This window comes from Nansenia antarctica (genome assembly GCF_963989245.1).
Source record: "Nansenia antarctica genome assembly, chromosome: 8".
Classification (NCBI taxonomy): Eukaryota; Metazoa; Chordata; class Actinopteri; order Argentiniformes; family Microstomatidae; genus Nansenia; species Nansenia antarctica.
This window is the reverse complement of record NC_137678.1, coordinates 50,091,698-50,163,786: the sequence shown is the minus strand read 5'-3', so window position 1 is coordinate 50,163,786 and position 72,089 is coordinate 50,091,698. Positions and strand designations below refer to the sequence as shown.

Sequence of the window (72,089 nt, the reverse complement as noted above, 5' to 3'; positions counted from 1 at the left end):
CGAGGCTGCCCGATGGCTGTTAAGACTGCGCTTGGGTGGGCCCTCCAAGGCGCTACCGAGTGGAGAGATAGAGACGGGAGAGCTACGTCATCCCTCCATGTCCGAACCGAAGAAGTGCAGACCATCAACTGCCTTCACACCAGTGTGGACTCCATGAATGCGGCGCTACTAGACAACGTCCAGAAGCTGTGGACGCTAGACGTTGCGCCCTACAAGAATGAGAAGCTCTACGTACGGTCAAAGGAGGACGTCTACGCCATAGACCTCCTTAAAGCAAAGACAGTGCGTATCGAAGTCCAGGGCGTGAAGAGATACGTCACACCACTACTCCGAAGAGAACCCATGCCAGAGTTTCGAGTATCCCCTCGAACCGTCCTACAGTGTCTGACCAGCACTGAGAAGCGTATGAGGAAGGACGAGGTCCTTGCTGCTTCTTACAGAACGGAGATGAAGAAACTGACGGAGTCCGGTCTGGTGAAGAAGCTTGAGCCAGCCGAGGCGAACCAGAGTGCCGAGTCTTGGTACCTCCCGCATCACAATGTTCACCACAACGGGAAGAACCGAGTGGTCTTCAACTGTAGCTACCAGGTGGGGAAGCTCAACCTCAACCACTATCTTCTCCCTGGTCCAACCTTGACCCCAGCCCTCTTGGGAGTTCTGGTGCGATTCCGTCAGCAGCCGATCGCAGTCAGTGGTGACATTAAGCGAATGTTTCACCAGGTCAGGATGTTGGAGGAAGACAAGCCACTCATGAGGTTTCTCTGGAGAGAGGACCCGAGCGACCCCGACCCCTCTATCTACCAGTGGGAGGTGCTACCCTTCGGGACAACCTGCAGCCCCTGTTGCGCCACCTATGCGCTACAGACTCACGCCGCGCAGGAGACGGCACCTCCTGGAGTGTTTGACGCCGTCCATAAGAGCTTTTACGTGGACAACTGCCTCCACAGTTCGAAGACAGCCACGGAAGCCCGCCAGCTAGTCCAGGACCTGCGTGCTCATCTCCAGGAGGGTGGATTTGAGATCTGCCAGTGGGCCAGCAACGACCCACAAGTCATCAGAGACCTCCCGGAGGAGGCCACCTCGACCAGCAGCGAGGCTTGGGTCTCTCACTCACCAGATGATGCTCAGGAGATGACGCTCGGACTTATCTGGCAGTTCCAGACCGACACTCTACGCTATCGCAATAAGCCTGCCAAGCCCCAACGCGTCACGATGAGAACGATATACAGCACTCTAGCGAGCCAGTACGACCCACTGGGATATATCGCTCCCTTCACGACGATGGCCAAGGTGCTTGTCCGGGAGCTGTGGGCCCAAGAACGAGGATGGGACGATCCTCTGCCTCGTCACCTAGAAGAGAAGTGGAAGGCCTGGGAGCAGGAACTTCCCACTCTCCAGCACATCAAGCTGCAGCGGAGCTACTTCCCTCCCTCCACGGACCTAGAGAGGAGTGTCATCACGCTACATGTATTCTGCGACGCCTCGGAGATGGCGTACGGGTCCGTGGCATACGTCAGAGCGGCAGAGCTTGGAGGTGAAGTCCACGTCTCGTTTGTCCTGGCACGTTCCCGAGTGGCGCCGAAAAAGCAACAGTCCATCCCAAGACTGGAGCTGTGTGCTGCCCTGAACGGCGCGCAACTGGGAAGGTTCCTGCTCGACGAGCTCCAGCTACCTCTGATGAGCGTCACCATGTGGTCAGACTCAACTACCGTCCTCCAGTGGTTGAAGTCCAGCTCATGTCGGTATAAGGTGTTCGTGGGCACCCGAGTCGCAGAGATTCTGGAGTTGACTGAGGTGAACTGCTGGCGTTATGTAGACACCAAGAGGAACCCTGCTGACGTCATCACGAGAGGGGCAACTCTCCAGGATCTGGCTGAGCCCCACCTGTATCACACGGGACCAGACTTCCTACAGGAGCGGGAGTCAGAGTGGCCAGCCACGCCGGCGTTAGCAGAAGACAGAGAGGACAAAGAGCTGCGTAAGACGTTGTTCTGCGGAGCCACCCAGGTCGTAGACCCTGAGACTACTCCGGGAGAGGAGTGTGAGACGCTCGAAGAGCTGCAGAAGAGGATGTTCTGCTCCAAGGCCGGTCTACCCCTAGATACTACACTCAGCGCCGAAGATTACACCGCGGCGGAGCTCCTGGTGCTGCAGAGTGCCCAACAGGATGCCTTCTCCCGAGAGCTGGAGTGTCTCGAGAAAGGGAAGCCGATCCCCTCGGACAGTAGACTCCGCGGCTTAGCTCCAGAGCTCGACGGTGTTCTCATTCGCGTGGGTGGCAGACTGCGCCGCGCTCAAGATCTAGACCTAGACACGAAGCATCCCATCGTGCTTCCCACTAAGCATCAGGTCACCAGATTGGTCATCAAGCACCATGATGACAAAGTGCAGCACGCGGGTGGAGAGCGTGTCTTCGCGGAGGTACGACGGAGATTCTGGATACTCCATGGACGGGAGGCGGTACGGAGATATCAAAGGTCCTGCTCGGACTGCCAGAGGTGGCGAGCCACGCCGCCGCAGCCCATGATGTCCGATCTGCCCGAGGACCGGCTGCGACTGAGACAGGCTCCGTTCCACTCTACTGGGGTCGACTGTTTCGGGCCACTCCTAGTCCGAAACCGGCGAGCCTCCGAAAAGCGGTGGGGCATCATCTACACGTGCCTGACGACGAGAGCAATGCACCTTGAAGTTCTGCACCAGCTCACAAGCGACAGCTTCCTCATGTCCTTCAAGAGGTTCACCTCCAGGCGAGGGACCCCTAAGACCCTCCGGTCGGACAGAGGCACCAACTTCGTCGGTGGTGAGGCCGAGCTGAGGGCGAGCTACGCTGCGATGACTGAGGAGGCCCGTGACAGACTCGCCTCCCAGCAAGTGAAGTTTGAGTTCAACCCCCCAAATGCTCCACACTTCGGGGGAGCCTGGGAGCGGGAGATTCGCTCAGTAAAGAACGTCCTACGTACCATTCTCGGACAGAAGGTGCCTACCGATGAGGTGCTCGAGACTGTACTAGCAGAGATTGAGGGCATCTTGAACTCCCGGCCCCTAGGCTATACCTCCAGTGATGTAGCAGATCTGGATCCCATTACGCCCAACTTCTTGCTGATGGGGCGGCGAGACTCTGCACTGCCTCAGGTAGTCTACGACCCTGCAGAGCTCACCGGAAGAAGATGGTGGAGGCACAGCCAGGTGCTCGCGGACCAGTTTTGGAGGCAGTTCATACTGCACTACCTGCCGACCCTGCAAGTCAGGCAGAAGTGGACGAGGGAGAGAGACAACTTGTCCGAAGGTGCCGTGGTACTGGTGATCGACCAGTCCCTTCCACGCGCCGCCTGGCAGACAGGCAGAGTGACCAAGGTCCTGCCGGGTCCGGATGGAAGGGTGCGGACGGCCATCGTGGACGTTGGTGGTCGCACTTACACCCGACCTGTGGCACGCCTGATTGAGCTCCCTCAAATTACAAAGGACACTATCACCTCATACCTCACGCTGCTAGAGCAGCCTAGCCAGTGTGCCTTCCATAGTTAAATGAAACCGAGGGTTTCATGGGGCGGCTGTTATGAAGGCCCACAATTTAGAGCCAGTTAGTTTCCCCAAATCAGCCCTATTTTGCCCCTGTTATTTCCTTAATTATTTTCCATACTATTCATGTACGTTTTCATGAAGGTGTATGTATTGTTATTGTAATTGTATAAGTTCTGTCTTAGATTTGTTCAGTATTGTGCAAGCGCCAGATTAGTGGGCGTGGTTTTGATTGGCGTACGTGACTTGATGTATGTTCGGTTGGTATCACTAGCTACGGAGGTGGTCTGTGCGTTAGAGTGAAGATGAATGAGAAGTTACTCCTGTCAGTCACAAAGTCGACCAAGCATAGCTGAATTCAGCCTCGTCAAGGTGAACTCATTACTGTGTACTGTGTGATGCTGTCTAGGAGACCTGCCTTTAACATCGACTGTTAATAGTAAATCACTAGCTACCCGCATCACCGCGGGAGTTCGGAGTTTAGTGAGTTAACAGCGCTAGCCCAGTTTAGCTGTGTCACCGTTAGCCAGCCTTGCTAGCCGCCGGCTGCTAACGTTGGCGCATAGCGAGACCAAAGCCAAACAAAGCCGTCGCCTCCGAGGTGGATTGCGACCGACCGCTAACACCACCGGAGCTGACTGTGGACCACCGGACCTGAACCATTCACACCTCGTCGTTTACTACGAAGAAGCCCCTTTCCCTTCAAATTGCAACGTCACTCCCCCCCCTTATCTGCTGCCTTCCTCGAATCACATACGAGCTCCAACCAGGCCTCAACGCGCTCATTTTCAGTCCGGGACTCTAAGCCTTTTCAGGCCAGGTACTGTGTGTGAGTGAGTGAGTGAGTGTGTGTGTGGCCGGCGGGGAGGGAGTATATTGGGATGTATATATAATTTGTATAAATAAATGTGTTTGTTTATATTTGATACATTGCTGTGTGTTTAGTTGTCTGTATTGTTTAGTTTAACAGCAAATCTAGTATTGGGTTTAAGTATTGTCTTATAGTGTGATTAACTGAGTTATAGCTTGTATTATAATATATGATATATATATAACTGTGATATGCTAGTCTAAAGGGTTGCTGGCGCCCCCTGCCTCTATCCTCCTACACTGCCGATTTAGCTCAGAGTTAGTTAGATAACCAGCCCTTCCTAAAATTCTACAGTCCTTTAGCTACTCCCTGGTTACAATATATATATATATATATCTGTCTAAGTACGGTAAGTGAATCATCTATCCATCAGTAATCATAAGAAAAAATAATCTATGCTAAATCCAGGGTCCAGGTTTTGTCCTCTTGTTTCGACCTGGTGGCAAGCGTCTTACTCCTGTACGGCAGCGTGTCCAATTGCCAGAGCCTCTTGATATGGCTAAAGAGCTGCAGACTGTGAGATCAGAAGGCAGAAGGCAGTGTTATGGGGCGGCTGTGTCTCAGGAGGTAGAGCCGCCGTCTAATGATCGCAAGGTTGGTAGATCAGCGATTCGAGCCCAGACTGGCCACATGTGGAAGTGTCCTTGGGCAAGACACTGAACCCCAAATTGCTCCCAGTGAACGGGCCGGCGCCTTGCATGGTAGCTTGGACGCCATTGGTGTGTGAATGTGTGTGTGAATGGGTGAATGAGAGGCCGTTGTAAAGCGCTTTGGATAAAGGCGCTATATCAGTGAAGTCCATTTACCACTGTTAGGGAGTGAGACTGTCCTTCAGGAGCTTTGAAGGGTCCAGCCAAGCTGCAGACGTACTGGCTGTCGGGGTAATCAGATGCATTTGGATGTGAGTCGTCTGATCCAATTAGAAGCAGTGGCTGAAGCCTTCACTACAATGCAGAGCTATGCAGGCAGACTGAACAGTGGTCAAGGCTTGGCTGCAGTGTGTGTGCTTCCTTATGTGTGGCTCCAACAGACTATATACTGTAGGTAAACTATGCTGTGCCTACTGAACCTGCACCTCTCCCACAGATACTCATCAGGGAAGCCCGTGGATTACTTACTGTCTCTGAAGATCCTTGGGGCTGGTGGTGTAAACGGTCTGTGTACAATCTGAGCACCTTCATCCACAGGGTGGTTGAGGAACGGACATGCCATAGTTGTAACTGGTCTTTAGGTGCACTGCTTAGCCTAGGCTCATGTCAATTAACTAATTAACCTACAATCCCTCAGCTTCCCTACAACACACGCTGCCTCAGGAAGGCCTCCAAGATCCCCAGGGACCCATCCCCCCCTGGGAACGAACACTTTGTTCGGCTGCCCTCGAACAGGCGGTTCAGGGCCATGTTCGCACGGACAAACAGACTGAAGCTCAGCTTCTACCCTAGGGCCATTCAGGCCCTGAACACAGCAAAGACCTAGGTTCTAGGCCCTGGACAATCTAGACAATTTGATGGCAGCTACTAGATTGTAAACATAAGTGCAATATTGAAATACAACTGTGAACATTCTAAACCTGCTAACTGCGACACTTTAACGAATGTGCAACAAATACTATGTGCAATATGACAACCCTTGTGTACATAAGGTTCAGATATAGGAAAAAGTTAGGATATTTATAGCATAGCATAGAGTACAGCACAGTGTTTTATTGTATAGTATAGTAGTATAGTATAGTAGATAGTGTACATAGCCTTTATTTATGTAAACCAGCTCTTTTCCCTCTTTTATTTTACCCTTGGCTCTCTTGTTTTTAGTCTTTTTTCCAAGCACCAGGGGAGCCCCCCCTCCTAAATTTCGTTGTATGGTACCTGTACTGTATTAATGACAATAAAGACCATACATTCATTCATTCATTCATTCATACAAGACACTGTGGCAGAGCAGAGAAGCTCCTTTAAGGGTGTTTATTTAACTACGGTAAAAACATTGCTCTGCATAGATGGTAGGCTGTTGCATAGACTAGATGGTACATAGTGTTAGCGTAGCACAGTCAACAGACATATCGACTCCCTCAACTCACCTTCTCTCTGTGCAAACAAACAATCTGCTTCAATCCCAAATAGGCACAGGTGATGTTCATTAGGCACAGGTGATATTCATTAGGCTACCATTCTGCCCCGGTGACAGACCCAGGCCCAGTAGTTCAAAACTTTTAATCCCTATCTGATCAGATTATATTTGGATTTTGGGCTAGTTCAAAACCAAACAACAGGATTAGGATCACTTTGATATCCGATCAGATCAGGAAATCAAATCCAAGCTTTAATCTGGATCAAATCTTAAAAACGGGTAGTTCAAACCGACAACACAGGATTGGGATCAGTTTGATCCCCAAAAAATTGATTATCTTGATCCCACCAGAGGGGTGGATTTCCAGTGGATTACCAGAGCAAAATGTACTATACAATTTATTTAAAAATATGTTTCAATATAAATAAGATGGCAAAGTTTGTTAACTGAAATAACTTTTGCCTTCATGGCAAATCAGTTTGTGGTGGCCTATTTAGTTTTCAACCAAATGTTGATGACATGAATGTTTATGCTCATAAAAGTATCACAACAAAGACTGTCAATCACAAATGTAATTTAGATTAAAGAAAGATTTTTTTTTTCTGTCATCTGTCATCACCTTTCAAAAGTAATTGCGGACAATAGAATCTGGCATTGCACCACCACTCAGTCTCTCATTCAGAGGGAAATCCACAGGTGGGCCGAGATCATCAGCAGGTGCATGGGTCTCCTGGATGTCAGAGAGGGGGACTCTGCCATGGACAGAGAGGGGGACTCTGCCATGGACAGGATGTCAGAGAGGGGGGCTCTGCCATGGACAGGATAGAGAGGGGGACTCTGCCATGGACAGGATAGAGAGGGGGGCTCTGCCATGGACAGGATAGAGAGAGGGTCTCTGCCATGGACAGGATAGAGAGGGGGACTCTGCCATGGACAGGATGTCAGAGAGGGGGACTCTGCCATGGACAGGATAGAGAGGGGGACTCTGCCATGGACAGGATAGAGAGGGGGGCTCTGCCATGGACAGGATAGAGAGAGGGTCTCTGCCATGGACAGGATAGAGAGAGGGACTCTGCCATGGACAGGATAGAGAGAGAGACTCTGCCATGGACAGGATAGAGAGAGGGTCTCTGCCATGGACAGGATAGAGAGAGGGTCTCTGCCATGGACAGGATAGAGAGAGGGTCTCTGCCATGGACAGGATAGAGAGAGGGTCTCTGCCATGGACAGGATAGAGAGGGGGGCTCTGCCATGGACAGGATAGAGCAGTGGTTCTCAAAGTGTGGGGCGCAAAAGGGGGCGCAATAGCAATACTGGTGGGGCGCGAGAGACTGGGGAGGTCAACAATTAACACTCAGGTGAACTCTTTGACTTGTTCTAATTGTAGCGTCATAATCTTCGGAATGGAGTCATTTCTGACAGGGACAGCGAAAACAAAAACGGAAAATGCGAAAACAAAAACGGTAAAAAAAAAACTTTGAAAGTATGACGAGGCTTACCTTGCACTGGGCTTCACCGTTAATGTGGTGGGAGGTGAGGAGAGACCATTGTGCGTGCTATGTCTCAGAACATTAGCAGCAGACAGCCTGAAGCCAAACAAGGCTATGGCTCAGCTATGGTGTGCAAGAAACCGCACACCATAGCTGAGGAGCTCATACTCCCAGCTGCACTGGATATGGTGTCAACTTTGATTGATGAGACAACCGCTGAAAAATTGAAGACCATTCCCCTGTCCAACGACACCATTGCAAGACGCATAGGTGAGATGTCAGAGGACCTTGAGGAACAACTCGCAGAGAAACTACACAAACGTTTTGCATTGCAAGTTGATGAGGCTACTGACAGTAATAAGGACTGCTTGTTTATTTCTTATGTCCGCTATGTAGATTCGGAGTCAATGAATGAAGACTTGCTGTTTTGCAAGCATGTAACAGGGAGAGCGACAGCTAATGAGCTATTTGGGATTCTTGACACTTACCTGACAGAACACGGACTGAAATGGGAGAACTGTGTGGGGTTTTGCTCAGATGGTGCGCAGACAATGGCCGGGAAAAGGAAGGGACTGCAGGCGCTAATAAATTGCGTCGCACCAAACGCGCAATGGACACACTGTGTCATTCACAGAGAGGCGCTCGCATCCAGGCAGCTTAGCCCTGAACTAAATGAGGTTTTGACCGAAGTGATCGGTGTTGTAAATGTCATCAAAACCCGCCCGCTGAAAGCACGTCTGTTCTCTGCACTGTGTGAGGAAATGGGAGCTGAACACTCTGCTTTGCTGTTTCACAGTGAAGCACGGTGGCTCTCCCGAGGGAAAGTGTTGTCCCGAGTCTTTGAGCTCAGAGAGGAGATTCGGGTGTTTATGGAGGAGGTGGGAATGCACGAATCTGCAAGCAAGTTCAGTAATTTAGAATTCCTGATGAAACTGGCCTATCTCAGTGATGTGTTTGGAAAGCTCAACGAGCTGAATCTTCAGCTTCAAGGAAAAGACAAACACCTACCCCACCTGGCAGATAAGGTCAGCGCATTCACCAGAAAGCTGGAGGTGTGGGGCAGGCGCCTTGATGAAGGAAATACTGATCCTTTTCAGAACCTGACCACGTTTGTAGAAAGCAGTGATTGTGATGCCACCACAGTGATCCCCTGCCTGAAGCAACACATCTCTTCCCTGGGAGCATTGTTCCAGAAATACTTCCCACACAACACTGCTGAGTATGACTGGGTGGTGGATCCATTCAATGCAGCAGGTTGGTAGGCAATTTTGATGACTAAATATAACTGTGACTATTTTGTGCTGTAGGCCTATATTTGATTAATGTTGTATGTATGTTACTAACTAACTACCTGGAATGGATTGTTGTAAAATTGAATCGTGTTGTGTTTAATATGCAATTAATTACAAATAAGGTATCTCTATCTGTAGCACCTGCTGATTTCAGCTCTGCTGAAGAGGACCAACTCATCGAGCTGACCTCTGAGTCCACCCTGAGGCTGAGGTTCAATGGTCAGACACTGAGTGAATTCTGGCTTGGTGTGGAGAAGGCAGTGGCGGGCGGTGCATTTCACACCTAGGCCTTCAGTGATGTCCGACACATTCCTACCTGAATTATTCTACCTCTTAATACCATCGTTATGACGCCATGGCTCTAGAAACTAGACAGAAACACAGTATAACCGGGCGTTGCATCACCTTAACATAGTCAGACAAGTACAACAGAGTTATATTAATATTTCCGAAGCATTTTTAATCAATAAATCCGCATTTACAATGAAGAGTGTTAAACTAACATCTTTAAGATCGCTACATTACCCACGTCTGTCGTCTCGTCCACCATAATAGCGACAAAGGGTGCCTTTTTAATCTCCATTTTGATCTCTTCTCCCACTTCAGCAATAGCAAAAATCAGGTCGTTTTGTATTTTGCCTGACGTCCCAGTAAACACTTTGTTTGTGGACAGGTGGTAATGTAAATCTGGGTTGTTCAGCCAGAAAAGAAAGAAGCTCAACGTAGTTTCCTGTTTGTGGACTCGGCGCTTTTATCGTGTCCCCTAAATGAAAGTTATTGTTTACCCAAAAACAGGACACAATCGATCAGTATTATCGATCAGTCAATGAAAGCTTTCGTTGTGGCGCTCCGTTTCCCTGGCACTTTCAAAAGTTTCACATCTACCGGCATAGTTACACATCTCAATAGTGAATATCAATAGTGCGTATCAATAGTGCGTATCAATAGTGCGTATCCAATCAAAAGACGTGCTGGGTGCTGACATCATTGAGCCTTACAGCAGGCGCCGTTGTTGCTTTTGCTCGCATCTACGTAGGTTTACTAGGAACGGCACAGGTTTTCTCGTTCCAACGTTAAGTTACAGGTCGTATCCGCGGCACCGTTTAGCGTGCAGGCTGGGCAGATTTTGGAGCCCCCTAGCAACACATTTTGATTGGATAAAAGCTCTAACATAAAGGCCAGCCCTCCAAATCTCAATCGGAGACTGGAAGCAGCGCAACCAAGAGGAAAGCTATGAAATGAAGAGAATAGACTATGGGGAATCATTAATACATATTTGTGGAAAAAATATATTAAAATAAAATGTATATTCTGATGATGTTTAGGCCAGCAGAGAAGGCCTTGCTGGCCCTGACGGCACACCACTGGGAGAAGGAGTATCCACTCATAGGGCAGAGGGCTGTAGGCATCCTTCTTCCCTTCGCCACATCCTATCTCTGTGAGGCTGGCTTTTCAGCTGTTGCTTCACTGAAAACAAAGTACAGATCTAGGCTCAACATTGAGCAGGACTTGAGAGTGGCAGTATCAGGTGATGATGTTCTTGATTGTTAGTGTTCATTTTCTTGAGAATTGTAATCGAAAAATATTGTTATTGTGTTTATTTATTATATTGTGTTATTTGTATTTTTAGTTTTTTTGTTGGGAGACAGTGTTATGTGGTTCAGTTCAATAAATGTAAACTTGCCCCATGTTGTGACAGTTTTCTGGGGGTGAGGTGGGGCTCACAATTTTTTTGTCCTCCCAAGGGGGGCTTGACAGAAAAAGTTTGAGAACCACTGGGATAGAGAGAGAGACTCTGCCATGGACAGGATAGAGAGAGGGTCTCTGCCATGGACAGGATAGAGAGAGGGTCTCTGCCATGGACAGGATAGAGAGGGGGGCTCTGCCATGGACAGGATAGAGAGAGGGTCTCTGCCATGGACAGGATAGAGAGGGGGTCTCTGCCATGGACAGGATAGAGAGGGGGGCTCTGCCATGGACAGGATAGAGAGGGGGTCTCTGCCATGGACAGGAAAGAGAGGGGGACTCTGCCATGGACAGGATAGAGAGGGGGGCTCTGCCATGGACAGGATATTGTGTAGCACAATACAAGCCAGTGTTATGCGGCAGGGTCGTCAGATAGTTGAGGCATGCAAAACGCCTCTTCAGTGCTCCATTATGATGTTATGTCCTTTATGTATTTCGGAGATCGGTAGGATTGTAACTGCCATCAGTTAATTCATAATTTGATGTAATAATATTTAATTTAAGTTAAAAGATATAACCTAATTACAGCCTACACTGCGTTCCAAATTATTATGCAAATTATATTTTTCTCAGATTTTCCTAAATAGTCGATGCAAATGACAATCAGTATAATTTTCAAGTCATCAACCGTTAGAGTATAATTCAAATTGTATTGAACAAACCTCCCAATGATAACAGTATTTTTTTTTTATTTATAAAAAACTCAAAATGCACTGTTCCAAATTATTATGCACAACAGAGTTTCAAAACATTTTATAGGTTGTAAAGAACTAAAAATGGTAATTTGATGAATTTAGGGTTAGGAGGTCATATTAGGAGGTCATATTTACTGAAATCAAAAGCTATTTCAAACAAAAACATCTTAACAGGTCAAGTTACATGTTAACATAGGACCCCTTCTTTGATATCACCTTCACAATTCTTGCATCCATTGAACTTGTGAGTTTTTGGACAGTTTCTGCTTGAATTTCTTTGCAGGATGCCAGAATAGCCTCCCAGAGCTGCTGTTTTGATGTGAACTGCCTCCCACCCTCATATATATTTTGCTTGAGGATGCTCCAAAGGTTCTCAATAGGGTTGAGGTCAGGGGAAGATGGGGGCCACACCATGAGTTTCTCTCCTTTTATGCCTATAGCAGCCAATGACACAGAGGTATTCTTTGCAGGATCATAAAACGGAGGCAAGTTTTTGGGTGTCTTAAATAGATCACAAACTCTGCTGGAAACCACAAAGTGAAAATATCTGTGCTCAAAGATTGCGAGAAGCTTGGGAGTTCTGGGTAAAATTAAATACATCTTAAATCAGAAATCACTATACACTCTATATTGCACACTCATTGTACCCTATCTGTCATATTGTGTTGAAGTTTGGGGAAATACAAACCAACCTAGAAAAGATATGCACATTGCAAAAAAGAGCTATAAGAATTGTACTTCATGCTGGGTATAGAGGTCATACCAATTATTAATAAAATAAAATAAAAGTCAAACTCTGAAATTTTGAGATTTGGTTAAATTCAGAGCTGCACGATTCATGTTTAAAGTAACACAACATAAGGTCCCTGGCAACTTAAAAAAATTGTTTTGTTCATGAGCAGAGATGGGGGTTGTAGTCTAGGAGGGAAATTGAATGTAGAACAGCCTGTTGTCTGTGCAGCGCTCAGGGGCAGGTGCATCTCAATTTGTGGGGTGGCCATTTGGAATGGCCTTGATGTAACAATGAAAACAAGTAATACTATTGAGTAGTTTGGAGGGATATAGGTTGGAGGAGCTTGAGAATTACGTGAACTGGTATTTTTGTGGATATTTGGTTCCTGGTTCGCTATAGTGGATAGCCATATTATTATTGATATTGATAGATAATCTATTGCGTAATGGTATGATATTGTGGGGAAGGGGCAGGACCAGGTGGGTTTTGTTTCTTTCTGTCTTTTCTCGAACAGGGCCATTGCCGACTGTTGCTTCCATGTCGAGGAAGATATATTTTATTTCAATTTATATCTTATTTTATTTGTATTTTAATTTATTTTTTGGGGTTTGTTTTTGTTGTTTTTTGTTGTTGAAGATTTGTGTGTTTTTGTGGTTGAAATGTTCGAGATAAATGGAGAAGCAAATCAAATCAAATTAAAATGTTTGGTACAACTGGGTTATAGCCACAATTATTTATACAATTTATTAATTAATTATTAAATTAACTGGGTTAACTACACAATATCCACCATTTCTAATGTGACATGTTTAGTCTGCTTGAAACCACCTAGAGAGAGTACACTGTTTCCCTCCCCCTACAAGCCTGATAATTGTTCAAATTCTCCAGTAGAGATGGGACGAGGGGGAGAACATGCTGCCCCGGTATGAATAGAACTAAAGGCCCCATGATATATGAGGGACATCACCCTTTACACTTAGAAAAAGCCTACGACTGCCTTAACAGGACGGGAAAGGGGGGCGACGTGGGACGCCTTAATACTACGCACTTCTGCAATATGTTCATGAGTGCATGGTCAAGACAGGGAAACATTTGTGAACAGGACTTTACTTGCGCATGTTGGCGGGGGGGGTTCAAGGATACCAAACAAGGGCTGTGTTTATGCCTCTGTTTTTATACTTGTTAATCATCTTATTTTTTGTGATTTTTTTAGTCCTTTTGGTGTGCTGCACATTCTCATTTCCTTTTCGGCGGTGTTCCATGGGTAGGCTCCTTTAACTGTTATACATCTTTGTTTTGCATTTGTTTTAATCTTTGTTTTCATAAATATACATATTCCTCTGAGTTCGTAATTAGTCTGTCTAACTTGGAACAGTCTCTGGATAAAGTCTGGAAGCATCTTATATATTTTTTTTACTTTGTAGAATTACTTGTGCCATTTTTAAGTCCACCAATTCTTTAAATTTGAGATCATAGGGGTTTATGAATAATTTGTTAGTTGGGTCTTGATAGGCAGCTCTGTTTATTTAATAGCATTCTACTTACTATTTTACTCCCAATTTCATTGGTAAAAATGTTATCTATTAAAGTAGCACTGTTACTTGTTATTTCTAGACATATACTGTACATTGTGTCCATGAAGTCTGTAACATTTTTTTTTGTGTTTATTTGGGTTCAACAAATCTATATTTAAGTCCCCACATACAAAGACCGTCTTTCTGTCATTTAGTTTATCATACATATCAACCATCATATCTTTGAATGTGTCAAGACAGGATCCTGGAGTTCTATATACACAGCGTATTATTATGGTCTTAGATTTCTCCATATTTTATTTCTACAGTGACACAATCCATAATGTTTTCTATTGTTATTGACATATGTTTTACTATTTTACAGTCAAAGTCATTATTTACATACAAGGCAACTCCTCCTCCTTCTTGCTTGTTCTGTTGGGGGTAAATAGTTCATAGTCCTCAAGTTCCACATCGGCTTCTTTTTCTTTACTGAGCCATGTCTCCGATACAGCAATGATGCTGAACTTGGTGAACTGTCTCAAATAGTCCTTAGTTTTCTTAAAGTTTCTATAAAGACTTCTACTGTTGAAGTGTATTGTTGATAAAATACCATCCAATATTATATTACTTTTGAATTGTTCCTCTGTGTAATAGTCACAGTTGCAGACGGTTATTATTGTTGTAGAAGTGGTTCGATGTTATTATTGTTGTAGAAGTGGTCGATGTTGTTCTCAATGTCATACATTTTGTCCTCTGTAAAGTTAAAGGTTTTCAAAGTTCAAATCTTCATAGTTTTTAGGTGCAGCTGGATTATAATTCACACAGTCCAGTGATCCCATTTCTCCAAACTCATCATCATTTATATCGTTTAGTGGAAATTAATAATCCTTGTCCATTCCCATTTTGACAGTCATTGTCTGTTCAAGTATTTCCACTCAGATTTGAGTCAATGGTCTGTTCAGGTATTTCACAGTCATTATTTGTTCTCTCACCATAATCCCTTTGGAGGTTTCAGGAGATCCATTGGGCCTAATCATCACTTTACAGTTTCTTGTCCAAATGCCTTGCAATTTGTTTTGCTTCCTTAGAATGCGTGCCTGCCAGGCACTTTCAGTAAACCTGTAGCAGACATGTTTGGAAAGGTGGGGGCTCACCCCATAGATATCTGCCTTTAGATTAGAGGCACCGCTGAAGGGACACTCGAAAGCCGACACAGACGAAGAAAAAGGAAATTATGCTGCAGATGCAGCCGCTAAATCAGGAGGGGGTGGCTGTGATGCAGGAGGTAGAGCCGCCATCTAATGATCGCAAGGTTGGCAGATCGGCGGTTCAAGCCCCGGCAGGCCACATGTCAGAGTGTCCTTGGGCAAGACACTGAACCCCGAATTGCTCCCAGGGCCGGCGCCTTGTATGGCAGCTTGCCACCATTGGTGTGTGAATATGTGTGTTGGTGAATGAGAAGCCATTGAAGCGCTTTGGATAAAGGCGGTATGTAAGCGCAGTCCATTGATATGTCCCCAGAGAACATCAGCTGGTCTCAATCCAGCTAGACAAACCTAAATGCTCTGTACAGACTATAGATGACATACAGGGGGCCGCCTCCCCCCAAGAAAGGTCAGTGTGGGTAACAAGGGGGGTGACGCAAAGCTGGTCCTCTGAAAAGGGCTACGGGTTGTGGAGAGCGCATGACGGAAGAATAGTGGCCCGTGCTGGTCTAATGAATGTTATTGGTGCTGAGGCACATGGTCCCACTCATGGGTCGGTGCGAGACACTTGGGCGCTGATGATTTGGTAGATGGAGAAATTTGGTAGATGGTGATGAGGATGTTTACAAGAGGTGTATGCAAACGCTTGAGTTAGCACTGTTATTGGTGACTGGTTCGACTCTGTTTTTGTTAAATGAAAAAATCTGGCTATGTCTATGCTCACTGCCCTCCTCATCTCTGCCACATTGTTGATCCTGTTTGATCCTGTTTGGCTATCCCTTGCATTAGAGGCCTGACCCAGCGACTGATTACTGCGGCCCTAACCAAGGTTGATGTTGGAACACAGAGACAATTACAAATGCTTATTGCTGAGCAGCAGCAGTCACTGTTGGAGGGTGAGGAGATCATGGATCATGATACAGGAGTTGAAGATATGTTGTAATTATGGAGGTTTGTGAAGGAATGGTGTAAATAAAGGCATTTGCGGTCTACGACCCATCTCACCATTTCTGGCTACAAATTCTCTGTAATGGTCATAATTTTGTTTAATGACCAAAGGGGGGATTTGTTGGGAATTTGTATTAAAATAACTAGAAGTGATAAATCATGTACTATGTGCTCATTTAAATAATATGTGACTGAGGTCAGTTGAGAACAATAGGAAGGTCACGCAAAGCCAAAAGAGAGGTTCTGTTTTTGAGCGACAAGAAGAAATACAAGCTCCTGACTAAAAGAACGTTTTATGATTCAAACTGCCTGTAAATTACTTATTTTTACCTATGTGCTAACAACCATTTTACACCTGCTGTTATAATATTCTATTTTTCTGTACTTTCATAACTAATGATTAATGATAAGTCTATTCTTCTAACTTGTAAATCGAATCCTAATATTACTGTGTAACTTCAATAGTTGTGTTTTCACAAGACATTCTGATAACAAGACATTCTGATAAGGACACTGACACAATGCTCTGCTCATACAAAGTACGGATATCACCATGAGAACGAGACGCTAGCAGGACACTCAAGCTGATAACACACAGTACACTCTCGCACCCACACAGGAGAAGAATTGAAGGCCAATGCTAACGAGAAGACTTGCTGCAGCTGCAACGGATTTGTGCTGACAATTGGAAAACTACCAGATAAAGGGGGGGGGGCATCACCCAGCCCAAAATGTTAAATGAAATGTATAAAGGACTATGTACGGAGGTGAGAGGGACTCTTGTTTTGGTGGAGCCACTGCAGTTAACTTGTTGACGGCTAGCTGAGATGGGCCTGCAGAGGTGAAACTAGAAAATACTATTTTCCATGGAAATGAATTATTGCTTGCTGATGTGCTTGAATAAATATTATCTTAATGAACAGTTCAGTAGTGGTGCCTAATATTTGATTGGATCATATCATCTTAAGAAGTGATATCAAGGACGTCTCGTTGAGATTAAACGAACTCGCTTGTAAGTGACGACTCAATTAAATCGATTCTGGAGAAGTTGATCGCCTTACAGTACCAATTGGTATTATTAAAGGGGAGGAATAATCGACTGAAATAACGCTTCCAAAACTTTTTTTGAGGGGTTTACTAAGTAATCTTGAAAAGTCTGAATCTGATCATATCCTGAATGGTTTGAAATACTGGGGCATAAATCTGGCCGAGTTGCCTGATCCTGGATCACAAAGAATGGGTGCTCGTTAGTGTAACAGAGTTAGAAATGCTGTTAAATGTGTTATGTGTTAAATGTGTTATGTGTTAAATGTGTATAATGGATTTCTGTAAAACAGTTCTTTGTTGGGCGTGTAACTACGGTGGTCTTCCTCTTCCCGCCCTCGCGGCTCGCGGATGGCGTCAGGTTTCTATCAAGTCTCGCGAGCGTATATAAGTTCCTGAAACTTTGAACCCCGCCCTCGCGGCTCGCGTGCCTCATTAGAACGCAGACTTCGTGCTGAGGTGGGTGCGCGGGAGACATCTGTCTGAATGAATCATGTTATGTTTAATGGTTTGGAATAGATTTGTCAGTGAGAGATGATGTGTATTTTGGGTATAAGCACGGTCACTATATTATGTAAAAGTTAGCAGCTGTATTTGTTCTGTTTGGTTGATGTTTTTATGATAAACCTCTGAGGCTAGCTAGCGTACGTAGATGACTAGCTAACATGCCGTTAGCTCTCTGCACCTAACCCTAACGCTTTATTTATTTCTGTCAACGTCTCTATTCTTTATGACACAGCTGTCGAGTTGAGTTACATGAACCCTCATCACTGTTATCATTACTTTTATCATTCTTATATGAACCCTCATTACTGTTATCATTCTTATTCACCAGTAACAGACAGAAGACGGAAGTCCTGTGTGGCCGTGGCGTTCATCATCCAACATCCACCACAGACTGCTGCCGTTCCGTGATCCAAGGTTTGGTGCAACTTAAATGATGCAGTAGGAGAGAGGGGGGAGGCACCTGGTTGCAACAGTGAATCACTGGGCTCTTTAAAGCAGACAAATAAACATGTTTTATGCCACTTTTAACTAAATAATAAAGTGAAACCTTACTTTAAACATGGTATGAAAACATTGGCTACATTATCAGAAGTTGTCAAGCTGCCTTTTTCGTGCCTCCCGTCAACACACCAGGGTTATGTCACGGCAAATGTGTGGCCATGCTCGTACGACTTTCTCGTTGCACAACGCTTAAACACCGTAACTTTTTTATCGACCACACTTTGTCCGTCATTGTTATAATTGACAGAAAAGCCAAAGTGCTCCCATACATTTAAATGACGAGGGAGGCATTTCGAGTTCTTCTCTGTCGCCAACATTAGCAGCACTACTCTACTCGCCATGAAACACTTGGGCTGCGTTCGTAAATTTGGTCTGAGAGCGCCGGAGAGCACACTGGGTCCGACGTCATAAAGGGACCAAGTAATTTGATTGGATAAGAGGCAATCCATGAGTGCTGATCAGATTCCAGAGCGAATTTACGAACGCAGCCATGAAATGCTGCCCCGTCATCTCTCCTCAGGTAAGTCTAACGCAGGGGTCGGCAACCCAAAATGTTGAAAGAGCCATATTGGACCAAAACAATTCTAAGCCTTATAATGAAGGCAACACATGCTGTAAGTGTCTATATTAGCTATATTAGCCTACTATCAAAATCAGTGGCGCCGGCAGGATTAGATTTCATAGTTAGTACGCACAGAAACGTAACAAAACGTTGCAGACTAACCTACAATATAGGTTGGATGGTTGTATCATCTATAACGCGCTCTACACAGAGCGCAGCAACACAAACATTAACTATAATACATATGGACATGTATGTTGACACATGTAAGACAAAATCTTCCAAAAATGTATTTGTTAATGTTGATTAAGTCGAGCAACCCTGGCAGAACCCCGTTTTCGCACGTGGAGAGAATGACGCACCACGTGACTACTCTGCTGTACGATGGTGCTTTAAGTTTAACTTCCATTACAATATTAATGTATTATGTTTCGTTGCATTGATGAAATTATAGAAATACAATAAAGAAATCACATTTTTGATGTCATTTTTATTTTGAGGATTCGAAAAAACAACAACAAAATGGAACGTGCATAATAGGCCTCCTGTAATTTCAGACCTCCCCATGGAATAAAATGCAGTCCTCTTCAACCCTCAATAATACAATACGAATACAACATATAAGTCGAATACAATACAAATATATATGAGTAATGAGTTACACTGTCTCTGGTCAGTTTCAGAAGAGTTAGCAAACCCTGCTGGCACACTTGTTGACTCGCTGGTCCAGGGCTCGGCTATGGAGGCGAGATGTGCGGTTGAAATCTTGGCAGCGTTCGAATGTCCTTCGTCTAGCACAACCAAAGTGGTCCTGTCCGGGACAGATGTGTTGCTCTCGACCGGGTGGGACGAGGTCCGCGTCTTCAACTGCCAGGAGCGCAAACTGACGGCAAGTGTACATACTGAAAAAAGAGTAAAGCACAGAAAGGCAGAATTTTAACCTGTCAATTGGACATCATTGATCTCTCCAGGTCAGGTGACCATCTAATGGACCTCAAATTTTGTCTGATTCTTGACTATTTTCATTCCAGGCTGTCCTTCAGTTCCCAGGTTCCGTGGGTCACCTGGTGCAAAGTGAGGACCAGCAGCGTGTCTATGCTGTCTGTGAGAATGATGGCGTGTACTGTGTCAGTCTGTCACCTCCCCAGTCCAGGTAATAACCTTTGTGTACTCAAGCTACTTCTTCACCAATTATCCTGCTTCACACATGAATCTCACCCTCTCACCTCTCCCCTAGGACTCCAACCCCTTTGACCAATCAGGCCCCTGACCCTGTGCTGCTAAAGGTGTCTTCTGATTCGCTAGTTGTCAGAGACGAGGGGGTGCGTTCTCTAATCCTGGTGGGCACAACTCTCCTGACCCTCTCGCTACGAGAGTCTGCCTGGTGGTTCACCTTCTACAGAGCGCCAGAGTCGTCATCAACAACTGGCGGCCTCCAGAAACTCGCAGAGTTCAGCCTCCCAGTCGTATTGGCTGGTCTCCATGACGACTTGGAGGAAAACAACGACCAAGGACTGGTCATTCAACCCGTGTTGGCTTGTGTCTACTCCAGTGATGCACCACCACCATCAACGTCATCATCATCATCATCAGAGACACCACAGCGTGAAGGCCATTTCCTCCTGGAGTCCCTTCTCTTCAAGCTCCTCTTCGTCGTTGACGCCGCCCTCATCAACTCACCCATAATCCTTTGCGGTCTGCCTGATGGGCGCCTTTGCTGCCTCCCTCTGCATTCTCCAGGGCAACCAGGACCTCGTGTCAGAGTTCTGCACAGTCTCCAGCAGCAAATCATTTACATTGGAACCTCTGTGGTCACAGAGAATGGGTCGGTTCCACAGTGTCTGGTGGCGATGGGTCGACTGGGGAGGACGTTGCTGGTCCAGACCTGCAAAGGGGGACCAGAGGAGGGGGGTAAGGTGGCAGGCTTTAGTGAATTGTGTGTGGCAGGGCCTGTTTTGTGTGGGTGTGTGGACAAGCAGTGGCTCTACTACAGCACAGGCTCAGACCTCCTGGCCATGGATCTCATAGGGGAGCGACTAGAGAGAGGAGGCCCAGGAGAGGGCCTGGTGCCAGGCCACATGGAGAGACACGGTCAGGGTGTGGAGTCATCCAGCATGTTTGCTGCCCTCCAGACCCCCATCAGCCTGAATGTCTGCAGGATGATTGCCCTGGCTGGACCCTCACATAACACCCTAGGTGATTAAACAGATTCTCTCATTTTCTGTGTGCGTGTGCGTCTGTCTGTCTGTCTGTGTAACTGTTCTCCGAGTTATAGAAAGCTTGTGTGTGCCTAAGTAGGCCTAATAGTGTGTGTGTGTGTGTGTGTGTGTGTGTGTGTGTGTGTGTGTGTGTGTGTGTACAGGTGCCGTACAGCTGGTGGGATTGTCTCTCAATGGGAGGCTCCAGAGGATAACCCTGCCTAAGTGGACCAAAGACAGAGGAGTACCCAAGCTCCCCTCTTCTTATGTGGGCCAGAGAGTCAGAGACCTCCTGGCAGCCATTGGAGATGTGCATGAAAGGTGAGACACAGTAGTCTAGCTCCTAGTAGATTTGATTAACAGGAATACATAGATCCTGTTAGGTCAAGCTTTACTTGTTACTTTAAGTGGATTCATGAGGGCATCATGATCTTGATTTCATTAGGTGACACAGGGTACCATTGAGCTGTACAATTGAGCTAAACACATATCCTAGTTATCTCACAGTAGTTTCTTGTTCTATTAAGTGCAATATCTTTTACTTGCTGTACATGTTGATTGACACTGGTGTGTGTGTTCTTACATCTTCAGAACATCTGTGTTGAAAAGTACGATCCAGTCAAAGAACCACACCCTCAGACGCCTGAACCAGGTACTCAACATTCGCTCCCTACTGCAAGCCAATCAGAGTGATGGAGAGCAGCATCCTGTCATTGAGAAGCCAATCAGATGTCACGCTGTTGCCAAGTGGAGCAGGTTGTTACAGAGAGACTCCTTGAATCTGACCTGTGTTCTGGACAACTCTAGCTCTTACGTTCTAGAACAGGGCTGGACGTTCTGTGTTCTCGTTCTACCTCTATCCCACGGTCTTACTGCGGGAAATGAGAACACTTCGAGAACATTCGCATTCCCATTCCAAAAACTAGAGCCAGGTGGGAAAATGGAAGTATCGTTGCCCCTGGCGGATGGGAATGACACATCCTTCCCGGTGACAGTTAGCTGTTCGCTCGTCTACTCCCTGCAGAGCCTCCTGGGTAGCGAGGAGCTAGCCCGCTTACTGTCCAATGGGGAGCCAGCAGGCTCTGATCTGGGATTGGATGGCGGATGTATCAGTCTGGCTGTGGACACACTGACAGTGGATTGGCTGGACGCTCTGCAGGTGGCCACACCCTCCCACAAAGTAGCCAACCTCTATGCCACCACAGATACTGCCATGGATACCGTCCAAGCATTTTTGAACTCGCGCAGGATCAGGAACGGCGAAAGGGGAGACGATAGGGGGCTGGTCGCGTCTGAGGGGGGGCTGTTTTCAACGAGTGTCAGGGTGTCGTCTGAGCTGCTGAGAGCCACACTAGGGTTGGGGTTCCCAGACACAGGCCCTCAGGGGGAAAAGGGACCTCAGACTCTTTGTGGGTCTGTGCTGAACTGGCTGCTGTCCCAGGGCTCTGGAGGGGGTGAGAGGGGGGACAGAGGGGGACAGGAGGGCCCGGTGGTCTATGGCCACTGTCCAGGGAGGGACACAGTCAAGCTCACTGCCACAGAGGTATATGTTCATGTTTGGTTTTGTTGTTGGAAGAAATGTACATTTGGGGGGTAATTATTAGTGGTGATAACATTTCACCTGTCAAAGATGTTCTCAAACTAATGCCTTTTTCGTTTTGACATTAACGTTATAATGTTTCACAATATTGTGTGAGAATGGAGAATGAGTATTGTGTGTCTTCTACCAGGTCTTTGTTGGGGAGGCGGCCCACGCTGCCGTGGAGGTTCAGGTAGAGAGCTCCTCCATGGCTGCTGTGTGTGGACTGCACCATGCTGTGTTAAGCCGTGTACAGGTACACACACACACACACACACACGATTCTCCTTCCATCACGTACAGATCACATCCAGTAATTATTTTATTTACATTTTTAAAAATACGTAAATAAATAAAAAACCTAACCCTAACCCATTTTTTATTAATTAATTTGGAATACTTTCTAAAAACATTTAAACAGGCCTGCCTTCCCTGGTTAACCTCCTCTCATATGCCTGCCTACAGGCACTGCTCCACAGGGCTGCTGGGAAACGTGAGTCCTCCATGACCGTACAGGGGCTGGGGCTGAGACAGGCGCTACGGCAGGCAGAGGTAAGACCATACAAAACCCTGAAAACCACAAACTACTCAACAACATTTGTTGGCCTCCATTTAAGACCCTAAATTCAGATAAAGGAAGCAACTTACGATGCTTAACATTACTGTGTAATATGTCCTCAGTATTCCTGCCTGTGGCCCGAGCATAGGTTACTTTTTCTTACAATGACTGATGGATAGATGATTCACTTACTTAGACAAATGTATTTGTTGTTAGTCGGTTTGGATAAAGGTGTCTACTAAATGCCTAAAATGTAATGTAAATGTAACGTCTGTACTGATGGTCTGTAGACTCACCTCTTCCTCTAACCCCCCCTCCAAGGCCCTATCTGTGCAGATCCTGGAGGCTCGTGTTCCAGAGGCCTTAGGGATGGGGACAGCCAGCAGGGGGCAGACGACCAAGACACTGCTCAGTGTTTACCGACAGCTCAGAGAGAGTCCCCTCCTTATCATCTAACTTCTATGCCCTTGCCCCATTCTCATCCTCTAGCATTTCACGTCCTCCTCCCGTGCATCATCTTTACTATCTAATGTCCTTATCATCTAACACCTTGCATGAAGTGCTGAAGCTATAATCAATGGTGCGCAGTGGTTATCTGTCGCCCTCTGCTGTTGCTCTACAGTCATTGCATTTGTTTCTTTGCTTGAAAGTTGTTCAAAAGGTGTTCAAATCATTATACCGTTTTTTTGGTTAAGTTAAACTACAGCCAGTCCATTTAGCTAAATAGAGGTGCGTGCGCGTGCGCGTATCCTTATCCTTGTTAAATTGTTTTAAATTGTTAGTGCCTTAAATTGTTAAATTGATAAATTGTTAAATTGTTTTAAATTGTTAGTGCCTTAAATTGTTAAATTGTTTTAAATTGTTAGTGCCTGGTGCTGTACCTGTTGCTGTCATGTCAACCTTTCTGTCCGCTTGCTGTCATGACCTTGCCTGATCATTCCAAACGTAAACATGAATAAAGAGGAAATAACGAGGAACCTCCTATTTTGTACAAACCTGTTTCCTCTCACCCTCATATATTCATATGATAGTTAGAGAGAGAGAGGAGAGAGCTATGACATTCACCACTCTGGCTCTAGACTAACCCTCAGTCCTCACCCAAAATAGTGCTGCTCTTCGTTTGGATCTATACTTGAAAAGTTGAGTGAAGTTAAAGTAGAGATTCTCAGCTTTTATTGAAGTGTTCTGTGGATGTTGCTATCACCATGCAGCCATTACAACACGTTTTAGACATAGTACCCTATTTAATCCGTTGTATACAAAGTATACAACCCATAGAAGAACCTTCTAACGATAATGACCGAGGCAAACAACATGCCCAACAACGTGCCCAGACCGCTACGTGACGTTTGGTTGAGAATTCATGTCATGTCCTGGCACACGTTTTGTTTACCTGCTGGATTTGCACTCAAGCTTTATATTTGTAGCTTTCTAAATGTTGTTAATGTTTGCATTTCTGTTTCTGATACTGTTCAGAGAATAAAACTGGAACATGCATCACATTTTTGTATCATTTTTTCATCATACCGTAAACTGTGGTGAAACAGTAAACCTGTTGTGGTTTAATTTGGGGATGGTTAAAAAAATGTGATAGCGCCCACAGGTTCAATTCGGTTCGAATATGACCCGCATGCGTACATCAAAAATGAAAGTAAACAGACAGCCGGGACTTGCAATGGACGCAAGCGGGACAGAGATTAAAATCCCTAAAGTATGTTTAGAGTTCAGCAAACTATTGCGCACATTTTAAAGCATAATAGTATTAATATTAATTCCTTGCTTATTGATCACATGGCACTACCGCTTCAAGCCAAGAAGTGATGGATTATATAGGTGATTAAATGAATAATACCCCCTATATATATATAACCCTGGCTTCCAGGTGCAGGCCCTCCCCTGTGTTAACCCTAACAGTCACACACAGATAGATTACATACCATTTAGAGGCATAGTATGCTCGTTGACCTTTCACCTGTGACCTTTGAACCCCTGTAGCCCAGTCTCAATTCATTAGAACTCACACACAGGATTACCTGCCAGACCTTACCTGGCAAGCAGACATTATTCATACACAAAACAACCTTACGACAGAGATTTTTTTTTTTTAATGATCATTTCAAAAGTGTTTCACAAGAGTGAATAAAGAAAGAATGAATGCAGAGGAAAGTAGGACCAATGAAAGGCATGTCAACCTCAAGTGATGTCACTCAAGAAGTGTGTAGGTGTACATCACTCACTACAACAGGCGTGACTCAGTGATACCTTCTCATGACAGCTGGAGTATTACTGCAACCAAAGTTTGTTTGCAGAGGACATCCTATCACTCCCGCTAATATATTAGGGGACTGACTGCTAATGAATGTAGTGCTGATGAAGGCAAAGGCCACTCACTTTCAATTGGTAGAAACTCAGTTCAATGGTGTCCTCCACTCGCTTCTTACTCAACAAGCATTGGAGGAGGAGATCGAGGTTCCTCCCCATTGGTATTCTCCTGCAATGCTTTTACAGAAGGAAGCGAGTGAAGGATGGAGGAGACAAATAAAGTTCGCAATGTGCAATGTAAAGGCTCTTTCTAGAAAACTATGCAATAATGTACTAGTGCAGGATGAAAATGATTTTGATGGGTGTTTGGAATGTGGACCAGTTTGGTGTTGGAGTTTTGAACAGCATTTTGTTGGGCTGTTCTATTTGTTTACAATACACAGGACACTAACCCTAGTCTAGCATATTGTTTGAGTATGACCAAACATCGATCCCCTGTTGACCACATGTTGACTGTCGAAAAGGAAAAGACATAACAATACTTCAAATTCATTTACATCAATAACGCTGTTTGACTTCAGCGTCCACGACTCCAAACATGATTCACTTCACCAGGCTCCTTATGGCTGAAAGCAGGGGGTCACTCCTCCCTCCTCCCCCCTCCCTCCTCCTCCCTCACTGCCCTACGCAAAGAGTCTGTTCTCTCTCTTCGCCTTCGCCTGTGGCTGGTACCCGTCGGCTCATTAGGGGGGACAAGAGGGAGTAGGCAGAGTAGAAGTTCCCCATAACCACTGGCCTAGGGTCAGATTTTCTTGTATCCCCCAGTGGTTAAGATTAGACTTTGGGGATATGTAAATACCACAAGCTGATCCTAGATCTGTGGTAAGGGGCAACTTCTACCTTGAGAGGGACAGAAGTATAGTCCTGGTTCAGTACTAACGATGAATTTCAGATTGAATTTCCTAGAATGAAACTCCAAAGATGATGTTTTCTGGAGCAAGATGTCATTCTTTTCTTTGAGCAGTTTGCAATCTTTTTCAAGCGTATCAATGCGTGCGTCTGTGAGCGTGGCGGCATTCTCCAGGTCTCAAACTTTTACTTTGCATTCATTGAGAGAACCCTCTAGGCCAGGGGTATTCAATTACAAATTCAGTTGGGCCAGATTTGAAAACCAAGAAATTTTGCTGGGCCAGACATTTTCAGCGACCAGTAGCCTAGGCACCAGGTAATGACACATTTCAAACCAACACAAATGAATGTAGGCCTAATGAAATACAAGCAGTTTATTTATAGTTTTCCTTTTAAATTAGGTAACATCTGACACAGGCACGTCAAAAAGACTTGACTGAACACAATAAAAGAGCTGTAATTGAACAGAACCTAATAGCAATACTTTTTTCACTTTCTAGGTAAAACAACAACATTTTGGTCTCAACTGACCCATGCACATCTCAAAGTGCATAAAAAAGTGTACAGTAGTATACCAATAAAAAAAAAGTCCTTTTGTAAAATAAACATTTTGGTCATAGCTGAACACAATAAAAGAGCTGTAATTGAACAGAACCTAATATCAATACTTTTTTAATTTTTTAGGTAAAACAACAACATTTTGGTCTCAACTGACCCATGCACATCTCAAAGTGCATAAAAAAGTGTACATATACAAATAAATAAAAAAAGTCCTTTTGTAAAATAAACATTTTGGTCATAGCTGACCCAGGCACATCACAAAGTGCTTTTAACTGAATGAAAATAACCATCAATGCCTTGAGTGCACAATTAAACAAGTTACAGTTACAGTTAAACAATAACATTGAATCTAATCTAATCTAATCTTACCCCGCTGACTTTCTTAGTGTGAGAAGTGACATTTTTTATTCTGAACAAGAGCAGTGACATTTGGCTCATAAGATGTCAATGCAATCCGAAGGCATTGGTGAAGAGTACTGTTAGTCAGAGAACAACGAGAGCTGCTTTTTATTGTGTTCATGTGTGAAAAGCTTGCTTCACAGGTGTATGTTGATCCAAACATACTGAGCACATGGATTGCTACTTTCTTAATGTTAGGGAACTGGTGCACGTTGACATCACTCCAAAACTTCGCAGGTCCATTAGTGCGAAGCTCCTGTGCCATGGTTAAGGATGACTGCATGTCAACAAGTTCAAGTACGAATTTCCCCTCGTCGATGGAAGGCACCACTCCCTTTCCTCTGGTGGATAAGTCCCCTTCTATTGCAGCAGTGAACGGGTCTCTGGCAAAGCCCATCACCTCTGCGGGCAGAGCAAGCCCATCCAGTCGACCAGCAAAGTTCTCTTTCAACCTCGCAATGAAATCAGTCATCACATCTGTGATTTGTGCCGGGGATGAGACGCATTTGCGGAGCGTTGGAAAATGCAGCATTCTGCCGGTGCACAAGTCGGCCGCGAAAAGGTCCAGTTTGATTTGAAACGCGCGCGTCTGTTCCACAAGATCAATCACAGTTTTGTCTCTGCCTTGTAGCCCCACATTTAGGTCATTCAGGTGTTTGAACATGTCGCTCAGAAAGCAGACATCAGCCATGAAGTTGTCGTCCAGTATGCGATTCAAGTGTGTTTCTGCCTTCGTTTGCTTGCTGCTGCGGAGGAAAGTTGTAATCTCCTCTCTGAGATCACAGAAACGCTCCAGTGCCTTGCCTTTGGACAGCCACCTGACGTCGTTGTGCAAAAGCAGGTCGTGGTGCTCAGCAGACATTTCTGACAGCAGCTTGCGGAATAAGCGATGTTGGAGGCTCGAAGTGGAGCGAATAAAATTAATTGTAGCCATCACGTTGTCCATTGTTGTTTTAAGCTCCCCGCTGAGTTTTGCGCACAACACCGTCTGATGCACAATGCAGTGTAAGGATGTTATCTGAGGTGCAACAGCGGACCAGCGTGCTGTCAAACCATTTACTCTCCCTGTCATGGATGGAGCCCCATCCGTCACAAGCATTCCCACACGCTTCATATCTAGACCATTGTCTTTGAAAAATTCTGAAATGTTCTTAAAGACTATCTCGCCAGTTGTGTGTCCTTCTAACGGCAGTAAACCGAGCAATTCCTCTCGGAAGCATTTGCCGTCAAAAAAACGGACATATATGCACAATTGTGCGATATCGGTTCTGTCTGTGGACTCGTCTACTGCTATAGACATAACATCAGCTTTCTTCAGTTCTTTTAACAGTGTTTCAAACACATCTGTAGCAAGAATTTCAACCCTGCGAATGTTTGAAGTGTCTGACAGGGGAACGTTTTTAATAGCAGATGACACACTCGTTTTAATTTTGCTGTCAATTATCACTTCATCTATGACGGCCAGCATACAGTCTTTCATGGTTTCAGAATCAGTGAATGGCCTTTTCTTCTTTGCTAAGATCCAGGAAACACGAAGGGATGCTGCTGTACCTCTCTCTTGGGCTGTGCATGTCCGTACCATCGTTGTACAGCTCCGATTGTAGGATGCAATCAAACTCTGCACTTTTGCAGTCCTCTCCTGAGATCCCTCTGGAAAGTTGGCCCGGAAAGTCGGGTGTTTCTCCATGTGGTGCCTCCGAATATTGTAATCTTTAAGTACCGCAACGCACTCATTGCATATTAAACACATCGGTTTGGCATTTGGACTTTGTGGTAAAATAAACACGTATTTTTCAGTCCAGGCAGGGTTAAACCGACGGTTTTCATCGTCAATTTTGCGTTTCAGGGTGGAGAAAGTCGAAGACATTTTTGGAGTTGATATCGGACTTCTAGCTAGCCTGCCTACAGAACGTGAATATAACGCTCTAGCAACAGTCAACCCAATCAGGGCATTGTTTGTTAAAGTGTGTCTAGCAACGTTATATTAAACAATGCCCTGATTGGGTTGACTGTTCACACGCTCACACGTCACACCTTGCCACGCCCAATGCGTGACATTTGAGAGCCCTGGTGTTATATTCACGTTCTGTAGGCTACTATTGTATGGTAACGATCCTGTATGAGGCCCGTTAACAGCTCCACCAAGGGAGTTAACTATCTTGGTCTAATGGTTAGCGCGGTCGTCGTTTATGCGGGAGATCGGGGTTCGATTCCCGCATGGGGCGAGTTACACTACCAAGTCTCCGTTCGCTACAGTATGAACACTCGCGAAATACGTTTTTCTCTACTTTTATGGCTGGGCCAATCGGGGGTCGCGTCTGGGCCGCATGCGGCCCGTGGGCCGCTAATTGAATAGGCCTGCTCTAGGCGCTCCAAAGTCGCCTGGATAGGTTTTAAGCCATCCGAGATTTCCCTGCGAACAAGCACGTTGGCGGTGGAGATCTCCTTGCGAATGAGTTCATTATCTTTAGAAAACTCGACAGATAGACGGGAGACCTCTTTGCACACAACGTCTCTCACAAGTTTAGCCATGGCGTCTGGATCCATTTGTTTGCTGCGGGTACACATTCGCGTCTAAGAATAGCCTATAGGCTATAATCTTCGACTAACTCTCGAACACGTAACCTACAAACAAACTATATAAACTTTTGCCGCAGCAAATTGTAGAATGTTTGCCGTCAGTGATGATTTAAATCAAAGATTTTACGGAGCCTCATACAGGTGTCAAACCATTCAGTGCATGCCACCGGAAGGTTTCTGGCCTGAATCTCTGCTATCCTCTTCCAGTCATCGCCTGCAGACTCTGGCTCGTTCTCTGCCCCGATACAGAATGTGCTCGTACCTGCACACAAGTGTAAAAAATCATCGCATGTCCCCCCTTATGCAACCAAAGCAACAGCAGAGTGGAGGTCTGCGTAGGTGCAAGCGTGTGTGTGTCACTCACTCCTCGGGGGGACCAAACTGTGAGCGGTGCTCCGTCTGTACCCAGGGAAGCTAAGGAGCTGGTCGCGTGCGGCGGGCTTATCAAACAGCTCCATGGAGACCGGTCGTCCTGCGTGCGCGAGGTTGGGATGGGAACGAGAAGACGCTAGAGACGCTAGGCTGTAGAACAGGGGTCGGCAATAGGCGGCCCGTGGGCCATTGCTGGCCCGTCACCAATAATATTTGGCCCAGCAGATTATTTTGAGAATCCACTTACTTTTTTTTCTTTTTTTTTCTTTTTTCTTTTTTTTACAATATCGGACCGACAGTCCCACACCACGCCTATAATGTCCGAATAGAGAATCGACCTCCACCTGAATAATGCGTATTGTACTTTTATTCATGTTGAGAGTGAATGACACAGGGACAGACAATCAGGCAGCGAAGCGCACTGACGCTGAACCATAATCAGTGACCCATAAGTAGGTGGACAAGGCGTGGTGCTGAAATAGCGTGTGTGGTTTGAAAAAAATAACATCAGCTCATTAAATCATTCAAACGTAATGTTTACGTATGTGACTGCAACACACATATGAACAGTAACAAAGCAAATTCTGTTTAATTTTCTGAAAAACATTGACAACAAAATCGGCGCAAAAGTGGTGGTAGGCCTATGCTCCTGAAACGACAGAGCAAACGCGCTATTAGGGATAATAAGTACAATGAGCCATAAGCCATTCATTCAAAATATACAAAATACAATTAGGTTATTAAATACAATAACGACAGGCTTGGTACTCACGTAATGTGAAAAGTGGCATCTCCCATCGGTCAGTATTTGCTTGATATCTGGTGATATTGACGTCACTTTAATCCGCGGTTGTTTTGAAAACTAATAACATTCTTGATTTGATTATTGATAATAGTGATAACTTGAGTGTTTTCAAAGGGACATTTAGGCAGGTTTGTAATAACGGACACTGTATTTCAAATTAATTAGAGAGAGTCTCAACTATCGCAACTCTATAGTTTATGCACCGCCGCAACCTTCTTTCTACGATGCAACGAACTCCTGTAAGGGGTTCAGAGCTGTCTGGTGTTCCTCCTGGATTGACACAAAACTTTACTGAGGAGATTTCTGGACTCATTTGACAGTCCCACTATGCTTTCATACTCAGTGATTACTAATTAATAAGACCATTATGATAACGACATGGATCCATGTTGAGATGTCCGCGAGACATGCAGAGATTGTTTGTTATTTGAAGGGTATACCGCCATCCGCAGGCAGTTTTTATTTTTATTTTTTATGCATCAATCGATTCCTCTCGTGCGTCTTTATCACATTCATTGACGAAAAGGACGACTCGCATGTATAGAAAGGGAACATTGTGAGCACGGAAAATGTGAGTCTCACAACGGCTTTGCATTGATGAAACCAGGTAGGATGAACGCATAGTTCGCTGTCCATTCCTCTTTAAATTCCCTGTTTCCACCGTCAACTTTCCTCTTTAGACCTTTGGAGAGTGACATTATGTTTCTCTTGCTAGCAGGTTAAATGTTTAGCTAACTTCACCCGACACGCAAACAACCAATCCAACAATAATGTGACCTTGTCTGGGAGGAGGGGGGAATAATTATCTGAATAAAACTATGTTAAATAATTATTAGAATAAGTTAGGCTGCGATACATCGTCAGTCCACACATTTATTATTCAAAACTATGGAAAAGGGTGAAACTACGTTTCAACGTTGTTGAGAATCACAACACAAACTCGCTAGTCAAGCCTAATACTGCAACGTAATGGATTGGACTACTACCTAGTTAACTAGAACACTACTTTACATTGTTAGCAGGCTCACAAAACAAGCTGTGTTAGTTGACTAGCGATGTGTACATTTTTCGAAAGAAAAGTCAAAGTATTAGAACGTGTCACATTTTTTAAACAATCAATTACTTAAATTAGCCTTTGATTATGTTCTGGCCCGCCATCTAGTGGCTCAAAAATGTTTTGGCCCGAGGCCAAACCTAATTGCCGACCCCTGCTGTAGAAGGACTCGCCGTCGGCCTCGTCGCCAACGTAACCTGGGGTCTTCTGATGTGAGGGAGAGGGAGGCAGACGGGTCAACACACATTCACTCACTCAGTATGCAGCATTCCAGAGGTCGACAACCAACAACAACAACAACAACAACAACAACAACAACAACAACAACAACAACAACAACAACAACACAATTAGCTGAATCACCACCAGTGCTAGATACCAGGTAAATCTGAAACTTGAAATGGAACTTTCATGAAGGGAGAAGGTTGCAAGGTATGTGTGTGTTCTCTCCACCTTTCCCATGGTGATGTTGATAACCTGGGTGTGTGTGTGTGTGTGTGTGTGTGTGTGTGTGTGTGTGTGTGTGTGTGTGTGTGTGTTATTCCCTCGACCTGAGCCATATTCCACAAAGCTCGATAAAGTTCTAAGCCTCGATAAAGTTCTAAGCCTCGGAAATGTTAGCTTGCGTTCGGTGCCATCAATGTGGCTCAAATAATTCGCTGCTTGGTTGAGCTCCTTCTGAGTCAGATATAATTAGCCTGGTCCCGACCAGGCTAAAACACAGGCTATAGTCATCCGTGCGTCAAAAAAGGCTCACAGGCGGAAACTAAACCCTGAACGAAAGTTCCTCATGTGTCTTTTAGGAAATATTAGTTCCCACTTCACATGAGATAGATAGATTAGATAGTTTGACTGTGTGATAGATAGATAATTTGATATTTTGAAAGTGTGATCGATCGATAGATAGTTTGATTGTGTGATAGATAACTTGATATTTTGAAAGTGTGATAGATAGATAAAGAGTGTAAAAAAAAAAAGAATTAATTGTCTCAACTTGCATTGCCGTCATGACAGCGGTCTCGCTGGCGTAGTGGTTAAGGCTGCGGACTCGAGTTCCAAAGGTTGTGAGTTCGAGACTTGACTAAGTCATTCATTTTTATTTTTTTTTACATTTAACCGAAGATTTCATGCAAAGGTTTCAAACACCATTGTAATCGTGTCAGTTCTTGTAAATTAGCCTGCACCATAATTTTATAGCCTACAATACTTTTTTAGATGAGATTTTAGATTAGATTCAGACAACGAAATGCAGTAAAAAGTGCGTCTGTAGAGGGATTCGAACCACTGATATAAAATGACGAATAAATCCTATGGCAGCAGTCAATACCACTAGGCCATTGTGGCGATATGATGGTTTGTAGCCTGCTGCGGATATCACCACAGTAGTAATATTCATTTATTAAAATATGAACATATAACAATAACTGGGGCTAGTATGACCTACGCATTTAATCGGTCAGCAATTTCTTGCCAAACCATTTCCCTCGCCTTGTTAATTGCGGCAGTATTGCACTATTTTACATCTTATTTTTCCGTTTTCATAAAAATCAATAATTCGGAATGCTGCGCAAATGTAGTACCCCTGCAGAGTGGAGTATCTTCATTTCGACAGATCGACACTTCAGGGCTTTTTATGTCTGCGTGCACGCGCCCATATCGAAGATTTGTAAGCCTGTCTTCTGTGAACACTGATGACACAAGGCTGATCCTCATTCGAGGAATCACCTGAGGCTTGAATACCAATCTCGAGGTCCCTGAGCGCCGCATTTAATTATAGCGCCGCTATATTAAGCCACCTTTAGTGAAACGGACCCCTGGTTCATGGTGATGTTGATAACCTGGGTGTGTGTGTGTGTGTGTGTGTGTGTGTGTGTGTGTGTGTGTGTGTGTGTTATTACCTCGACCTGGTTCATGGTGATGTTGATAACCTGGGTGTGTGTGTGTGTGTGTGTGTGTGTGTTATTCCCTCTACCTGGTTCATGGTGATGTTGACCTGGGTGGTCCTCCGCCGTTGGGCTGAGGCAGTGGTAGGCCTCCTGGCTGAGTCCAGAGCCAGCTCACCTAGAGAGGTCATACTGCTCTCCAGCTTACGTTCTGTACTGGTCCTGGTATTAATGACAATAACCAAGATAACATTGTTTATACATTCCAGTTATGCTCAGTCACTGTCAAGTCCTTTTCATATTTGCACCACTAAGGACAATAAGCCTCTTAATTAGATATTGTACAATTTGACACATACTTGATAAGCATAATCGATATTGTAAACGAATACATACTATTTTGTTTTTATATATTGTAGCAGCATTATGATGGCAACTCACCTGTTAATCTTGCATTTATTCATGGGGGTAAAGTAGAGGGTCTCCAGTGACTCTCCTCCAAGTGCACGGCGTTTCGAGGCCAAGCGCTCTGAACTGCGCACCATTGGAGTACTGGACTCCTTGCCCACTGAGGGTCTCCTGTATAGGTTGGGAGTAAGGGTAGATGTGAGAAGTTCCATGTTCCATATTATAGTAAGGGTGAGCAGTAAAGGTACAGGAGAGAGGGGTAGAGGTGAGAAGCAAAGGTACATTGAGGAGGTAGAGGTAAATGTAAAAGTGAGCTACCTTACGGCACTGAACGAATCATCCAGACTATCATCAAAACTGTCTCTGCTGGTGTCCTGGCGTGTCTGCGTCTGAGGCACTGGAAGCTGTGCAACATCTTTTCCTCTTGCCTCATCAACCTTGCCCCTCTTCTCCTCAACATGGATCTTGCTTTGCTCCTGCAGTTGTTGGTCAGCAAATGCCAGCTAGAGAGAAACCAGTTTAGCATAAGACAGAGAACGTGCATTCATGTTTATGACCTATCCCAAAGGTTGTACTTCCAATATAGCCACAGATGCTAGACACCTACTTAAAAAAAAGACATTTTGGGATAGCTGTAATTGATATCACAGGGCAATTTGGCTTTCATTTATCGGTAGCCTATGCAAACAAACACAACTGAACAACTTGCTATTTAGAGTTATTTCCCAAAATAAATGTCCTGTTTTTTCACAGATGGAACAGCAACTTACAAACCTCTCCATTAATTGTGCTGGCCAAATGTAAAATGGCTACTTGCTGCATTAGTTTGGCATCAAGGAAATTAGTGCGAAAAAGAAATAAAAAGAAAAGAAAAGAAAATGCGCCCTAACTTGATTGCACATCATCCTCCTCCTCCTCTTCCCTAGCATTAACCTACTACTACCCCGTCCCTCCGGTCCCCAACCACATCAGACAGGCCAACACCCTCCCAACATTTAAACAGGCCCTCAAAACCCACCTCTTCAAGCTTGCCTTCAGCAGTTAACCCTCTCCCCCTCCTCTTCCCATGTGTCCCCAGCACTCCCTAATTAGGCCCCTATACTTTCTTCTATTTATTTTTGTGTCTTTTTATAATTACTACTCGGTCTTTTCAGTTTGTAAAGCATCTTTGAGTGTCTAGAAAAGCGCTATGTAAGTCTAATGTATTATTATTATTACTACTATCTGCCTAAACTGATCAAAACAAAACAGCTATAGCGTGGATGTAGGGTTGGTGTTTTTATAATGAGCACCCAACTAGTGCAAACTGCTACATTTAGTCTGAGGGCTGCATAGGCAGCACGACAACACAATCACAAACTGGAGCGGGAAAGATTGCACGAGCCGCTTGTTGATACAGACTACCAATGTTGCAATTGTCTCAGAGCCACCTCACAACATTTAAACACGTGTGGAGTGTGTGTACCTGTGCTTCCAGCTTGGTGACCTTGCTGCTGAGGATCTTCTCACTGCTCTGGGCCTTATCCAACTCTGTCTGGAGCAGCATCAACTCAGTGGTGACAGCTTTGACTGTGTTCTCCCTCTCCTCCAGGGTGCCCTGCAGTTCATGTACCTGATCCTGGCTTTCCTGTAGCTGGTGCTTCTTTCCAGAGTAGTGACTCTTGGCTTTCTCCATCTGGCAAGAGAGTAATCCATGAATCCATGACCTGATTATTCACTAACAGAACTCAGGAATATTATGTTATTTTGGCTGATTGGCTATGAATACATAGTCATGTTTAAACATAGACATTTGATCTTCATTTTAACAATATTGAGAGATGGAGGTAACATCATTTCAACACAGCACTGACTTTCATATCGTATAGACTAGACCTGTTATACATGCATCTCAGATGGAGAGTGTGTGTGTTGTGGTAAGCAGTGGTGTGTTTTTGTATGTAGGAGTCGTCACACTGACCTGGGCCTTGTAGTGTTCAATGGTCTGCTTAGAAGCTGCAAGTTGCTCCTGTATGCCTCCATTCTGCCTCTCCTCCTCCTTTCCTTTCTCTCTCTGCGAATAAAGGCTGCAAAAACAAAAAACAAAAACAAAAAATATGTCATTTTTTTAACTGCAAAGCTGTCAGTATAGTGATGCAGGTCTTCAGATGTACATTATGGAAGATCTATTATATATGTTTATCAGCCAAATTAGTGAAAATATAAAATATAGCAGTCTGTCACTACCGCAATAAAATCTGCCAAATGTGACATCAACAATAACTTAATGATACCTGCAACAGTATAGAGGTATAGAGGATGATACCTGCAACAGTATAGAGTCATAAATACAGGGCCTTGTAGTGTTCAATGGTCTGCTTAGAAGCTGCAAGTTGCCCCTGTATGCCTCCATTCTGCCTCTCCTCCTCCTCCTCCTCCTCCTCCTCCTCCTCCTCCTCCTCCTCCTCTTACTTCTTCACCTCCTTGTCCTGTTAATTTCAAATGCAGTTAACCTTTTGATTTAGGACCATCTTGATTGAGGCCATTCCTTGAAAAGAGGATTTAAGTCATTAGTTTGTCATAAATTGAATCAAATTAGTGAATAATGGACTCACATGGTCTGGAAAGTCCTTTTTTTCCATAGATAAGGTTTACCTAACCATATTTATTTGGTGCTATAATGAACAGATGCTTAAAACGAATAGCTGGGGCTCAAATTTATAGATTAAACAATTCTAGCTGTTATTGTTAAAATCAGAGGGTCAGATTGATAGTGGTTTCATACTGCCTCCTGGTGGATCTCTATAGATGGTGCAGTCACTGTCCACCTGCCGACTATTTCATTTCTTCACCGTCAAAATAACACACCTGCCATTATACACACCATTTGACTATACTATATATATAGACTATATTTATAACACACGTGCCATTATACACACCATTTGACTATACTATATATAGACTATTTTTTCGAATGCCGTATATTGTCCGCATGAGATTGTTGAATGAATTCCCATTTCGAGTTTCTATGCTGAATCGTTGCGGAATTTGCTCCAGAAAGAGAGAGACATTTCAGTCATAATATTCTCAAGAACATAGTAGGGTATTATTTGATGGACTTTGGGACTCTGGAAGGGCCAGTCGAATTGATAACTGTTTTTTATTTGATTAAAATCGCACACATTTTCTATTAACTGCACACATTTTACAACATCTTTAGAAATATTTTAAGGCACAGTGAAGTATGTAAGTATCGGATATTATGTCGAATGTTTATGCCAGTGTAAATTAGACCTGTTTGTCCTCGATCACCATGCATCATCAGTAGAATGCGACTTTGCCCCAAATGTAGAATGCGATTATGACCTCACTCCTTCAGCTCATGGCCATGGTAAATCTGATCTGACAGATCAAAACAAAACATGTGGATACTGTCAGATGTTTATACTTAAAATATACCTAACATATTTACGTGACGCAGACGGCACTAGAAAGCACAGGTAACGTGTGTACTCCTCCCTAATATTGCATCACCTCATCTAACATGTTGTTTACCTTAACTGTTTTTATTTTCAGTGTGTTGTCAGAGTGTTTGCCTACCTTGGAAAGTGGAAAGTCTGACCAAACAATAATAAACAACAACAGTTAGCAGCTGCGCCTAAGAATGTAACCTTCAGATAACCCCCTCAGATAAAGGAGGGGGACGCTAGGAGGATGACAACCTTATCAAGATTGTACCATAGCACAAGAAATCCTCCTGGCTTCTCTTAATGAATTCTTGGAAGATATTAGATGTTGGATGTCCCAGAACTCTTTACAGAATGTCCCAAAACTCTTTACAGAATGATAGTACATTTGAGGTAGTCATATTTGGTCCTCCTACCTCCACGGTAGCAAAACAGCAAAACAGTCTTAGCTCAAAACTCAAAACAGTTGTACAGTCATCTTTTTTATCAGTTGAGAAACATTTCCAAAATACAGCCTTTCTTGTCATTTGCCAATCTAGAAAAAGTCATCTCAAAAAGTCATCTCATCTTGTCTAGATTATTAGAACTCTCTCTATTCTTCCCTCAGTAAAGCGTTCTCCTCACAGGCCCAGCATGCAGCAACTAGGCTTTTAACCAAACTAGGAAAAGAGACCACACCACACCAATTTTAGCCTCTCTACACTGGTTACCTGTTAATTTATTTAAAGATTTTACTGATAACTTTTAAGCCTCAATGCAGCCTAAGCCCCTCAGGCAGGGCCTTCTGGCCGATCCGGACTGAAGACAAAAGGTGTCCGTACCTTTGCCATTAGGGCCCATAGACTCTGGAAGACTTCTGCCTGATGACATTAGGATAGCAATATCTGTATTTTCTTTTAAATCTCTCATTTTTGTAGACTAGCCTTTGCAATTGAAGCTGCCTTTATTCTTTTAAATGTGTTTTACAGTTTTCTACTTAGATTTTTGTTATATCTGTTTTATCTGTACATTTGTAACTTTGTAACAATGTTTTAAAAATGTGCTATATAAATAAAGTGTATTCATATTATATTATTATATTAAATGCAGGCTTATCTGAGAGGAGAAAGTTAGCTTGAAAAATGGATGCAGAGGTATTCAACTTAGTGTATGCATTACTTTGCAGTTAACATGAAAAGAATAAAGGTGACCCGCCCAAGCAATGACATCAGTGAGCAGCAGCACCCCATGAAGACGCACTGTGGTAGCATTGGCCAGAAAGGAGACAACCCCCAAGTGTCCAACGACTCATGGACCACCTTCATGGACACCCGCCACCAGATCCTGCAGCTACTCTCCACCGAGTTGTCCCCCTGCGCCCTCAAGGCCCGTATCAACCGCCTGGACCTCCTTCAGAAGTGCTCCTTCTACCTGGAGGTCAAGCAGCAGGACCAGCCATCCTTGGCTCAGGACCTGCAGCAACAGCAGCTACAACTGCAGCAGCAGCAGCAGAACTACTTGCCCCCCGCCACCTTCTTTCAACTCATAGACCCTTGGAAGCTTGCACGCATGAAGAAGCTTGGAACCAGCCAGGTGAAGATCCAGCTGAGCCTCTTGGAGGAGCTCTGTGAGCTGATCTGTAAAGGCAAGGAGGAGCTGGAGGCCATGCTGGAGTCCACAGGCGACCGGTCGGACGTGTTCTCCCTCGCTCCGGAGGACGCTCCCTTGCGACGAAAGGTGGCCCAGCTCAACGAGGCCCTGCTGGACTTTGACTCCCGGGTGGCGCCTGGCAAGCTGCACCCCAAGCACCGGCTCATCCCCGACTGTGGCCGCAGCACCGTGCAGCTGTATCAGCTGTTGCTGACCGTCAAGACGCCCGTGGTGTTTGACAAGGTCCAGTCAGAGGCGTTGAGCACCAGCGCCAAGCTGTATTGGTTCGTCGTCGGGCAAGCGCCACAGGACCCGCGGGAGCAGTTTGAGATCGGCTACAAGCTCTTGCAGCCGGCCAACGCAGAGGAAGGGAGCCATCTGGGAACGGTCACCTGTACCGCCTACTCTGTTCTGATCGGGAACCTGCTGCCTGAGAGGTGCTACAAGTTCACAGTCAAGAGGGAAGACGGCCTGGACCAGGTCTACGGTCACTGGAATGACACCCTTATCCTCAAAACCATAGAGCCGGGAGAGGAAGAGGAGGCTGTTTCTCTGGTAGTGTGTTGCTGCCGTTAATGCCTAGCTATATGAAATGAAAGACGTTTAAAAAAAGATATGATTTTAATTAAAAAAACATGATTTTTACATTTGAGTGCAGTGGTGGTTTGAATGGTTTTGAGAATAAGGTCTGATTTATGCATGGTGTTTGTTGTTATGTGCTTATCCTTGGTAGATACAATCACACTATTGGAAGACATGTGGTATTGCATCTGTGTGCTTGGGATTGTTATTCACAAACCCAGCAGTCTGATGTTTAACTTAACAAACTGTGTTTGGGTCAATGACGTGACATGTACATTTTGTGTCCGAATGTAATATTTTCTAAAATTAACAATTAATATATATATACATTATGTTAACTAACACTATTTGCGCTCCTTTATTGAATACACAAAGAGTTTATGGTGATTTTTTTTACAATATCAGGCACTTTCAGCTCTTTAATGGGTTAAAAAGTCATTCGGTACAACCGTCCGAACACAAATGCAACCAGCTAATGTGCCATTAAAATATCTAAAATGATATTACAACTATTATATAAACATTCTGGCATGGTTTTACAAGGGTTTATAACAATATACTGCTAAAAGGTTAAGGATTTTTAAGTAGAAATGTTTGCTTTCCTCAAATCACTTTTGTCACAAAAAAAATATTTCACTGATATCATTCGGAGCAACCAATTTCAAGGCACCATTTTGGATCAAATCAATTGATAATCATCATGTGACAGGATATTACATCATTAAGACCCCTGCAGCAGACCCTCTGGGTGAGAAGAAAAGTAGCCAGCTCTCTTAAATGTTTGATAAATGCTCTTTTCCGCTCCCCGTAATGAATATCCTCAAATATCACATCATTCGGTACAACCGCTAAAACACACTGGAAATGTTTAAATATTTTAGAAAGATATATTTAATATGAATTCTTATATTGCTAAGTTCAAGCTCAAGTTCTCACATAGGTAGCTAAACATGTGCCTGTTTTAACTGTTTACTTGAAGAGTAAAATAATAATTCGGTACAACCAGAAATCTGGTTAAATAGAAATATAATGGTTGTACCGAATGATGACAATCTATGTTAGTCCTATTTGCACATCTTTGGGTGCACTTCTGAAAACCTTATCCGTCATTGACCCGTTTACAGCATCAGATGGGGATGGTGTGTGAGAGAGAAAGAGAGTGGGAGAGAACGAGTGTGTATTAGGGATTGCCTTTCTCTTGCCAAATGGAAAATGCTAATATTTAAAGGCTAATCAGAGACAATCTATAAGATGGCTTAGACAAAAAAAACTCTCATATCAATAATGAATGAATTTGCTTTCAGTTGTTGCCAATTTGGTGTGAATGAGCCCTGTTGAGAAAACAAGAGGAAAAAGACACACCACAGAAGGATTTACCCTTCATGACTAAGGATCGGAGAAAGTCTCGACCAACTGACCCGTCACATTATCAACATGTAATTCACAGTTTATCCTCAAGATGGCACTGCATGTGCCTCAACTCTACAAGGCAGTTGGGAATGGATTTTCACATTTCTTAATCTAAATCCTCTTAGATTTTAAAAAAACGTTATTTTAATTTTGTAACCTAGTTGACATGTACATTTTGTATACATTCTGCATCTATTTTCATCCTGCTCCCCCGCAAAATAGATGTCATTGATTGAATTGTTTTGTTTTGCATAATATTATGTTACCGGTACTTACCTGTATGCAATTCTGTTTTTTATAGATGGGCCTACAAGCTGCTAGTTCTGACACTCAAATGGCTGGAACATAAAACAAATGTTTATGTTGTCATTGTATTAGGGGAAGTTCACATGTGATGATGATTTCTAATTAATTCCACTTTTTGATCACCAACTGTTTTATTCTAGATTAGAATGTCATACAACAGCTAGTCTCACAGGATTAGATTCTGGGTTCTGAGATTATACAACTGACATGCCACTGGTACAATCTGTTATTACATTTTTGTAATAACTACATTTTTGTGCTGCTATTATAAACAGCAGTTTCAAACAACTACTGTTTACTCTGACTTTATCCTGCTTAAGAAATAAACATGTCATTGTCTAATAGAACTATGTATTGCTCAATTTACTGCCTTACAAGATTAATGTTTTTCTATTAGACTTGTTAAGAACACAAAAACATTTCATAAAAGGTATTTTTGGTGGATGAAAATCCCAAATCATTGTACATTATAGACAGACAGACAGACGAGTAGATTGAAATAACCTGACCGGTCAAACTGTAATGGGATGTGAAGATACTGATGTGTCAAACAAGAAGAGAAGATCAATGTTTCGACCGTGTATTTTAGGGCTTGTAAATGTTGGACAGTTTGACGACCTGCTGTTCCCAACCAATATTAACTATTAGATTAGATTAGATTAGATTAGTTTAAACTTTATTGTTATTGCAGAGTACAAGTACCAGACAAGGAAATGCAGTTTAGCACCTAACCAGAAATGCAAATAGTGATAAAACATGATATTAAATAAAAAATGATAGACATAGATACAGGATACAGCTAGGTACAGTAGGGCAGAACAGTACGGTAGTTAGAAGTATATACAGTTATTATTAGTAGATGTAGTAGTTATTATGTAGATGTTGTACATCATTTAAGAGATTTGAGGCAGAGAGGCTCGTAGTATTGCAAACGGTGGGAGTTTGATGTTCCAATGGCTGACTTGGGGAATGTACTGTGTTGGGGGGGAGTTCCACTACATGTAGCTCAACTATTAGTTTATCTTACATTTGTTGGTGGTAGTTAAACTAAATTAAAATCTGAGTAGTGTTTTCAGTAGTTAACTACTTGTTTTGCCATGTACAGGGTATTTTAGACCTTAAAGTTTAAAATCCATCAATCCGATTTACAAGGTCTAAAAAGGTCTTAAACTTCAGTTATTCGGTCTAAAAATGAGGTGCTAGGTATTAAAAATGAGATGAGCTTATCCTGCAAGGAAATCAGTCCGAACACATCTATTTACGTGGAAATTAATCAAGCTGGAACCCCAAAAATGCCAATTCGCTTCCTTTTTTGTCTCTATGGCAGGGAAATCCCTAATTTCATCACCTCGAGGATGACAAAAAGCTATCATATGGTGTCGTGAGACAAGGTCTAAAATTATATTCAAAGAGGTCTAAAAATGTCTTAAATTTGACTTGTTGAAACTTGTAGGAACCCTGCATGTAGCAGTGTAGTGAGCTACTGTCACTTCCCACTAGTAGTGCTACATACAAGCCTCGGGGCTAAAACCCAGAGGCTGACAAACAGCTATATCCCCCAAGCAGGCTCCTGGAGAAACACACTGGAAGAATACAAAAGACTGCCACACCCTAACCAACCCCACCCACAATACACAATGTAACATATTACAGTATTATAACTACTGCACACTACTGGACTACTTGTATACCATTGGACTAATTTACTACCGTACCGTATTGTATTATATTGCATTTCATATCATTGTACTCTGCACAGCATTTTTGCACTATTGAAGCCACTGTAAAAGCAATCACTTTACTACATTATCAATGTAGGGTTACTTTTTAAATTATTATTGTGTTATTATTGTGTTTTTTGTATCTGAATGCTGCAATGTCAATGTTGGTGAACCAAAGCCAAAGAATGTTACTCTTGTGTACTTGCAGTAATAATAAGTATAAGCAAGAACAATAGTTCTTCTTCTAATGGAAAACATTGATTTAAATGTTGATTTATGTCAATGTAACGTTTCAAATGAACTGCAGAAATAGACCATCATCAAACAGGATTTTACATTAATCTTTAGACACAATAAGCTACAACACCTTTATGCTATGTGCTAATCACAATATTGTTTTTCTTATGTAGACCAGTAACAATGACTGTCACAATGATAACTAAAATTATATCTGTTTGGGGAAATATGGAAATCAGCAATGTCACTAACCCGGCTCAGAGTAAGTGACAAAATAGGGAGACAAGTCGAGGGTAAAGATAAATGATTATTTATTAATAACTAAAACAAAAAGTAATTTAGAAATGGGATGTGATAGTCAGTTTATCAGTTGTGTAGGGTGTGGGTGAGTGATCTGTAATGTGGAATGTTGTAAGGTGTAAACAAAGGAACAAAACGTTTGCCACTAACAAAGGAGTCAAAAAGCATAACCTGTATGGAGAGAGAGAGAGAGAGACTGATCCCCAACGCACACCCTAAATAGGCACAGGTGTGCTACATCAGCCAATCAGGCCTCCTCTCCCCACTGCCATCCTGCAACACAATCAGAACAAGACAGCAGTGGAGGGAGGAGACCGTAACACCCCCCCCCATAAAAATTGGGGACCAAAAAGGACCCAAAACAACTTCAAAATACATCAAAAATCAAAAATGTGGAAACCATGACCACCAGTTCAACCAATTGGTGCCCGCGACAAAGCATCCGCCACCACATTTTCCGAACCCTTAATATGACGGATGTCCAGGTGGAACGCCTGTAAGAAAAGGCACCACCGCATAATCCTCTGATTTGGGCACTGCATAGAGCGTAAAAAGGTGAGAGGGTTATGGTCCGTAAAGACCACCAATGGTACTACCCCCGAACCCACATACACCTCAAAATACATAAGAGCCCAAATAAGAGCAAGGGCCTCCTTCTCAATAACCGCATAGTTTAACTGATAACTATTAAATTTTCGAGAGAAAAAAGCAACAGGCCGATCCACCCCAGAATCATCCCCCTGCATCAAAACAGCACCAGCGCCCACATTACTGGCGTCAACCTGCAGGGAGAAAGGTTCTTGAAGCCGAGGAGCAGCCAGAACCGGATCGGATGTCAAAAGTTGCTTAACATTATCAAAAGCCATTTGGCAAAGAGACGTCCACTCAAACACTACTCTATTCTTAAGCAAGTTGGTAAGTGGGGCCACTACAGTCGAAAAGTTCCTACAAAACCCACGATAATACCCCACCAACCCAAGAAAACGCTGGAGTTCCTTCTTAGTTGATGGGGCAGGATAGAGGTCTATAGCGGTGACCTTAGCACGCACAGGACGCACTTGCCCCTGACCAACCACTTTACCAAGGTACGTTACTGTAGCCTTAGCAAACTCACACTTTGCTAAGTTCACAGTTAGACGAGCCTCAGCCAAACGGTCAAAAAGACTACGGACACGGGCCAGATGTTGCTCCCAAGTGTCACTAAAAATAACCACATCATCCAGATAGACGGCGCAACCCTCCAGACCAGCAACAACACGATTCATCAAACGTTGAAAGGTGGCTGGGGCATTACGCAATCCAAAACTCATGACTGCGTAAGAATATAACCCAGACGGGGTTATAAAAGCAGAGATTTCTCTCGCCCTAGCTGACAAAGGCACCTGCCAATAACCCTTCAACAGGTCAAACTTACTGACAAATGCAGCAGACCCCACTTGGTCCACACAATCCTCCATTCTAGGAAGAGGATATGAATCCGGCTTTGTGACACTATTCACCTTCCGGTAGTCGGTACAAAATCTAAACGTACCATCTGGCTTATTTACCAAAAGACATGGAGAAGCCCAACTAGACAAAGATGGCTCAGCGATGTTATTCTCCAGCATATACTGAATCTCCTTATCTAGCTGGCAACGCTTTCCAAATGAAGTACGATAAAAGCGCTGCCGGATTGGCTCTGCAGCTCCAACATCAATGTCATGTTCTAACAGATGAGTACGGGAAGGCGTGTCAGCAAACAAAGAGGAATAGTCATAGATCAAATTGGCCAACTCAACATGTTCCGATGTAGGCAAGTGAGCTAGCAACACATCTAGGTTGGCAAGAGACTCAGAGTTTTTAAGTCTGCCTAGCAAAACACAATCATCAGGACCAGCTACACCTTCCTCCCCTTCCTGCGCTGCCACCACAAGGCCAGGAGGAAAACTGGGCTTTTCCACACCACCCACCAACAGGACTGGTTTAGAGTCAGGAACCTGAACCGATGGACGAGCATAGTATGCTTTAAGAAGGTTAATGTGACAAAGTTGAGTTGCCTTTCTCCTATCAGGAGTTTCAACTAAATAGGTTTGATCAGAAATGGGATGTGATAGTCAGTTTATCAGTTGTGTAGGGTGTGGGTGAGTGATCTGTAATGTGGAATGTTGTAAGGTGTAAACAAAGGAACAAAACGTTTGCCACTAACAAAGGAGTCAAAAAGCATAACCTGTATGGAGAGAGAGAGAGAGAGACTGATCCCCAACGCACACCCTAAATAGGCACAGGTGTGCTACATCAGCCAATCAGGCCTCCTCTCCCCACTGCCATCCTGCAACACAATCAGAACAAGACAGCAGTGGAGGGAGGAGACCGTAACAGCAACAATGAGTGAAATGTTCAGGCCAATATGAACTGCCAGTTTGTGAGGGGAATTTTTATCCCCCTGATGACAGTGACGACAGAGGTGGCAGGGTTGAACTTTAGCGTGTTAGCATCGCCCTTTTTGCACTTGTCCCTGAAGACGTATATGCAGCCATTGCAGCTGGCCACCTTCCAGAGAGAGGGCAACCAGCTCCACACCTCAGGGAAGCGCAGGCGCGTGAAGCTTTCCAGCAGAGGGTTGTAGCACAGTAGGGAGTCCCCCTCAGCCACTACAAAGATCAGGTCCATGTGGGCCGTAGCGTGCATGCAGCCAGCAAACGGCAGCATGTAGGGCTTAATCTGGCACTTCTGAGTGGCTGTGTCAAAGCACTGGATGTGGCGGGAGGGTTTGGTGAAGAAGTCCATGTCATGTTCCTCCCCTCCCAGCAGGTAGATGGTCCCTCCCAGGTTAACCCCTGCCGCCCCAGACACAGCCGAGTCCAGTTGGCTGGTCACTGTCCACATGTTGTCCTTGACAGTGTAGTATGTGACAGCGTTGGACAATGTGTCCGACAGGGTTTTGCCCCCTAAGGAGTAGATGGTATCCTGGTTGGACACTGACACCATGGTGTGATGAAGGCGGTCTCTGGGCAGCGGGGCACAGCGCTCCCAGTCCATGGTATGCATGTTGCACTTCCACATCGTCATGCGACGGCGGATGGAGCCACCAACCACGTACAGGTCCCCTCCATGCTTACAGGCTGCAGTGATCTGATGACACAAGCTGTTCTGGCCACTCACACTGATGGCATCATCCTCATCGCAGTGGAGTGACACAGCCAGTGTCTCTTCCAGTGTCTCTTCCTTCCCTATCAGGTAGATGTGGACATTTTCACCAATTTCCTATTGGCCCAGGGGAGAGGATTTAGAGACAAAAGAAAATAATCACTAAATGGAAATACTACTGAACATCTCTTTAATCTATGGTACCACAAAGGAAGAAGGCCAGCTGTGTGTTTACTTAAAAAACATATAGAATTTACCTTTAGGCTCTCCTGAAGAACACTAGCGAATTCCTCTCTCTCCACCCTGTTGTGATTTATCCAGGACTGAATGGACACGGTTGGGTTCTGAGAGGTCGGGACGCCATCTGCAACAAGCAAAGTAAATACTTCTGAACACATCACAGCATGACTCTGCTGGATCACAAGTATTAAGACAAGCAGTCGACATATAGAACACACTGTTGGTATGCATGCAGCTGAGGTGGGAGGAGAAGCCTATTGGATGAATCACAAACCTTTTAAAATGTCCAAGAGCAGGCAGAGGGGCAGGTTGAGGAATTCTTCAGTCTGATGCAGCTGAACCAGATGGATTTTAGCACAATGCTTAGCAACAGTGTACAGCTCCTGGTCACTGTGTCTGTCTGCCAGCCACATCACCTGGAGAGGGAGGAAAGAGTGATCAACTGAATAACTGAACACCACAAGCTGCACTGCTGATGAATGTATACCACAACAAGACGGCAGACAGGTGATAGGGTAACACACTTTGACAGATTTCACATCTAGGTTAATTATGTTAATTACATGAAAAGGCATAGAGCATAATGGTAAACTCATTCATTCAAATGCAATGATTTGTTGTATGACACGATGTGTAAACTATCGCTACCAGCCAATCACCTGCAGGCAATTCTTGACCTCCACTGTGCGTGAGAGGAAGCGTGAGCATTCCTCAAACAGGGCAGTTAAGTGGTACATGTCTGACATTTCATACGTGTCCTGGAGGTCTTCCACCCTCAGTTTGATGGTTCCATGATAAATGTAGTCGACTAGCAACTGGAAGACTGATGCACTGACATCCTTGAGTACAATGCAGCGGTTGTGTGCCTCCTTCAGATTGGAGGTGAACATAGAGCGGAAGACGCTGCTCTGGGCTGAGAGCACCAGGCGATGCAGGTTGAACTCCTTGCCATCCACTGTGATGTTGACATCAGCAAACAGTCTGTCCTCTAGGCAAATGTCCACGATGCTCTTCACCACCCGGCTGGAGTGGGAGCGATCGGTAAAGGTATATCCCATGAAGTAGTTCTCATCTCCCACTGAGCCCCCCACACTGAGCCCATCCTCACTGGACTCCATCTCATCTGTAGGTTAGCGATCTGAGGATAATGCATGAACACAACAGACAGAGATTAGATGTTATTGAATTATTGAGGGTTTACGGAAGAAAAAAAGGCAAGCAGCAGAACTTTCCAGAATGTAGGATCATTCAGAATGATGCAAGCAGCTAACGTGTTAAGGTCTTTGCACACCAATGCGTGCGTTTTCGCATGCATATTTTAAAATCCGTCATCCGAAAAAAACGCATTGGTGTGCAAGGGCCTTTAGTAAGATAAACATGTCTCTAGCTAGCTAATAATAGAGTTGTTTTGAAATGTATACGTGGTCACAGTGGGTGGCCATCGCCAGAATGATGACAGCTAGCCTATCACTGTAACAGGCCAAACAGTTGCATGCAGAAAACAAAAGCACATTATGAAATTCATGAAGTCATTGTGTTGAAGTTAGCTAGCAATGTAATACCGGTAATGAGCTCTCTGTCTCTGCTCTGAGCCCTACAGGCTGTGTTGTTCGTGTCGTTCAATGAGAAACAGGATCTTTTTGTAACTTATATTAACGTGCTCCGTTTACATCAAATGCATCTACCTAGTACCTGTTAGTTCTTCCTCTATATATATTATTAGTTTGCTCCTTTTACTCACTTTATTCACACTAAACGCGAGGTCCAACCGTCGAGTTGCGGGGAAGCTCACCTTCTGTTGTTGAATTTAACGGCAGCTTGCATCCTTATATGGAGTTAATCTTGAGCCAAATTAAATCAAAACATTTATGCTTGCATCCTGCTGTGCGCGTGACCAGGAGACAACTGAAAGGTTGCCGGAGAGACTGCGTTCTGCATCGTGATTGGTCCAAACGACACGTCTGCTGTCACATCTTCGATAATCCTCTTTAGACACACTGACAATTTAATTGCCTGCACCCGAGTGACACCTAGTGGTTGCATACATACACTTTCTCTACCTGGCTGAGAATGGGTTTTTCAAGATCCCTAAATAGATCCCTAAATATAAAGAGGATACACTCTTACAGGGTCGGAGTGGGACTCATTTTCAGCTCTGGAGTTTCATGCCTCAGACCGGCCCACTTTAGTTCACAACCGATTACAGTATATTAAAATCATGTAATTACAACCTTGGTATTTTAGTCTGTAATAGCGGACTCACTGTTCTCTACAGTCTTCTCTACATTTACAGGATGCTATATCATGGGTTTGCTTCATTGTTCCCATACTGGTACAACAGCTCACCTGTGCCTTCTACTGTGATCTCTTGCTGGACACACACGCACGCACACATACGCACACGCACACACACGCACACGCACACGCACACGCACACGCACACGCACACGCACACACACACGCACACACACACACACACACACACACACACACACACACACACACACACACACACACACACACACACATATATATACACACACACACACACACACACACACACACACACACACACACACACACACACACACACACACACACACACACACACACACACACACACACACACACTCAAATCGGTAATGTCTTACCTGAACCTGAACTCTCTGAACTCTCTCTCTGTCTCTGGCTGGTGAAAGTGAACGTTTTTGTGACGATCTGTGTAGACCGACTTCACTGAAATAAAAACAATTTCCAGTATGTCACTACAGGTGGTCAGATACCTGGAGTAAAATACTTTGAACATCCCTGCATGTTTATACATGAAAACACAAAAGGGCATATTATCAATTCAGCACATTTATGCTACCAGAGATCATTTCAAAACTGAGATAATCGTGGCTGCGTTCGTAATTAGGCTCAGGAAATCTGATCAGCACTCATGGAATGCCTCTTGTCCAATCAAATGACTTGGTCCCTTTTTGACGTTGCACGAGACGCAGTCACATGAACGCTCTGGCGCGAATTCAAATCAAATCAAATCAAATTTTATTTACTTTGAATTCTATAGCTAACTGACCTAGCTAGCACTATAGGTAACTTAGCTAGCTAGCGCCGGCTAACTAAGTAATACTAACTATTTAGTTCATTTTAAGTTACCAACGTACTGTGACAATGAAACAGCTAATCGTTGGTGAATGTATTAATATATTTCAATATAGCATATAGCTACCATTTCTTTCATCAACGTTTTTGATTAAGCAAATAAATGTAATTACTTACCAAGTTGTCGTTGCACTTCTCAAACAGCAAACTTCTCAAACAGCAAACTCGTGATGGTGAATATATCCAAAGTCGTGTTAAAGTGGTGTTGTTGTGATAAACTCTCTCTCTCTCTGTCTCTGAGTCTCAAGTGGGCCGAGCGTTCCGCTCACTCAGCCTTTATAGAAGAAGGATGATGTTGCCGGAGCAACAGTATTTAAATAAACACGAGACCGTTTGATCCGGCCTACGAGGCAATTAATAAAAATAAACAAAAGCAACATTAGAAATACAACATTAAAAAAAATCTCCAGCGAGCGATTATTTTTCCTATAAAACACGTTTTTATAATAAAAATAAAAGGGTCAGTGACGGACAGCTGTCTATCTGTCTGTGTCACGTTCATGGTCACGTGCGTAACGTAATGTGTCATTGCGTGATAATCTCCTGTCATCGCTTCATTCAGAAAGTAATCAGAATGCAAACATGGTGACTGTCAAGAAAAGAAAGTTAGATGCAGAATGTCGCACTTTCCAAGACAAATGGACAAACAATTATTTATTTGTTGAGGTAAAAGGCAAGCCAGTGTCAGTGGCGGCTGGTGCTAAACATTTTGGGTGGGGCACAGGTTATGGGGGCATGCTCCACGGGGAAGAATATCAACTTTAAAATCTGGATTTACAGTCGATTTTAGCATGAGAATAGCTCTACCCCCCTGTACAGACCTCGCCATCCCCTCTACCCCCCTGTACAGACCTCTTCATCCCCTCTACCCACCTCTACAGACCTCTTCATCACCTCTACCCACCTCTACATCTCCTCTACCCACCTCTACAGACCTCTCCATCCCCTCTACCCCCTGTACAGACCTCTCCATCCCCTCTACCCCCCTGTACATACCTCCTCATCCCCCCTACCCCCCTGTACAGACCTCTTCATCCCCTCTACCCCCCTGTACATACCTCCTCATCCCCCCTACCCCCCTGTACAGACCTCTTCATCCCCTCTACCCCCCTGTACATACCTCCTCATCCCCCCTACCCCCCTGTACAGACCTCTCCATCCCCTCTACCCCCCCTGTACAGACCTCTTCATCCCCTCTACCCCCCTGTACAGACCTCTTCATCCCCTCTACCCCCCTGTACATACCTCCTCATCCCCCCTACCCCCCTGTACAGACCTCTCCATCCCCTCTACCCCCCTGTACAGACCACTTCATCCCCTCTACCCCCCTGTACAGACCTCTTCATCCCCTCTACCCCCCTGTACAGACCTCTTCATCCCCCCTACCCACCTCTACAGACCTCTTCATCCCCCCTACCCACCTCTACAGACCTCTTCATCCCCCCTACCCACCTCTACATACCTCCTCATCCCCCCTACCCCCCTGTACAGACCTCTCCATCCCCTCTACCCCCCCTGTACAGACCTCTCCATCCCCTCTACCCCCCTGTACAGACCTCTTCATCCCCTCTACCCCCCTGTACAGACCTCTGTATCCCCTCTACCCCCCTGTACAGACCTCTTCATCCCCCCTACCCCCCTGTACAGACCTCTTCATCCCCTCTAGTGAGTGTGTGAGTGTGAGTGTGTGTGTGTGTGTGTGTGTGTGTGTGTGTGTGTGTGTGCGTGTGTGTGTGCGTGTGTGTGTGTGTGTGTGTGTGTGTGTGTGTGTGTGTGTGTGTGCGTGTGCTGAATACATAAACAAACAAGCTAAAAGACGACAATAGAAAACGTACCATGCTGACGATATTACTAAATGTTTGAAGTAGCTTTTATCTTAGCTAACTCTCTTACCTTCAGGTCGAGTTTGTGTATTCTGGCTTCGCAAAACACCAACAGTAGCAGCCTAACAGCCGCGGAGATTGCGCGGAGATTGCGCGGAGATTGCGACCACAAACGAAGTTTGACTTCGGTAATAGGTCCAGTTGTAATATCCTCAAGCAGGGGAGGCTGGCTCCCCACCAAAGGGAGAAGAGAGAGATTTTTTTTCTATGACTTCTAGACAGTGTTGCTTCTGAATATCATAGTCCAATCAGCTAGTGTTCTGTGGCGTATATCATAGTCCAATCAGCTAGTGTTCTGTGGAGTATGTTCCAATCAGCTTCAAGTCCCGCCCCTTTCGGTGCATGTCCCAAAACCCCATAGACAATTGACCGAATGGCCTGAAGTTACCAAAATAGATTTTACATGCAAGTCTACGAGAACAGCCTAGTGCAACTTCGAGTAGACTGAAAGTTGCCCCGAAAGGGGCGGGACTTGAAGCTGATTGGAACATACTCCACAGAACACTAGCTGATTGGACTATGATATACTCCACAGAACACTAGCTGATTGGACTATGATATTCAGAAGCAACACTGTCTAGAAGTCATAGAAAAAAAATCTCTCTCTTCTCCCTTTGGTGGGGCATTGCCCAATTGCACCTAATGAACCAGCCTCCCCTGGCCAGTGTGTGTCGGGAGGCGCTCGCGGTTATGAAAAAGGCGAACCTCGTGTTCCTGACCCCCACAGCGTGGGCCGCAACGAGGTGATCGGAGTCTGTCGGACAGGCCCAGATGCTGAGGGTCTGGGGCGGGACCACTGGAACGAGATGTTGGCCCATCCACGCAGACCCATCACACACTGGCATGCCCTGGGAGAGGTAGAGGCCTGTTCTTTTTTCCTCAAAGTAAGAGGAGGTACAACCTAATTGCAAGGCTTTCCAGAGCTTCCACAATGCTTCGCTGCATCACTTTGGGTTTTTTGGAAGTGTCGAAAAAAAGAATGTGGTTTTGCAGCCAAACATTGATTGAGCTTCGGGAAAATTCCCTTGTCAATTTCAACAAAGATGTGTAGTGGTGCAGCATGACTTGATAATACCCAATGATTTCGTCTGTATCAGAATACAGACGCTATTATGAATCATAAGGGCTGTCCTGATCCACCATGATTAGTAGGGTTGGAGTACTTGTTGTTTTTTAGCCTGAGAGCCGCTGTTATAGTAATAAGACACGCTCTCTCCTTGCTGAAATAGGGGAGGTAGTGAATGCCAAACATCATAATCAGATCAGTGTCTGACTTTGGAACACAATATCCTTGACAAATGCATGCAACATTTAAATCTCTAATAAGAGGGGATGGTATGGACAGCCGTGGTAATTTAATTCAGACATCAATCACCCAAGGGAACATCATAACCTTGTGGCTGTGCATGGAATAAAACTCTGACTCACTCCATTTGACTTGAATAATTAAACTGGATGTCTGGTTCCTCTCAGTCTCATCCCTCAGATGTGACACTCTCTAGTGTTCCGGTCCACATGTCGGCAACCAATCAAAATGTTCTGACTTATTTATTTTTTTAAACATGGAAATACATTTCAACGTTGTTGAGAATCACAACACAAGCCAAACTCGCTCGTCAAGCCAAAATGCGGACCAAAACACTAGAACGTGTCACAAATGATGATACTCAACGCATTGTAAGGGCAGTTTCTGTAAGGGCCTGTTCTATGTTCTATGTTCTATGTTCTATGTTATATATTATATGTTTTATGTTTGGTCCACAGTGGCCAGGAAGAGCGAGCCCCCGGGGTGCCGGAATAACGGTGCTGGGCTCGAGGAGCCAGTCAGCTAGTCTGCCTGGCGATCTCCTCTGGGGCTGCCGGCCACGGGGTCGTGCGGCGGATCCTACGCAATAGGCAGGGGATAATTGGATGCTAGGTTGGGTTCAATTGGATACCAAATTGGGTGAAAAAGGGATAAAATCACAAAAAAAAAAAAAAAAAGGAGACCACAGGAGGCGTAGGGGGCTTCACCGCCACCTCCAGGGGGCTCCACCTCCACTGACCCTGTAGAGACCACAGGAGGAGCCAGCGAGCTCCAACACCAGGCCTCTAGAACACCACGGTTTGCTCTAATTGCCTAAAGTTGTAAAGCTGTAATTTGTGAAATTCTGTCACGTATTGACGGAATCACCTAGAATGAAGGATAATGGTTCTAGAATGAAGGATAATGGTTCTAGAATGAAGGATAATGGTTCTAGAATGAAGGATAATGGTTCTAGAATGAAGGATAATGGTTCTAGAATGAAGGATAATGGTTCTAGAATGAAGGACTAACTGCTGTCAAACTGTCTTTACCTAGTCGTGTCATGGGATGTAAATAACTGCTTTAGGTTACTAGTTTATAGTTAGTGTGTTAGCTGGTAGCTGGGTTGTTGCAATCACGACTTAGATCAGCATCGTTGTCCCTCTGGCATCTGTGTTGGTTAAAACGTGCTGCCAGCTGTATAGCAGGGGTGCAAACTTGTCACCTTTTAGCCGTTTTTACCTCAAAATAGGTCAACACTATTCATAAATGTTCTTTGTTTTCCAGGCAAAGAAAATGTTTGTCACCTTTTTTGGCCATCACCAGTTTGCATCCCTGTTTATAGAGGTTTCACATCCGAACATCAATGTTCATTCTTGTGTCTTTATCTTTACAGAAAACCGCCACAGCCGTTGCCCATTGCAAGAGGGGTAATGGTCTGATCAAGGTGAACGGCAGACCCCTCGAGATGATCGAGCCAGCCACCCTCCAGTACAAGGTGAGTCCTGGGGAACCGCTGTGCAGGTCTGCAGTGTGATGGCATTAGATACATGTAGAAATGACCAGAGTGATGCTTCTCTCTGCCTTCGCTGACCCCCAAACTAGGCATCTTAATTTGAATAATAATTTTGCCATTTAGCCAGACACTTTTAATCCAAAGCGACTTACAATTACGAATCACAGGGACATTCCCCCTGGAGTAACTGAGGGCTAAGTGCCTTACTCAAGGGCTACACACTAGTAGTGGTGTGGTTACAGGCGGGATTTGAACTCACAACCTTCCGATCACAAGTCCAACTCACTATCCACTAGACCAGAGGTTCCCAAAGTGGGTGCCGCCAAATCTGCTCGTAAAAAAATAAAATTATATATATATACCGTGCGACACACACACAGGCCTGATCAGCCTGTGGTGGGCCAACCTCGGCAGAGGGTGTCTTGTGATAAATGGCCGAAACACCCAATGAGGTCGGGGACCACAACTGAAGATGTGTCGTACTGGTGGCACCACGTGATCATTGCCAAATTCCACTCCACCCAAGAGGACATCTCCAACTCCACTCAGAAAATTGTTGTGCTAATTATTTAGGGATTTTAACATCTAGTCCTATTAAGAATCCTGATGTCTGGCGTCAAAACCAGTGACCGCTGCGAAAGGGCAGCTGACAACCTGGAAAAGACCTGGTGACGGCTTGAAGAGACAGCTGACAGGAGGGAACAGACCCCAACGGGGCTGGCATGGGTTAGCTACCCGTGTTGGCAGGAGCCTTTCACTACACAGTGACTTGGTTCCACCCAACTATGGCTACGAAAAGTTCAAAAGGAAAAACACCCCTAGAGTCTGCGAGAGCGGGGGCGGAAGATGACTCAACGGCGGATCACACGGTAACAGACCCTGGAACGGAAATGACAACGAATCAAATGATCAGCACGGTAGTTGACGGAGTAACAACACTGGCAGGACACAAGCTACAAAGCTGCATCTGTGGCTGGAAAAAGATAACATCAGAGAAGGGTCTCAAGATCCACCAGGGCAGGAAAAAGTGCCTAAGAGAGCTTAGCGAGGTGCCTCGCATTGACCACTACTTCCTCAGAGGTAGGGCAAATCAGTCGAGTGAAGCCCAGTGGCAGGATATTCACCACAGTCCACAGGGTATCAGAACCCCAGACGAAGCTCAACCAAGCACAGATCCATCAACGGACATGAGTCCAGAGCCTATCCAGCCACAGACAGCAGTAGAGAGGAAGATGAATGGACGGAAGCCTCAAATCTTGTGGCCTAAAGCCTGCCAGAAAAAGGAGTGGGAAAACACTGACACAGACCTTGTCCATCTTCTAGAAGGTCTGAAAGGGGGCGTGGAAAGAAAGCTGGACAAGATTGGAGAGATCATTTACAGCTATGGAGCAGAGAGATTTGGGGTGAAAAGTAAGAACCATGGGACACAGAAGGAACCATCAGCCCATCTCAAGTCCAGGAGACAACAAGAGATTGAAAGACTTGTGAAAGAAAGAAGGTGCCTGAGAAAACAGTGGAAGAAGGCCACAGAAGTGGAAAGGAAAGGACTTGAGGCACTACAGGCCGACATCAAGCAGCGTCTTGCAACACTGCGAAGAGCAGAATGCTTGAGAAAGCAACACAAGAAGAAAGAGCGAACGAGGACTGCCTTCTACAGAGATCCCTACAAGTTCGTCAAAGACCTCTTTGTCAAGGAGAAAACGGGTACCCTCAAAGTACCCATAAGGGAACTAGAGGAGCACCTGAGGAAGACCTACTCCGACAACCAGAGGCATGTGCCAGCCAGCATTCCGGATGACATGCCACCAATCCAACCACCTGAGCACCAGATGGAAACAAGGCCCCCTACATGGAGCGAAGTTGAGAGCACAGTAAAACGGGCAAGAACAGCCTCAGCCCCTGGGCCCAACGGCGTTCCATACAGGCTATATAAGAACAGTCCAGGCGTCTTGAAATACCTCTGGAAGCTAATGAAAGTGGCATGGGAAAAGGGAATCATACCAAAGGCATGGCGAAGGGCAGGAGGGATCCTGATTCCCAAAGAGAAGAATTCCTCAACCATCGACCAGTTCCGCCAGATCAGTCTACTGAATGTGGAAGGAAAGATTTTCTTCAGTGTTGTGGCCCAGAGGCTCTCAGTATTCTTGCAGAAGAACAACTTTGTCGACACCTCAGTGCAGAAGGCAGGGATAAGTGGATTCTCTGGATGCCTGGAACACACAAATGTTATCTGGCACCAGGTACAAACGGCCAAGAAGGAGAAAAAAGACCTGCATGTGGTTTTCTTAGATCTTGCCAATGCCTTCGGGTCAGTGCCTCATGAGATTTTGTGGACAGCGTTCAACTTCTTCCAAGTCCCAGAGGGCATCACAAGGCTGGTCAAAGCCTACTTCCAGGACCTCCAGTTTTGTGTTACAGCACAAGCCAGTACAACTGCATGGCAGCACCTCGAGATAGGCATAATGGCGGGCTGCACCATCTCTCCACTGGCGTTTACCATGGCAATGGAGCTCATTATTCGAGCATCCCGATGGGTCGTTGGAGGGGAACGGTTGAAGAGCGGGCTGCGTCTTCCTCCAATCAGGGCGTACATGGATGACATGACGACAATAACAACAACAAACGCATGCACCAAACGCCTGCTGGATAAACTCCAGGGAAACATCAAATGGGCACGAATGGAGATTAAACCCAGCAAGTCCCGCAGTATCTCCATTGTCAAAGGCAAGCTCGCCAATGAGAGGTTCCACGTCAACAACGAGCCAATACCAACAGTTCTGGAGAAGCCTATCAAAAGCCTTGGCCGCTGGTATAGCGCAGAACTCAAAGACTCGAAGCAGGTGGAACAACTCAGGCAGGATACAATCAGTGGCCTCAAGCAGATCAACAACACTGCTCTCCCTGGGAAGCTGAAGCTGTGGTGCTTTCAGTTTGGGCTGCTGCCCCGTCTCATGTGGCCAATTTCCATCTACGAGGTCACACTATCCCATGCCAACCGGCTGGAGAGACTGGTGAATGCACAAGTGAGGAAGTGGCTTGGACTGCCGAGAGGCCTTAGCAGCATAGGCCTGTATGGCAACGGAGCCCTCTCCCTACCAATCTCAAGCCTGGTGGAGGAGTACAAATGTGCCAAATCAAGGCTGGAAATGACTCTCACAGAATCCCGGGATCCATTCGTCAGAGGTGCTGCTCCGATCCTAGCAACGGGGAGGAAATGGAAGCCATCTGCAGCAGTTGCGGTGGCAAAGACCGCCCTCAGACACCGGGATATAGTGGGGCATGTCCAACATGGCAGAGGGGGCCTTGGTTTGGAAACAACAACACCCACATGGCAAAAGGCTACTCCAACCGAACGGCGGAAGATGGTGGTTGAGGAGGTGCGCCACCAGGAGGAAGCAGCCAGGTGCGCCAAGGCAGTCTCCCAAGCCCAGCAAGGCCGCTGGATGAAGTGGGAGAGCGTGGAGAGGAGGAAAATCACATGGAACGAGCTGTGGAGCATGGAGTCTAATAGGCTAAGTTTCATCATCAGAGCCACATATGATGTCCTGCCCTCTCCTACCAACCTACATCTCTGGTATGGAGAGGACCCAGCCTGTCTCCAGTGTGCAGCCCCAGCAAGCCTCAAACACATCTTGGTGGGTTGCAAGACCAGTCTAACTCAAGGAAGATACACCTGGCGCCACAACCAAGTGCTAAAGTGCTTGGCTGCCGAACTTGAGCACAAGAGGGTAACCACCAACGCCATGCCTCTAAATGCCCAGACTACCTTTCCACGGAAAACAATCTTCATCCGGGAAGGGGAGAAACAGCGGACCAAGCCATCACCTCCAGACTCAGGCCCACTGAACGCAGCCCGGGATTGGGAAATGCGGGTAGACCTCAGCCAGAGGCTCACCTTCCCACCCGAAATTGCAGCGACCAACCTGCGCCCAGACCTAGTCCTCTGGTCCAAGTCCTGCCGCCGTGTCTTCATCGTAGAACTGACGGTCCCATGGGAGGAGGCCATCGATGAGGCATTCGAACGGAAGAGGCTGCGGTATGCCAACTTAGCAGTCGAAGCAGAGGGGCGGGGCTGGAACGTGAAGGTGTGGCCAGTGGAGGTGGGCTGCAGAGGCTTTGTAGCCAGCTCCACCACAAGGCTCCTGAGGGCAGTAGGGATCAGAGGACAGGCCCAACGGAAGGCAATTAAAGAACTGTCCACTGCAGCAGAACGGAGCAGTCACTGGCTGTGGCTGAAATGTAGGGACCCAACATGGGCTCCCAAATGACCACGTGGTGCCACCGTGCGACACACACCCAGGCCTGATCAGCCTGTGGTGGGCCAACCTCGGCAGAGGGTGTCTTGTGATAAATGGCCGAAACACCCAATGAGGTCGGGGACCACAACTGAAGATGTGTCGTACTGGTGGCACTGTCATGCCAAATCGTGTGCACTGCCAAATCGTGTGCACGCGTCACGACCTAACGCGTCACGACCAGCTGGCACGCGTCACGACCAGCTGGCGACTGTGACGCGTCAGTCTAGTGTTTTTGAAACCTCCGTTTAGCGAAAAGCTTTAATTTGGCTCTACAAGTGTTAATATGTAATTTTATTTGATTTTATGAAGTTTTAATATGTTTTCAGGCGAGAAAGTAACCATATATATTCACAAAATGTATCCGGTTTATCAAAATAACCCTTATATCTATCTGATCTGACGGTTTTTTTCACAACGTTATTACTTGTCACTTTAAGCCCAGGAGGGAGTTAGCGATTAGCGATGTTTAGCTTAGCTTAGTTTAACAGAAGTATCTTCACTTTTAACATGACTTCCCGTGGTCGTAGAGGGCTGGTCGACGGCTTAAAATGACCGTGTAGACCTGTAGACCTTATCCAGCTATAGTCTTGTGTTTCTACACCGGGCATAGCCGGTGTTATTCACGGACAAACACTCCTGTTAGAGTGGTTCTAGTACACTGGACATAGGTAACACATAGAGAGGCTTGGTGGTCTGATCAGCAGATCATTTTCTCATAAAGTTGCAAACGCAACTCAGCAATTCAACTTAATTTAAAAAATGCGCGTTTCGTTCAAGATCCATTAGAGTAGGACATGTACAGTTATGATAACTACAGTCATATGTAACTTTTGGACTAGTATAGTAGTTGATATTGTAATAAAACGTGCCAATGTCAGACGATGAACAAACACACCACGAGTCCACACTGATTCAGAAAACAGAATAAACTTTATATATAAATACACAACACTTCAGGGGGCTAACGTTTGCAAAAGAACTGTACAGGTTACAATCAGGTATATAATAATAGTTAGGGAGTAACATATCATTCACAAATTCAACAATAATAGAACAGATAAATACACAGATAGCCCTGCTACGTCCTCCGTGAGGGCCCGTTCCCCTGTACATAAGTCCCTGTCCAGCCCTGCTACATCCTCCGTGAGGACCACCTCTACCACATCCTGGTGGTGTGTCTGAGGTGGTGGTGGTGTGTCTGAGGTGGTGGTGGTAGTGGTGTGTCTGAGGTGGTGGTGGTGGTGTGTCTGAGGTGGTGGTGGTGTGTCTGAGGTGGTGGTGGTGTGTCTGAGGTGGTGGTGGAGGGTTGGGGTAACATCTGGGAGGTTAGGGGATAACATCTGGAGGGTTGGGGGTAACATCTGGAGGGTTGGTGGTGGGTAACATCTGGGGGGTTAGGTAACATCACACCAATCAGCTCTCCTGTTGAGGTAAGCAATAACCATCTTGTTAGTGTAAACACACAAACAAGCACAGATATGTACAGTCAAAATAACATTTTGGGAGTAAACACATTTCTAAATAATCCCTATTCAATGTGACTTACCAGTGTACTGGGTGGATGGGGATGAAAGGTAACTGTCCAGATGTAATTTTGTCCAAAACATCTTGGTGCTGTGTGAATGAATGAGCATACATTTAATGTATTAGTAATGAAACAATCAATATGAACATTTAAAAATAACAATGATGTAATTGTGGCTCATACTTGCAGTAGCCTGAGGTAGAGGTGGTCCTCACGGAGGAGGTAGAGGTGGTCCTCACGGAGGATGTGGTAGAGGTGGTCCTCTCTGAGGATGTGGTGGAGGTGGTCCTCATGGAGGATGTGGTAGAGGTGGTCCTCACGGAGGATGTAGCAAGGCTGGACAGGGACTTATGTACAGGGGAACGGGCCCTCACGGAGGACGTAGCAGGGCTATCTGTGTATTTATCTGTTCTATTATTGTTGAATTTGTGAATGATATGTTACTCCCTAACTATTATTATATACCTGATTGTAACCTGTACAGTTCTTTTGCAAACGTTAGCCCCCTGAAGTGTTGTGTATTTATATATAAAGTTTATTCTGTTTTCTGAATCAGTGTGGACTCGTGGTGTGTTTGTTCATCGTCTGACATTGGCACGTTTTATTACAATATCAACTACTATACTAGTCCAAAAGTTACATATGACTGTAGTTATCATAACTGTACATGTCCTACTCTAATGGATCTTGAACGAAACGCGCATTTTTTTAATTAAGTTGAATTGCTGAGTTGCGTTTGCAACTTTATGAGAAAATGATCTGCTGATCAGACCACCAAGCCTCTCTATGTGTTACCTATGTCCAGTGTACTAGAACCACTCTAACAGGAGTGTTTGTCCGTGAATAACACCGGCTATGCCCGGGGTAGAAACACAAGACTATAGCTGGATAAGGTCTACAGGTCTACACGGTCATTTTAAGCCGTCGACCAGCCCTCTACGACCACGGGAAGTCATGTTAAAAGTGAAGATACTTCTGTTAAACTAAGCTAAGCTAAACATCGCTAATCGCTAACTCCCTCCTGGGCTTAAAGTGACAAGTAATAACGTTGTGAAAAAAACCGTCAGATCAGATAGATATAAGGGTTATTTTGATAAACCGGATACATTTTGTGAATATATATGGTTACTTTCTCGCCTGAAAACATATTAAAACTTCATAAAATGACATATTAACACTTGTAGAGCCAAATTAAAGCTTTTCGCTAAACGGAGGTTTCAAAAACACTAGACTGACGCGTCACAGTCGCCAGCTGGTCGTGACGCGTGCCAGCTGGTCGTGACGCGTTAGGTCGTGACGCGTGCACACGATTTGGCAGTGCACACGATTTGGCATGACAGCACCACGTGATCATTGCCAAATTCCACTCCACCCAAGAGGACATCTCCAACTCCACTCAGTCAATTGTTGTGCTAATTATTTAGGGATTTTAACATCTAGTCCTATTAAGAATCCTATACAATTATAATAATAATACATTAATAAACGTTTGTTTATTACATGTGCAATGGAGTTCATAAGCAAATAAAATATATATTTCTCAGATTTGAAAGATATTAATTTACTAACTAGGCCTACTAGTTACTAACTAACTACTCCTCACTGAAGTCTTGGACCAAGCGGTGAAAATGGTTAATTATGTAAAATCACGCCCGCTGAAGTCACGGCTGTTCAGCACATTGTGCAATGAGATGGGGTCCGAGCATGAGGGGCTCTTATTACACACAGAGGTTTTGATTGATTGATTGATTGATTGATTGAAAAGGTCCGCTGGCTGTCGCGGGGCAAGGTGTTATCCCGTGTCTATGAGCTCCGAGATGAACTGATAACTTTTGTCAGTGAGCACGACTTGCCATACAAAGAACAATTGGAAGATGAATCGTGGTGGATTAAGCTTGCTTATCTGGCAGATATTTTCAGCCACCTTAATGACCTCAACATAAAAATGCAAGGGAAGGCTGAGAATATCCTGACAGCGACAGACAAACTGAACGGATTCCGATCCAAATTGAGACGGTGGCAAGACGGGGTGGCCAAGAAAAACATTGAAATGTTTACGTTGACGGCCAATGACGCAGCACACAAGTCAGCGTCTTCCTTGAATCTGATCGCTGCGCACCTACGTATGCTGGAGGCGAGATTTGAGTCCTATTTCCCTCCAATGAACGAAGACTTCGACTGGCTCCGGGATCCGTTCAACCCCCTCTCATCAGCATCAGCCGCTAGTTTGAGCAGCAAAGCTCAAGATGAACTGGCAGAGCTCATTATGGACCGCACACTGAAGCTCAAACATGGTGAGCTAGGTTTGGATAGGTTTTGACTGCTTGTGGGACATGAATATCCATCTCTCTCAGAGAGCGCCATCAAGGTGCTTTTACCCTTCCCAACCTCCTACTTGTGCGAGCTGGCTTTTTCTTCTCTAGCATACGTCAAGAACAAGACACGCACCCGACTGTCAGTGGAACAGGACCTGCGTGTCGCGCTGTCCACTATCTCTCCCCGCATAAAGAGACTCTGCTCCCAAATGTCCCACTAATGCGCACAACATATTTCTTTGTTTTGTATTTCTCTCAATTTTTACAATTCTGTCATGATTATTATTGTTAAATTATTATAGTTGTGAGTTACCCGTTTGGTTCAGATGTGAAATAATAATCTCAGAATGAGCATTGAAATGAGAATTACATTTTATGGCATTATTTTAAGCCCAAAAAAAAGCATTGTTCCATTGATTGATTATACAGGCCTTTGATATTTTATTTGTGTGAAGAATTCCCTCTGAGTCTCCTCCTATATTGTTGTACAATCCTTGAGGGCCACAATTTTATTTAATTTAGCGATAGTTTGACTGACCTATGCATTCTTGCCCATCCATTACAGTTCATTTATGACTTTTATTATCTTGTTAAAATTCATTGGGGCAATACTTATGTATTATATATAAACACACATTTTCAAACCAATTCATCGTGTATTGTTTTTAGTTTAAGCTCCGAGGCATTTTTTAAATCTTCGTAGAGTTGGGGTGCCTTGGAGAAGGGGGAAAGCTTCAGGGGTGCCTTGGAGAAGGGGGAAAGCTTCAGGGGTGCCTTGGTTCAAAAAAGTTTGGGAACCTCTGCACTAGACCACCACTACCGCATCGTAAACCTAAACCAATAGCTTTTCCCCTCTATTAATGGTTACAAGACTCCCTGTGTCCTCTCTATCCTCCACTCGTATTCCTACTGAAACTGCATTGGAGACGGTGGTCCAGGTTCCTCCTCTTACATATTCTCTACCAATGCTTTTAGAGGACAATGTGAGTGGAGGATGTGAGGAGTCGTGTTCCTAACAGTTGAGGAAGGTCGACTGATCGTTCTTCCAATTGAAATAGATTCTCCATCGTCTGACTCAGTCCCTTCCAAATATCCTGTAATGTAAAGTTTGAAATAATCTACATTTACATTTTTGCCATTTAGCAGACGCCTTATTCCAAAGCGACTTACAATCAATACATTTGAATACTAAGCAAGTGAATCATCAGTCCACCATTCGTGGCAGGAAGAGTAATCCAGCTCAGGCCCGGGGCCACTGATAGAAGGAAAAACCTTCTATCACCTTCTTCTAAAACCTAGTTGTTGTTTTTTTTGTTTTTTTTAATACTGGAGGAACAGAGAAACAGTACAAGGGGGCAATAGAAGTTATTAGGGACACAGTAGAGGGGAACGCGGGTGTCTTTAGGAGACGTAGTGCTGACGTAATCTTGGTTATACTGGTTGTGTGTTTGTTAACCAGTGTGTCTGTCTCCCCTAGCTGCTGGAGCCTGTGCTGCTGTTGGGCAAGGAGCGTTTCGCTGGGGTGGACATCAGAGTCAGGGTGAAGGGCGGTGGACACGTAGCGCAGATCTACGGTGAGCAGATCCCCTCATTCCCTGGCTGGCCGTGTTCTGACTGTCCACTCAGGATGTCAGGTGGTTACTTTAATGTTACTTTCATAGGTTATTTTGGTGTTCTGTCTAATCTTGCCCTGTTCTCATCTCCTCCCTGCAGCTATCCGTCAGTCCATCTCCAAAGCCCTGGTCGCATACTACCAGAAGTGTAAGCATCGTCATTTGACTCTGTTACTAGATTCACTTTAGCATTACAGATTCAGAATGTGTTTGGGGTACCTTGCAATGTTTAATTGTGGTGGTTGTTGATTTAGAATTTTTGCAATTGCTATTACCGTACTAATGTTACATGAGCCATGCGCCACTGATTCTCGGTGGGGGGTGGGAGGGTGGTTTATGATGTATGGATTTCTCGTCAATAGATGACATTGTTCAGTAGTAGTAGTAGTTAGTAGTAGTTGTTCAATAGTAGTAGTTAATCTGACTCTTGTTCCTCCAGACGTGGACGAGGCCTCCAAGAAGGAGATCAAGGACATCCTGATCCAGTACGACAGGACCCTGTTGGTGGCTGACCCCCGTCGGTGCGAGTCCAAGAAGTTCGGTGGACCTGGAGCCCGTGCCCGCTACCAGAAGTCTTACCGTTAATCTCTCTGTACATTTTCATACAATAAAGTCGAGGGAAAAAAGAAAAGATCCTGTCTTGTTTTTCTTGAACAATGAAGTACTTGAATGCTTTATTCCATAGTTCTGAATCTCATTTGTTTCCTGTTTGACGTACTTGTGGAATTTGATTTGGTAATCATTATTTAGATCCTGTTAATTGAATCAAAGCCATTCACCATGTCCTAAGATTGGTTATTACATGTCAGATTAATATTCGCATGCTGCTTCTTGTTAGTACTCATGTCTGTTTTAAATTGGTATGGATTTAACATTTCTGAACTGATCTACAGCACCACATGAAAACCATTGGCAGACTGAACGGGCTTGTTAAGTTGTCAACACCACCTTGCTTCTTCTCACCTAGTCTGGTGTCTCATATGTGGATGTTATAAACCACATAACATCACTGTAGCTTGATGTGCTTTTGTGAAACTTCTGTCATTCCTCTTTTCTTTGGGCCTATGTTGTAAGTAGAATAGTGTATATGTTACGGTACATGTGGGAAAACTAGGGTTAGGGTTAGGTGCTACGTTGACTTGGTACATGCTGGCATGTCTAACCCTAATCCTATCCCTAACCTTAACCGTAGCACCCTAGTTTTCCCACATGTACCGTAACATATACACGCATTAGAGACTAGAAACAGACATGGGCCTTTCTCGTTTTTTAGAAACTCCATTCTTCATGTCCTCTCCTGTCCTCCACTTGCTTCTGTCTCAAAAAGTATTGTAGGAGAATATCAAAGGGGAGGAACCTAGATGTTCTCCACTGAGTTCTGAGTAGGAAGCGAGTGGAGGACGTGAGGAATCGACCAGAATTAATCTCAACTAAGAAAGTATGAAGGCTAGGTTTCTATGACGACCTTTGGTGTGTATATGTTACGGTACATGTGGGAAAACTAGGGTTAGGGTTACCCTAAGGTGCTAGGGTGACTTGGTACATGCTGACATGTCTAACCCTAACCTTAACCCTACCCCTAATCCTAACCCTAACCGTAGCACCCTAGCACCTAACCCTAACCCTAGTTTTCCCACATGTACCGTAACATATAGATACATTTCAGTGATAGTGCTTCCTATCCTTTTTATCTTTCTGGGAGATGGCCGCTTTTTGTATTACGACTTATTAGATATTTAGCATATATGTACTTCATCGACTGGAAAAAATCATGGTAAAATAAATAAAGGCTTCATATTTTGGTCACAGAATGTCACAGAAACATTTGCTTTAATTTCATTCCTCTGAGCAAAGACTGCACACTAGTCAAGATGCAGACAGCAATTTCTGGGCTTCAACTGCTCCTTTTTCACCAGCTGGTGGCGCTATGACACAGATGATCAACAGTGACATTAGAAATGTGACAAGTGATTGACAGTTTTGATCCAACTAGATCAGACAATATTATTCCACAAGACCTCCAATAGAATTTATGGGACACAGATCCCCACAACAATCAGTTTGTGTAGGCTACTGTAGTATAAAGATGATTTGGGCCCATTATATTAATGATCCAGACTTGAGTTATACCTACCCCGTTTATTTATAGTGTCAGGTTCATTTTGATTATTTTAACACATTTGATCCTTTTTCTCTGCATCAAATGTGTCACAAAGGGAGAAGAACAGAACCAGTCGATCATTTCCTGTGTCGAGGTAGAGGCAGTATCTTATTGTAGGTGTTTACATCCAGTACACCTCCCCACACACACCTTAACAGGCACATGCACAAATAAAGGTACTTAATAATGCTGTTGAGAAGTCATGTTAGATTGCTGCAGGTTGTAAATTGCTAGATTTTCAAATTGCTTCAAAAGAGTGCAACAGCATCCGCAACACCCACACTGCAAAAAAACAGTTTATTGCAAGCTTTCGGTCATAGACCTTCCGGGATGAAGCAGACAAGTGAAGGCAGAGGTATAAAGGGTTCAAACAGCATCACGTGATGTGAACCCTTCATACCTCTGCCTTACCTTGGCTGCTTTATGCCTGAAGAAGGTCTATGACCGAAAGCTCACAATAAACTACGTTTTTTTGCACAGTGTTTGAGTGTGCGGATGCTGTCATTTTGCACTCTATTGATACTTCAGTTCCAGCACCTCAACAAAGTCTGATCACGGATGAGCGGTGGTATTTTCACTATTCAAATTGTAGCTTCAAAAATATCAAATGTCAAATGTATGCATTTTATCCATGTTTTTTAATGTATCTTCTCTTTACTGAGAATATGATCACATCACCCCCATCCTCAAATCACTTCACTGGCTCCCCGTCTCCCTCAGAATTGAATTCAAGGTCTCCCTCCTCACCCACCAGTGCATCCATGGAACTGCCCCCCCCTACCTCAAGGAACTCCTCCATACCCCTCAGACCTCCTCACGCACCCTCCGTTCTACTGCCACCAACCTCCTCAAGACCCCCAGGACCAAGCTCCGCACGATGGGAGATCGGGCCTTCTGCTCGGCTGCTCCCAGGCTGTGGAATGCTCTCCCTGACCACCTAAGGGCACCACAGTCTGTGGATGCTTTTAAACGTGGCCTTAAAACCCACCTTTTTAATAGAGCCTTTTTTTAGCCTTTTAATTGAATGTTTTTTGCTTTATCTTACTGTGTTGTAGCACTCTGAGATTTTATATGTAAAGTGCTTTTATAAATAAAATGTATTATTATTATTATTATTATTATTATTATTACTGGAATACACCGTTTTTGTATGACCTACCTCCTTGATTGTACTAAATCACTTTTTACTGCTTTTCTATTCTACTTACAAATAATTGGCCACAATGACAGGCTCCAGCGTGTTCTTTGAGTGCACAGTAGTACTCAGAGCAGCAGAGCTAAGCTTTGTAACAGCTCTCACAAAGAGAGCCGGACCCAGTGGTGTTCAGCACATTGTGAAGTGTCCTTTCCTTTCCCTCCTTCAGCTGTGAATCAGGTGTCTGGAGGCCTTGCTGTTCACAGCGAGGCACATTTGCCACAAAGTCAATTCAGCATCCCAGGGCCTCTTATAACAACAACAACAACAACAACAACAACTACAAAAGGAAAACGTTTAACATCCTTACCTAAAGGAGCCCAGAGCCCTCCTGTGTTGCATCTCTGCCATTGTTCAGCCTGGCAGCGTCCGTCATCTACCAGCATGATGGCCTAACCCTAACACTGTGTTCTAACCCTAACCCTGTGTTCTAACCCTAACCCTGTGTTCTAACCCTAACACTGTGTTCTAACCCTAACCCTGTGTTCTAACCCTAACCCTGTGTTCTAACCCTAACCCTGTGTTCTAACACGTGATGGCTGTGTTCTAACATATGATGGCTGTATTCTAACCCTGAACACGTGATGGCTGTGTTCTAACACTGTTCTAACCCTGAACACATGACGGCTGTGTTCTAACACTGTTCTAACCCTGAACACATGATGGCTGTGTTCTAACACTGTTCTAACCCTGAACACATGATGGCTGTGTTCTAACACTGTTCTAACCCTGAACACATGATGGCTGTGTTCTAACACTGTTCTAACCCTGAACACATGACGGCTGTGTTCTAACACTGTTCTAACCCTGAACACATGATGGCTGTGTTCTAACACTGTTCTAACCCTGAACACATGATGGCTGTGTTCTAACACTGTTCTAACACTGAACACATGATGGCTGTGTTCTAACACTGTTCTAACCCTGAACACGTGATGGCTGTGTTCTAACACTGTTCTAACACTAAACACATGATGGCTGTGTTCTAACACTGTTCTAACCCTGAACACATGATGGCTGTGTTCTAACACTGTTCTAACCCTGAACACATGATGGCTGTGTTCTAACACTGTTCTAACACTGAACACATGATGGCTGTGTTCTAACACTGTTCTAACACTGAACACATGACGGCTGTGTTCTAACACTGTTCTAACCCTGAACACATGATGGCTGTGTTCTAACACTGTTCTAACACTGAACACATGATGGCTGTGTTCTAACACTGTTCTAACCCTGAACACATGATGGCTGTGTTCTAACACTGTTCTAACCCTGAACACATGATGGCTGTGTTCTAACACTGTTCTAACACTGAACACATGACGGCTGTGTTCTAACACTGTTCTAACACTGAACACATGATGGCTGTGTTCTAACACTGTTCTAACCCTGAACACATGACGGCTGTGTTCTAACACTGTTCTAACACTGAACACATGACGGCTGTGTTCTAACACTGTTCTAACACTGAACACATGATGGCTGTGTTCTAACACTGTTCTAACCCTGAACACATGATGGCTGTGTTCTAACACTGTTCTAACACTGAACACATGACGGCTGTGTTCTAACACTGTTCTAACACTGAACACATGACGGCTGTGTTCTAACACTGTTCTAACCCTGAACACATGACGGCTGTGTTCTAACACTGTTCTAACCCTGAACACGTGATGGCTGTGTTCTAACACTGTTCTAACACTGAACACATGATGGCTGTGTTCTAACACTGTTCTAACACTGAACACATGATGGCTGTGTTCTAACACTGTTCTAACACTGAACACGTGTCATGCTGCCTAGAAACCTTAGAATAACTTTAGCAAACTGTCACATGCATTTTGTTTTATAAACCCATACGGAATCCAGAGTCAAGGGCAAAGCGCATGCCATGTGTACACACACAATGACAGTTTTTCGCGATTGCTAAGACAGTTTTAATGAAACTGGGATCGACTTGAACTCCATCTTAACCTCTTAATGGTACAACAGTATTCTAGTATTCTTTTTTTGCAAAACAGTGAATCATTTCTCATTGCTTTTCTCACACAAAGCAAATGCTAAGCAAAGTTTTTGCAAAACAGTAAAGGAGAAAGGAGAGGACCTCTGCTGGTGTCTGGTTGTTTTGACATTGACGTTGTTTTGACTATAACAATGTTACAAAGTTTTACGAATAATAATAATAATAATAATGACCAGATGGGCCTTTTTTTAGCCTTTTAATTGAATGTTTTTTGCTTTATCTTACTGTGTTGTAGCACTCTGAGATTTTATATGTAAAGTGCTTTTATAAATAAAATGTATTATTATTATTATTATTATTATTATTATTACTGGAATACACCGTTTTTGTATGACCTACCTCCTTGATTGTACTAAATCACTTTTTACTGCTTTTCTATTCTACTTACAAATAATTGGCCACAATGACAGGCTCCAGCGTGTTCTTTGAGTGCACAGTAGTACTCAGAGCAGCAGAGCTAAGCTTTGTAACAGCTCTCACAAAGAGAGCCGGACCCAGTGGTGTTCAGCACATTGTGAAGTGTCCTTTCCTTTCCCTCCTTCAGCTGTGAATCAGGTGTCTGGAGGCCTTGCTGTTCACAGCGAGGCACATTTGCCACAAAGTCAATTCAGCATCCCAGGGCCTCTTATAACAACAACAACAACAACAACAACAACTACAAAAGGAAAACGTTTAACATCCTTACCTAAAGGAGCCCAGAGCCCTCCTGTGTTGCATCTCTGCCATTGTTCAGCCTGGCAGCGTCCGTCATCTACCAGCATGATGGCCTAACCCTAACACTGTGTTCTAACCCTAACCCTGTGTTCTAACCCTAACCCTGTGTTCTAACCCTAACACTGTGTTCTAACCCTAACCCTGTGTTCTAACCCTAACCCTGTGTTCTAACCCTAACCCTGTGTTCTAACACGTGATGGCTGTGTTCTAACATATGATGGCTGTGTTCTAACCCTGAACACGTGATGGCTGTGTTCTAACACTGTTCTAACCCTGAACACATGACGGCTGTGTTCTAACACTGTTCTAACCCTGAACACATGATGGCTGTGTTCTAACACTGTTCTAACCCTGAACACATGATGGCTGTGTTCTAACACTGTTCTAACCCTGAACACATGATGGCTGTGTTCTAACACTGTTCTAACCCTGAACACATGACGGCTGTGTTCTAACACTGTTCTAACCCTGAACACATGATGGCTGTGTTCTAACACTGTTCTAACCCTGAACACATGATGGCTGTGTTCTAACACTGTTCTAACACTGAACACATGATGGCTGTGTTCTAACACTGTTCTAACCCTGAACACGTGATGGCTGTGTTCTAACACTGTTCTAACACTAAACACATGATGGCTGTGTTCTAACACTGTTCTGTTCATGATGGCTGTGTTCTAACACTGTTCTAACACTGAACACATGACGGCTGTGTTCTAACACTGTTCTAACACTGAACACATGATGGCTGTGTTCTAACACTGTTCTAACACTGAACACATGACGGCTGTGTTCTAACACTGTTCTAACCCTGAACACATGATGGCTGTGTTCTAACACTGTTCTAACACTGAACACATGACGGCTGTGTTCTAACACTGTTCTAACACTGAACACATGATGGCTGTGTTCTAACACTGTTCTAACCCTGAACACATGACGGCTGTGTTCTAACACTGTTCTAACACTGAACACATGATGGCTGTGTTCTAACACTGTTCTAACACTGAACACATGACGGCTGTGTTCTAACACTGTTCTAACCCTGAACACATGATGGCTGTGTTCTAACACTGTTCTAACACTGAACACATGACGGCTGTGTTCTAACACTGTTCTAACACTGA

At 44.6% G+C, this 72,089-nt stretch overlaps 4 protein-coding genes across 4 annotated transcripts; 3 read left to right on the top strand and 1 right to left on the bottom strand.

Annotated features, from left to right (window-relative positions):
- Nucleotides 1–8,708: 8,708 nt before the first annotated feature.
- Nucleotides 8,709–23,489, top strand: LOC308163514 (Fanconi anemia core complex-associated protein 100-like; the record flags this gene model as incomplete). The annotated part of the gene is made up of 10 exons (XM_080537690.1): nt 8,709–9,201; nt 9,378–9,458; nt 19,375–19,586; nt 19,729–19,850; nt 19,935–20,893; nt 21,060–21,216; nt 21,487–22,438; nt 22,626–22,730; nt 22,940–23,026; nt 23,370–23,489. 10 exons carry the CDS (start codon nt 8,709–8,711, stop codon nt 23,487–23,489), a joined length of 3,288 nt encoding a protein of 1,095 aa, XP_080393816.1.
- Nucleotides 23,490–38,885: 15,396 nt separating this feature from the next.
- On the top strand, nt 38,886–39,920 carry LOC308164368 (fibronectin type III domain-containing protein 11-like; the record flags this gene model as incomplete). Its single annotated transcript, XM_080538472.1, has 1 exon — nt 38,886–39,920. One exon carries the CDS (start codon nt 38,886–38,888, stop codon nt 39,918–39,920), a length of 1,035 nt encoding a protein of 344 aa, XP_080394598.1.
- Nucleotides 39,921–46,276: 6,356 nt separating this feature from the next.
- LOC308163228 (kelch repeat and BTB domain-containing protein 4-like) lies at nt 46,277–48,384 on the bottom strand (the record flags this gene model as incomplete). The annotated part of the gene is made up of 4 exons (XM_080537407.1): nt 46,277–47,143; nt 47,284–47,390; nt 47,541–47,682; nt 47,926–48,384. 4 exons carry the CDS (start codon nt 48,382–48,384, stop codon nt 46,277–46,279), a joined length of 1,575 nt encoding a protein of 524 aa, XP_080393533.1.
- Nucleotides 48,385–51,013: 2,629 nt separating this feature from the next.
- LOC308163513 (small ribosomal subunit protein uS9-like) lies at nt 51,014–65,483 on the top strand (the record flags this gene model as incomplete). The annotated part of the gene is made up of 6 exons (XM_080537689.1): nt 51,014–51,036; nt 53,042–53,171; nt 54,996–55,097; nt 64,731–64,827; nt 64,967–65,014; nt 65,306–65,483. 6 exons carry the CDS (start codon nt 51,014–51,016, stop codon nt 65,449–65,451), a joined length of 546 nt encoding a protein of 181 aa, XP_080393815.1. The 3' UTR covers nt 65,452–65,483.
- Nucleotides 65,484–72,089: the final 6,606 nt, after the last annotated feature.